Source organism: Eptesicus fuscus, chromosome 20 (assembly GCF_027574615.1).
Source record: "Eptesicus fuscus isolate TK198812 chromosome 20, DD_ASM_mEF_20220401, whole genome shotgun sequence".
NCBI lineage: Eukaryota > Metazoa > Chordata > Mammalia > Chiroptera > Vespertilionidae > Eptesicus > Eptesicus fuscus.
The window spans coordinates 26,045,326-26,116,672 of NC_072492.1; the positions used below are offsets into that span (position 1 = coordinate 26,045,326).

Consider the following 71,347-nt stretch of genomic DNA (forward strand, 5'->3'; position numbering starts at 1 on the left):
CATCAATCAGCTGCCTCTTGCACACCCCCTACTGGGGATGTGCCCGCAACCAAGGTATATGCCCTTGACTGGAATCGAACCTGGGACCCTTGAGTCCACAGGCCGACCCTCTATCCACTGAGCCAAACCGGTTTCGGCTCCTCTCATTTGCTTTAACATACCAGGTACTAGCATTCCATATTGCTCCTGGGATGTACCACTGTCCCTGGCTCTGCTTCCCCTTCATCCTGGAAATTCCTTCTCCCTTTCTCTTGTGTTGCTTTCTGGATCCGTGCCTACCCCTCCCTTTTCTGAATCCTTTTGAAGTTGTGTCATCTTTATTAGCTTTTCTTGATTTACTCCCTTGTTTTTGTGGAGCCTGTCTTCTAGTAGCTTGCTGAGAAAGTGTGCTGGTTCATACACAAGGACAAGCCTTTGAAGGCTTGGGTTGAGGTGTGGCCAGAGACAGGAGGGTTGCTAGAAAGTTGGCAAGGACAACTAGGCCCTTATAACCCTCTGGCATGCCAGTAGATCTGGCTTTATTTTATGGAGTAGTTTAAAGGAGAAGGGATGTGGATTTGGGCAGCAGGTAGTGGTGAAAATGGGTATTGAATGAAAGTCTGCATATTGAATGGGCCAACCAAATCTCCCTTGGCTTCCATTTGAGCTGCTACCCTCTCATCTCCCACCCCAGGGCATTATTAGAACATCTTAATCTGGAGAAACTGGCAGCCTGGTTCATGTTTGTTCCCCACCCTGGCCAGGACACTTGCCTGACTCTTGGACCAAACTTGTCAGTTGGTCAATGGCAGTAATAAGCCTACCAGAGGAGAAGTCATTGGTGTTTTTTGCCCCAAAAGGACTTGTAAGTGCCTCAAAAGTAGTGTGTTTGTTTGACTCATTTCTGTGTCCCACTATGCTTTGTACCCTGTAGGTACCAATACATATTTGGTGAATAGAAATTCCTTATGCCTTTATGTGATCTCTGAGTTGGTTATAGTGCACTGTTGCCATTTGTAAAATCAGTGTCTACCGCTTTGCTTTGTCCCTGAGATGGTGCTATGAAGGGTTTTTACACCATCTTTTCTGATTCCTTTTGAAGTCACATGTCATCTTTATTAGCTTTTAGATAAGCTTATTGTCTGATCAGATTGTCATACCTTTTGGGTAGTCTTGTGTAGTGCTCTGTGGTCATGGGCAGGAACTCTGTGTACCCAGGAACACTGGTGGCACCTGCTTTATCACCATAGTAAAAAAAGCTTAACCCATAACCCTAGCCCCCAAATGAAGTAATGGAAAGACCTTTGTAGGAGGTGCTGATTTTTTTCCCTTTATCATTTGAAGCCTAATGAGACTGGACCTGCCATGAGTGGTCAGCAGAGAAGGAGGGAGGCTGGGTAGTTCACACTTGTGTGGTTTCCTCTTTAACCAACTTCTCCAAACTGGGAGTTTAATTTTTAATTGAACTGGAGGAGGAAGAGCTCTTAATTGGAGACGATGTTCAGAGATGGGATTTTTCACTTTTGACTCTACTTACTTGGAATTCTTGGTACCAGGCTCTGGTTTCCATTTTGGTTGGAAAAGGCTTTATTGAGTAGGCCTGCCCATCCAGACATTGTTGTGTGAAGCCTCCAGTCTCTTGGAGAACAGGCCGTGGAGTGTTCTGTGATCCAGAACCGGGAGGGTGGCTGACCGGGCTGCTCTGTGGCCATCACAATGAAGGGTGTGGGGGACAGCCCTGGCAGGAGGACCTCACAGCCCCACTGTGAGCTAATTTGGAATCTTTAGGGTGCCAACATGAATCACAGCTCACTCACGCACCCTAAGGATGAAGGTAACAACCCTGTGAACACCGAGACTGGGCTGAGACCAACACACCAGAGGCATGGCTCCAGCACTCTGATTCCTGGCCCCAGCCATGCTGCTGAGGGTGAGTGACCCAGCTTGCCATCGTTCCCCACCCTCAGCGGCAGGACCAAACATTGCCCAGCAAGGTAGGCACTAGCTTTCTCAGCATTTATGCAGCTCTTGTGTTTCCTTCAGGTCTTCCGGGAACATCCTCTAGCACTGTGTTGTCCACTAGGTAGCACCAGTTGTATATAGCTATTTAAAGTAAATTGACACTAAATATAATTTAAAATTCAGTTCCTCAGTCACACTGGTCACATTTCAAGTGCTCAGTAGCTCCCTGTGACTAAGTGGCTGCCAATATTGGACTTCAGTTGCCACTTGGGGATTAGCCAGGCCTTTGCCTCTTGTGACCTGCTCTGCTTTGGCCATGTCGCAACTGCCCATTGCGTTGACAGTAAAGGTCAGACTCCCTTTGTCTGGCCCCTGGCCAGCTCTTAAGCCTCTGCTCCCAGGACTTGTTCTGCTCTCACTCCCAAAGATACATTGGGTTTAGAACCTTAATTGATGCCATTAACCCACCATTGCAACCTAAGGGAATTCTGGCCTTCGAGACAACCTTCCTTGGGTCCTCTTTGCCTGTTTTGCAACCGGGCTCAGCGTGGTGCTGATATGTGTGTATGTGTGAGTGAGACACTGGCTCTTCCATCTGGATTGTGAGCTTCTGGTGGTCAGAAGCTTTTTCTTGCTGACACTTAAACACATTTGAATGTATGTGCATATCCTCAACCTGATGAGAAATTGGGTTAATGCAACCCAAAAGGCACTCTTGTCTTCCTCCAGCAAACTCGAGGGTTGCAAGTGAGGGGCATGGTATTAGGGTTGTGGGGAGGGAGGGAGGAGCCTTGGTCTGGTCCACAGCCTGATGTTATTCTCCCAATGCAGTGGCAGCAAGTGCTGGGCTTTAGGTTCTGGGTCATTCCCTGTCTTTAGAAGACCCCCTTCAAGGGGAAAAGCGCCTACCCGCCTCGGCAAGAAGCTCTCAGGAGATGGAGTGTCTTGAGCTTCCTTCTGTTGGTGAACACATAACCCTGGAATAATGGAAGAAATGTTCCATTTTAGTCAGACGGGGTTGGCAAAAGTAGGTTTACACTTGTGAGTATGCAGAACACAGAGCTTATTTTTGTATTATTATTTATTTATTATTGTATTATTTTCATGAAAGCGTACCTTTGCCCACCCCTGTGTAAAAGCCCATTCAGAACACAGAGTGGATGTGACTTCACTGACCAGACCAAACTCAGACTGGACTTATGAGACTCTTGGCACCTAAGCTCTTATTTTTATGGTGGACTTCCCATTGATTAATTACCTGCAGCTCTTTTTCCATAATAACTGCAGACAAATAGGCTGACTCACTGGGACCAACACTCTTTGTACCATTCCCAGAGATTTGTTTTCTTGTTTAGCAGAAGGCCCTAGGTTGCAATGCCCCAGCTGGTCATTGGGGTTGGGAGTGAAGCAATTACTTCTCCAGAGGTAAGCTGTTTTGAGAAGCTGCAGGTTCCTCTGGGAGAAAGAAGGAATCCTTTCAGAACCTGGAGTGAGTAGGTGGGCACTAAGGTCTTACGGGGCCGTGACACGTGCCTGTCCTCAGCTCTGTGTGACCACTGGGCAGCCAGCCAGTGTGCATCTATTTGCGGATAAATGGACCTGCTAAAAATAAGCAGGCAGCTATTTCATTCCAACAGATTCAAACTGGCCACGTATCCTCCCCACCAAACCAAAGCCCAGGCTCTGCATCCTTTTCCCTGACGGGGGCAGGCCTGCCTGAGAGGCCTGGGCCTCAGGAGTGGGGGAGGGAGGCAGCCACCTTCATTCAGTTTACTTGTGAGTGTGAAGGCTTTTAGATCCTCACTGTTAAATGCCACTTACATTTTTGAGAGGTACAGGTTTAAAAGAGAGAGAGGGCAGAGAGAGCAACTCAGGAGTCTGTTTGGGAAGGAAGGTACCAGAGAGCCTCGTACGGCTGAAACGTGTGCGTGCACATGGGGCAGCCCTGTCTGAGAATTCAGGAAAGGTTGGTACATCCTGCGCCACAAGTCCAGGACTCTGTGTTCACATAAGTCAGGGAAAATGGCACCTTACCAATTCAGAGAAGTCTGAGTGAGGTGAGATTGGCTAGGGTAGGACTCTAGGAACTGAAGGGGGGTAAGGAACTGAGGGATTTTATTTGACGGGCAGGAAGTGGGGCTTCAGTCACCAGGAGCTCCCTGTGAGGTGCCTTCAGTGAAACCCAACTAGGCTCTCACATCACCTTTGGGTGGTGTGGGCTGCTTATTCCAAGGGCTCTTGGCTCTGTGTTTGGTGGAGAAGCTCATATCTAATCACAATCCCCTAGTGGCAAGGGAAAAATAAACCATTTCATCCCCTCTTGGATCTCTTACCTCTTATCTCAAGTGCCCAGAGCACTTCAATTCCAGTCCAGAGCAGTTTCTGTCCCTAGAGGCAGTCGTGGAGAGGAGGGCTTTGCCTAGAAGAATAGTGGCAACTGGCTTCTGGTTCCTCAGCAGAGGGAAGGTCTCTCAGCTCTAGTCCAGCATGTGAATGGTGGGCACTGGGGACCCATGTAGGATCTTGTCAGAAATCTGTGGGTTGGGCAACATGGCACTAGGATAGCAGTATTAAATGCTTTCTAGGAGGCCCTCCTGGCACAACAACAGGGGTGTCTGGCTTGGAAATGGTACAGAAAGTTTCCTAAGCTGTAATTAGCAGGCTGTAGATGGTAGGTCTGGGGGCTTAGAGCCTCAGTCTCTGGGAACAAGCTGGGCAGGGAGGAGTAGGTGGGTGAGTGGTAGCGGTGTCTCTGAGCTACAGAGCAGCAGGCAGGAAATATGTATAGTGGCCCCAGGCAGCTGGTTCTGTGTTGAGCGTGAACTAGGACTGGGAGCAGAAAACATGAAGTGGGGGGAGGCCAGTGACATGGCAGGCCAGGGTCTGGGATGTGGTGTGGATCTCCTGGGATTCAGGACCAAAGCCAGGCTGTAATGTATGTATGCCTTACAGCCAGTTTCTTCAATCTCCAGTGGTGGGGTGGAATCAACTGCTGGACCCCTTGGTTCAACTTTTAGTTTCAGTGTGTGTGTGTGTGTGTGTGTGTGTGTGTGGGGGGGTATCCCAGTGTTTTGAGAGGCAGTTCTGTGTCTTGGATAACAACTACCCCCCTTACTCACACACACCCCAATTTGAGTTTATGGCCTTGGGCCCTTCCTGTGTAAAATGGGAGACTGCCACCTATGGGTTGTTAAGACATAGGATTCTTTTTCTTCCTGTCTACCCCTTTCCATTTAATCTTTTTTCTGAGATCAGAGAATTGCTAGAACACTATGGGACTCATAACTATACAGCCTGCCGAAATAGGATTGTCTAGTTAATAAGGAATCAGATACTTAAATTTACTGACAAGAAGAAAATCCAAGTTCAGACCCCAGCCCCACTTTCTGTTGCATGTGACCTGTTGGGTGGGACTTAATCTCCCGACAATAGGCTATGTCTCTTGTATACTACTTTTTCCTGAGAGCACCCTTCCCCCATAGCCTCTTTTCCTTCTCAAATATTATTATTTTTATGTGAACGACGGACACAAAGCAAATATCCCATAATCTAACACTTTTTGGGTGTGTGCAAGTTGTTAACAAAACAGAGATTTTCCAACTTGACTGCATGTTGGAGTCACCTCGGTTAACAAACTTGGTGCCTGGATCTTTCCCTCAGAGATTCTGATTTAATTGATTTGGGTGCCATCTTGGGATTTTAAAAGCATCCCAAGTGGTGCTAATGGGCAGCCAAATTGGAGAACCACTGAGAAATTATTAAAAAAAACTCTCTTCCCAAAAAGAAGGAAGACTATCCATTTTCAATAGGATCCCAGTTTTTTTTTTCATGGGATGATTATATGGACACAGACCTCACACGCACATGGTGGTCTACAGCTTTTATTTTTGGCATCACAGCAGTTTTTCCAAGTCAGTACATAAAGTCAGCTTCCTTCTCTAACAGTGATTTGTCCCTAGATTCTACAATAAATTTAGCAATTTTTCCTATGAGTTTTTGTTTCAAATGATACTCGGGTGAATATTCTTAATATAGACTTCTGCCTATGCAGATTTTTAATTTTTTTTTTTAAGAAAAGATTCCAGGTGTGGGAATTGGGGGGTCTTAGGGTATGGTCATAAGGTTTTAAGAGCAGTACAAACGTCCCCTTTCCTTGGCCCATAAAATGTCTTATCCCCACAGATCCATTAATTAGTGGATTCCGGATTTAATGTGGAGAAGAACCTGAGTCCCATTCCCTTAACTGTATAACCTTGAGTTCTTTTTTAAAAAAATTTTTATTTAATAAATCTTAATTGTTTAGATTATTACAATTGTTCCTCTTTTTCCCCCCATAGCTCCCCTCCACCCGGTTCCCACCCCACCCTCTGCCCTTACTATCACACCCCTACTGTCCTCATCCATAGGTGTACGATTTTTGTCCAGTCTCTTCCTGCACCCCCCACGAGAATTGTCAGTCCACTCCCTTTCTATGCCCCTGATTCTATTATATTCACCAGTTTATTCTGTTCATCAGATTTTTTATTCACTTGATTTTTAGATTCACTTGTAGATAGATATGTATTTGTTGTTCATAATTTTTATCTTTACCTTTTTCTTCTTTTTCCTCTTCTTAAAGAATACCTTTCAGCATTTTATATAATACTGATTTGGTGGTGATGAACTCCTTTAGCTTTTTCTTATCTGTGAAGCTCTTTATCTGACCTTCAATTCTGAATGATAGCTTTGCTGGGTAGAGTACTCTTGGTTGTAGATTCTTGCTATTCATCACTTTGAATATTTCTTGCCACTCCCGTCTGGCCTGCATAGTTTCTGTTGAGAAATCAGCTGACTATTATGGGTACTCCCTTGTAGGTAGGTAACTGTTTTTCTCTTGCTGCTTTTAATATTCTCTTTGTCTTTTGCTCTTGGCATTTTAATTATGATGTGTCCTGGTGTGGTCCTCTTTGGATTCCTTTTGTTTGGGGTTCTCTGTGCTTCCAGAAGTTTTCTGTCATTATTTCTTCAAATAGGTTTTCAGTATCTTGCTCTCTCTCTTCTTCTGGCACCCCCATAATTCGGATGTTGGTACGCTTGAAGTTGTCCCAGAGGCTCCTTACACTATCTTCATATTTTTGGGTTCTTTTTTCTTTTTTCTTTTCCAGTTGGGTGTTTTTTGCTTCTTTGTATTTCAAATCTTTGACTTGATATTTGCTATCCTCTAGTCTGCTGTTGGATCTCTGTATATTTTTATTTCAGTCAGTGTATGCTTAATTTCTAGTTGGCCTTTTTTCATTTCCTCAAGAGTCTCGCTAAATTTATCGGCCTTTTCTAGAAAATTCTTGAAAAACGTTATAACTGTGGTTTTGAACTCTATATCCAATCATTTGCTTTCCTCCATTTCTTTCATTTGTGACCTGTTTCTTTGTCTCCACATTTTGGCTGCTTCCCTGAGTTGATAGAGTGGCTTTGTATGCTAGGTGTCCTATAGGCCCAGTGGCTCAGCCTCACTAGTTACCTGAGGTGGACACTCTTGGTGCACCCCTTTGTGGGCTGTGTGCATAGTCTTGTTGTAGTTAAGCCTTGATTGTTGTTGGTATCACTGGGAGGAATTGACCTCCAGGCCAATTGGCTGTGAGGATCAGCTGTGTCTATGTTGGGAAAACTTCTGTGCTGGAGACACCCTTATGAGACAAGACTTGCAGAAGCCTCTGTGCTCAGCTTGGATGGGGCGGAGTCTCAGGGCAGAGCAGACAGCATTGGCTTCCTGTCAGCCCTGCCCTAAGAGGCCCCTGGGTCTCAGTGTCCTGCGGTAATCGCTGCAAGCACCTCTGAGAGAAAGCCATCGAGTTTCGCCCGCTGCCAGACAGTCCAGTTTCTCCCCAAATGAGTCTTGGTCCCCATAGTCTCACCTGGAACTGGAGTTCAGAGCAGTTGGGAGCTTTTGTCTCCCTCTCAAAAAGAGGGAGCACACTGAGAAAGCCAGCCGTGTACTCAGTTGTCCGCCCTCTCTGCGCGCGCACCTCAGTACCTCTGCCTTCTGCAGCTCCTCTGAGTCTCAGTGTGCTTTTCTCTTTCCTGACAGTCCAGTTTCTCCCCGTATGAGTCTGGGTCCCCAGAGTCTTGCATGGAACTGGAGTTCAGTGCAGTCGGGAGCTTTTGTCTCCCTCCAGCTTGAGAAAGCTCGCCGGCCGCGTACTCATTTGCCAATCCTCTCCATGCGCGCATCTCTGTACCTTGGCCTTCTGCAGCTCTTCTGAGTCTCAGTGTGCTTTTCTCTTTTCTTCTAGTTGTAGAATTTCCACTCAGCCAGCCTTCCTGTGGTTCTGGATGATGTCCATTTTATCTTTTAGTTGTAGTTTTGAAATTGTTATGCGAGGCAGCAGTTTAGGTGTTTACCTATGCCGCCATCTTGGTTTCTCCTCTAACCTTGAGTTCTTTAAATCTTTAAGATGGTAATATATTCCAAACCAGGTTGTTGAAGATTAGGTGATGCAAGACAAGTATCTAGTGAGGTTCCTCATTTGAATCTTAAGCTATTAGACAGCATTATTGAAGCTTTCCACCTGGAGGGTATAATACAGCGCCTTCTGAGCCGGGGCTGCTGCTTAGCTCTGTTTTGTACTTTCCAGTCTCATTGCTTCATCTTCACATATTAGCAGGAAGGTTTTCCTTAAAAATGAGGGACTTTCTGGAGATGACCTGCCCACCCCTATAATTTAGAGAAACACTTTTCCTAGCACCTTCACAAACGTGCTTGTAAATCTTCTTGGAGGGTTGTTATGCAGCGTACAGTACAGTAGGTCTGGAAAGGGACTGAGATACTGTATTTCCAGCAGGTTCCCTGGTTATGCTCGATGCTTCTGGTCCACAGACTGTGCTCTGAGATGCAAAGTCCTGGAGCAGTGTTTCCAGCCTCTGCTGATCATCAGGCTCACTTGGGGAGCTGTATGCTCTGCTTTTGCCAGAAAACATTTAGATAAGTAGATACAACCAGTAAGAGTTGGTAAAGCATTTACAATTAAGCACAAATCCAAATTAAGGTGTAATTCATCATATCAATGAAGGATTTGAGGTTTTAAGGAGACTTACAATTTTTGCATACAGAATAAAATTTGCTTGCATGGGAGACACTGAATACAAGCATTCTCAATAAGTCTGTTACATACCTCTAATGAGAGCTCATCCTGCTCTGCAAAGCACTTACTATATATCTAAACTAATCCTCATACCTGTCATCTTCTGCCTTCTTCTAGGCCATGATCATTTCTCCTTTCCTGGCTTTAACTGACCTAGGTCTCCAGGTCCCTTTTGCTCCATATACTGTTTCTCCTGCTCCCCAAATCACCTGCAAACACAGTTTGGTATGTCTGCCTTTTCCACCTATGCTGGTTCTCTATTGTCTACAGCAGTGGTCGGCAAACTGCGGCTCTGTTGACTAATGAGTTTGCCGACCACTGGTCTACAGGATAAAGTCGAGACTCTGCAGTAGCTTGTATCAAGGGCGTGTGTGTGGATGAGGGAGCAGAAGGGGGTGTCTCTTTTTGCCCATCCACTTCCAGTGGCTCACCCAGAGTCATGGTGTGAAGGGGTGGTGATCCCTTCAGGGGCAGGGAAAGGGAGAGCCAACAACTCTGCTGTCGCCTGTCTATTGTCTTTCCTGTGCAGTCACATCAGGAACCTCTTACCAGGCTCTCATGGCATCTCTTTCTCCTTCTGTTCCCAGGTGTAACTAAGCCTCCAGGATGGCCATCCAGTTCCGTTCACTTTTCCCTTTGGCATTGCCTGGAATGCTAGCACTCCTTGGCTGGTGGTGGTTTTTCTCTCGTAAAAAAGAGCATGTCAGCAGCCGTGACAAACAGGTGGAGGCTAGTGCTGTGGAGCTGAGGGCTGGCCCTGCCATCGAGGAACTGGCCCCTGTGGAAGATGCCTGTCGTGCAGTAGTGTCCACACCCCCCAGTGTCACACAACCAGCAGAAGAGGAGCTGGCCACTGTGTACAAACCTTCCACAGAGCCCCCGGCCTTGCTGCGGTCACATCCAGCCTGTCGTAGATCAGAGTCCTCAGGCAGCCTGTCTAACACCACAGACACGAGAGTTCGACCAGGAACATGCAGAGATGATAGTGCAAGGGTGGAACCAGCCCAGACAGGTGATGAAGCCAAGCCTGTTCCTCTAGAGTGTGCTCTTGCATCCCCAAAGGCTATTCAGTTCCCCCACGAAGCCACCGAGGTGTGCAGGCACGAGGCAGGGTGGGGCCAGCAAGGTCAGTCTGCAGCTCCCACAGAGAAGCATGACCCTGCAGAGAAGGCAAGAGAGATGGGGGCTGAAGGCACTGGCGACGCAGTGTTGGGAGAAAGTGGGCTAGAAGAAGGTGTGTTGTCCCTGGAGCGTGGCTCTGCATTACAGAGCATCAAGGCGCCCAGCATGACTCCCTTTGGAGGAGGGGGAGAGGAAAGGAAGAGCAGCCTGCCTCAGGTGGAGGGGGACACAGCAGGGAAGTTGATGAGTAGCTTTAATGAATTGGCTCATGTGGAGCAGGCCAAGGATGATGAAACACTGGCACCCTGTGTCCGAGGTGGCCGAGTCTGGGATGGAAAATTGAGCAAAGAGGAGTCCTTAGATAAAAATGAGGAGATCTTGGATAAAAATGAGGAGATTGAGCAAGCTGCCTACCAGATCATCTCCAAAGTGATCTTGGATGCAACTGAAGAAGTGCTCGCCACCACCATGGGCAATATGGCAGGTTGCATATATCAGGCCTCAGCCGGTCAGCTCCAAGGGCAGAAGGAGGAGAGGTGTGCCCCAATCTGCCAGAAAACTGCCCTTGGGCAAGATGCCTTGGAGCCCACTCAGGCCACAATGGAGGTGGCCACAGCGAAGGCAGTCTTGGACCCATTGGAGTCAGCTTTGGACCCGTTGAAGTCAGCCTTAGGCCCGTCGGATGCTGCCTTCCCCTTGCCAGGCCTGCCAGCAGAGGACCTGCCACCACCACCAAAGACCTATGTGAGCTGCCTGACCAGCCCTCTGTCCAGCCCCACCAAGGACACGAAGCCAAAGAACTCTGTGCACCACATCGCCCTGGCCCCCTGCCCACCACCAGCCGCCCCCCTCGGAGAGTCGCAGGACAACACAAGCGTCCTGGTGGAAGATGCTGGCTGTGTCACCTGCATGTCTGACAATAGCCAGGATGTCCCTTCAGAATCCTCCTCCGGGCAGTGCTCAGATTCCGTCAGCACTTCAGGGCTAGAAGACTCTTGTACAGAGACCAACTCAAGCCCTAGGGACAAGGCTACCACCTCACCACTGCCACAAAGTACTGTGCCCTTCAGCAACGGGGTGCTGAAGGAGGAGTTGTCAGACTTGGGGACTGAGGATGGATGGACCATGGATGCGGAAGCAGATCATTCGGGAGGTAGGAGGGTCTTGGGTATTCCTCACTCGGAGGACAGGGGTCTCCCTTTATGTAGTAGGAAAGGCTGCCTCTCTCTCTGCTACTTCTGTGTCCCAATCGGCGTGCAGAAAGGGCACAGTGGAGAGCTGGTGGGTAACTGAAAATGTAGGCTGCCTTAAACCCAAAGCCATGGGATTTGTAACTTGTTTTGGCAGCCAGTGACCTTGCCTAGCCCATCTGACAAAATCAGGTCAAAGTTGGGTTGGGTTGACCGATTAACCTAAGTGTGCCTCTTTTTCTCTTTTAAACCCTAACCTGTTAATGTTGTTTTGTTTTTTTTAATGGAGAGAGGCCTCCTTAGCTTTAATTCCCTTGAGTACTGAGAGTAGGTGTGAGCTTTTTTTTTAATGGTTTATTTCCTTTTAACCATGTGCTTGTTCCCATGTCTTCACCTGCTTTCCTTCTTCAGAAGCTCTTTCCTGGTAAGTGCCCAGAGACTGGCCCCAGCTTTGCATACTTGTGGGAGGCTCGCACTCTGCTGCGTGTTGCTGTCACCCTTTGCAGAGCGCCTCAGCCATTTTCTTTCTGTGCAGCTGCAGGTCCACCCCCGGGAAAGACGGGCACTCGGGTAATGAAGTGCCCACTGGGTTTTTTCGAGTGCTGACCCCAGCGTAGACAGTTGAGACCGCTAACTTCCAGGTCAGCAGCTCCTGACCCTGTTTTTGCAGCTACCCTGGGGCATTTTCATTGATCTCTTGGGAAGAGGCATTCCCCTCCGGGCCTCTGACTGTCTTGCCCTGGAACCTTTTCCTATCATGTCACCTTGAGGCAGGTTGGGACTCTTTCTTTGGAATTCAGCACTTTGAGCAGCTCCTGGTGTGTACCACACATTACATTTTACCACCTCTAAGATGCTATTGATTATGACACTACTGTTTTTTATGTACCTCGGAAAGAAAAAAAAATGCTGCCGATCATGAATATAGAAGGCCAGAGACTGTAAGATGCACTCTAACTTTAGGGATGTTAAAAGGTTTTTTTTTGTTGTTGTTGTTTTTTTAAGGCATTTTAAAATGGGTGGAAAACCTTAAAAATAAAGGGGTTTCCCTTTGCCTCTTGCCCCTCAGGTTAATTAACAAGCCCTCTGGCCTTGTCATGCCAATTCTAGATTGATAATAGCTATGCAGAAGGCTTCCGAGTTTAGGCCTCATGAAAGAGGAGGCTGTGACTGAGCATGGTGATGTGTGGGGACATTGGGGATGGTAGATAGAAGCCTGGTAGTGCCAATCACTGAGCACTCAGTTGTGCCAAGTACCAGGCTGTGTCTTACCGACCCACCTCCATTCTCATGGTAGCCCTGCCTTGTGCGTGAGAAAGCTGGAAGCTGGCCTTTGAGTGAAGCCTGCTAGAGTCCTGGCGTGGTCTGAGCCACCTCTGAGTGTCATAGGGGTGGAAGGTACCATCCAGTCCTGCTCTGTCAGGTAGAGGCTGGGGCTGGCATTATCAGAAGGGTATGGACTGGCTGTGACCAGTTGTTCTCCGGGGAGGCCTGCATCTAATATCTGGCTCCAGGGGCCATGTGGACCTGTTGGCCCATCACCTCCCCCACCCTGTGTTAAGGGAGGAGGAGGTCACTTTGATGGTGACTTAGCTGGGAGTGAATCTCCTAAGCTTTACTCCTTTGTATCCAGACAGTACAGGGGATTATGCCCAGGGTCTGGAGAAACCAGTGCAAGATAACCTAATTAGTAGAATCTCAGGAGCCCTCTATTTCTGGCAATAGAGTTGTCCATATTTAAATGAGAGCCACTTAAGTGGGTTTGGCCCTCTGTTTTTCTCTGATGGTCCCTTTGGCACACTCTTGGTCAAGAGTGGAGCAGCCCAAGTCAATGCTAGGCTCCTGCTGCCCACCCTGTCCTTTTGGGAGTGAGCTTTAGCTCAGTCTTTGGACCAGGGCATTAGAGACCCGCCATGAGCTCAGAAGAGCATTCTGAGTTGCACAAGTCGGGCCTAAGCAGGGGAAAAGGAGGGCCTCATTCCTGTGTCCACTTTTGGCAGGGCCCTGATGGGGAATAAGAATGGGGTCTTCAGACATACCAGCGCCAGGGGACTTTTTCTAGCTCTACTTGGCTGAAGGCCACTGACTGTGAGCCTAGGCCAGGGGCCTTGGGACCTAGGGACCCTTGGTCTGAGGGGCTGGCATTGTCAGAAGGGTGTGGACTGGCTGTGACCAGTTGGTCTCGGGGGAGGCCTGCATCTAATATCTGGCTCCTAGAAACATGTGAACCTGTTGGCCCATCCCCTCCCCCACCCTCAGGACTCCCCCTTCCTGGGCCAGTGTCTTTCTTCCCAGTTCACCACTTGTCTGCTCCAGCAGCTGTGGCTGGGTGTGGCTGCCAATTAAGCAAGTTGGACTGTAAATGACAAGCTAAAATTAGGTGTATCTACACCCCCAGCCCTCCTTTCATTGGGGTTGTTCTGAGCCTTCTAGACTTCCAGTTGACAGTCACCTGCCAAGCTTGAGGAGGGGGCGGGGGACGGGGGCCTTGGGCCTCCCAGGAATGTGAGTTTGGGAGTTGTGCGTTATTAATTGCTCTGAGCTGGTGTCTGGGTGTCTGTGCATGCTGCTTCCTCCCCTGCAGGCTCAGACGGGAACAGCATGGATTCAGTGGATGGCTGCTGTGGACTCAGGAAGACTGACGGTTTCCAGAATGCCCAGGCAGGCTCTAATCCTAAGAAGGTCGACCTCATCATCTGGGAGATTGAGGTGCCAAAGGTAAGAGTTGCAAACTCAAAGTTCCCAGGTTCATTGGGCTTGGGTGTGGGATTCAGGGGAGGGACAGTCAACCTGGAGTGGCGGCTCCCTCGTGAGCCCAAGGCTGAGGGGAAAGGGAGTGCTCTGCTTTGCCAAGGTTCAAAGAAATTCCTGCAAAATGGAATTTCTCCAGCTGCCTTGCGAGTATCCTATTCTTGTCCTCTTCTAACTTCAGGCCTCTAACCTCCCCTGGGTTTTTTTGTGTGTCCCGGAGCTCCGATCTGCTTGGAGATGGCTAGCAAAACCAGATAGAGGACATGGGCCAGCAAGGAGTCCTTCACTGTGCTCTGCCCACGCTTTCCAATGCAAAGTATTTTGTAATTGAGCATAGCATAAATCCATATTTTAGAAAACTTGAGAAGTATAGAAATGTATAAAGAAAATAAAAATCAACTCTAATCCTACCCCCGAGAATGACTGGGAAGGTTTATTTCCTTCTCGTCTTGTATGTACCCTGTGGTTTTTAAACACAACTGAGATTATGTTGCTTTAATTAATGCTTTTAAATATTTAACAATTTAATTTTCCTGTGCTACTCTTTGAAAATGTAATTTTAACTGCATTATTCATTGTGTGAATGTCAATTTACTTCACTACTCCCCAATTCCGGGGTGCTTAAGTGGTTTCTAGCTTCTTGCTATTCTGACTTACAACTTATTAGCTCGGTCTTGATGTTTATCTCTGGGGCTCAGAAATAATTGGCCCACTTCATTCTCTGGGGGCATTTAGCTTCCTGCCGTGTGGAGACTTCGCTGGCTTTGAACTCGGGGTCAGGTGGGCAGCTCAGACTCATGGTACTGGCTCTCTCAGTTGTTTGCTCCCCCAGTGATCCTGATAACCACCGTGCCCTCTTCTCCTTCATTGGCTGCAAAAGGCATACTGAGGGACCAGGCCCCTAGTAGCTCCATGGGGGTGGGGTTGTTAGGGAGTGATTCAGAGCTTCTTATGTCATGGCTAAGTTTGGCTGCTTCTTTCTGCCTTGAACTCTGGTGTGCTGGGCATTCTGTGAGCTACAGGCTCTGAAGATGCCAGCCTGCTGTCAGTTGGCAGCAGGAGCCCAAAGGGTCTTTGTTAGACCTTTATTTTCAAATCGAGACTCTTTATCTTTGGTCCTGAGTAGACCTGAGGAGGTGGAAGAGTTGTAAATCCACCCTTGTGCTGAAACATCTCATAGTCTGGATCCGGGAGAAGAAAATGCTGCCTTTGCAGCTTTCTGAATTCAGACCACATTGTCGGGGATGAAATGGGAACTGCTGAGTCCTGGAGCCAGACTTGCAGTGCAGCTGCTTAGTAGCTGTGTGATGTTGGGTGAGTTACTTAGCCTCTCTGGGCTTGTTTTCCTCATCTGTAAATGGAGATTAAAAAGGTATCCATTTAATAGGTATTGTGAGTAAATGCAAGTGCTTAGAATAGTGCCAGAGAAAGGAGTGCTGACATGTTAACAGATAATATGTTTGAGTTTGACCTTGTGAAAAACAAAGGTAGGTCTTTGGGAATGGTTTTGGAGGAATTGGTTTCCCATTAACTAACTCTTTTTCTCAGCACTTAGTTGGTCGGCTAATTGGCAAGCAGGGGCGGTATGTGAGTTTTCTGAAGCAGACATCTGGTGCCAAGATCTACATCTCCGCCCTGCCTTACACCCAGAATGTCCAGATCTGCCACATAGAAGGTCAGTGGGTTTCAAGCCCCTTTAGATGCCTTTCTTTCTGAGGCAAAATTTAACACCTTAAAGGCACACTTGAACTCCAGGAGAATTCCTGTGGAATGGGGTGTGGTTTTGCTCTGTTTGTCTTACCTGCTGTGACTCCTCCTTCCTCCTTCCTCCTTCTCTTAGGCTCTCAGCATCATGTAGACAAGGCGCTGAACTTGATTGGGAAGAAGTTCAAGGAACTGAACCTCACCAATATCTACGCTCCCCCCCTGCCTTCACTGGCACTGCCTTCTCTTCCAATGACTTCCTGGGTGAGCATGCTCCTGGGGGACCAGGACTTCTTGCATCCCTTTCCCCCAACAAGAAACTCCCAAGACCATGGCCAAGAGCTCATTGATGCCTCTGGCCTCCACTGGTCTGTTCTGCTTCTAGCCTGTGTCCTCTGGGGAAGTCTTAGCCAGAGGCCTCTTAGTCCCTGATTGGAAGGACCACTCTCCCCTGGCTCTGCCACCTGGGCACTCTTTATGTTCAAGGCATTTGCCTAGAAAGGACTGTAGTCCACCCAGGAAACTAGGCGGGTCCACGCTGGTGTGGAACTCCTTGAAGCTGGAGCAGTGTCTGGATGAGGCCCCAGCTGAGGGCTCAAGATGGGCTTTCCCTTAGTTAAGGCAAATCTAGTGGTGGCCCTGATGAAGGATTCCCTTCCCCATCCCGCTTCCCAGGAGGTACCTAGAGTATAAAGGAGAAGCAGTAACCCCCACCAGGCCCAGGAATCCATGTGGCTCTTTGGAGGTTGCCCTGAGAGTTGGGCAAGAGAAGGAGCTGACATCTCAGGGGTCCCTGTGTCCTGGGCAATTGCAGAATCTCTGGGGCTTGTCACTCATGTCCTACAGTGTACCTCCCCCCTATTTGGGCCTCATCTTACTGAGGCTACAGTCATGTGCCACCTAGTGACAGGGATTCGTCCTAGAAGGATTGTTATTGTTGTTGGAGTGAACACAGAGTTATAACCACACAAACCTAGTTGGTATAGCCTACTACACCTGGGCTGTGTGAGACACCAGCATTATCTATACCAGTGATGGCGAATCTATGACACGCGTGTCAGCACTGACACGCGTAGCCATTTCTGATGACAGGCAGCCGTTGAGGCGGCCGCATGCCGAGGATGAAACATTTGCTGCTCCTGAGGATGAAACATTTGCGAAATAATGTTTTTTCCTCAAAGTGACACACTACCCGAGTTATGCTCAGTTTTTTGGCGAAGTTTGGCACACCAAGCTCAAAAGGTTGCCCATCACTGGTCTATACAGTCTCTCACTGACCAGCACGTCACTATGACACACGTGGCTGGACTGCATTTCACACATGACCTGAATATGCTGCCTCAAGAAAATTGCCTGCCTGGCTTTTGTTTAGGACAGTGGACTTCTTGGTTCTGTATCTTGCCCCCTCCAGAGACCCTTGTGCCTTGGGGGAAGGGATGCTGCCCTTTTTTTTCCTTTCCCGTGGATATTTGGGAGTGGGCTGAACCTCACTCCACCCTTCACTTCTGAATCAGTGTTTTCCTCAGGAGGCTTGGCCCCAGACCCACTCTTTATTTTTAGATAATTGAGTGGTTGGTGTGGCTTCCTTCCCTTGTTCTCTGGGTGGCTTAGTGGGACTGGAGGGGTGGAGGCCAGGACTCTCAGCCAAGCCTCTTGTGCCACCTGGATGGAGGATGGACAAGATGAGCTGCTGTGTCCACAGCACCAGGATGGTTTCTGTAGCTTAGCATCGGGAAAGCTAGTATGTGAGGACAGTTCTTTCAGAGACTAGTCTTGGCCTCTTCAGGGCCTTTAAGGTGGGGCCTGGCCACAGAGCAACCCTACATTCCAAATCCCGGTGTGGGAATGAGTTGGGAGGATGTCTGTGGAGCCTAGAGAAGAGCAAATATGACTCAGACTGTTGCAGACTTTGACAGTGAACCCTTGCTGACAGAAAGGTAGAGAGATGCTGTCAAACCATAAGCTCCTGGGGTCAGCTGCAGGCCCAGAGGAGCTAGCTGAGGGGCTTGAGGGCCTATCCACCTTGGCACCTTGCTCTCAGTGGCTGCTTCATTCCCTTTGGCCTTCCTGGGATCTTACAGACTCACAAGAATGCTGGAGGTGGGGGATGAGGAGATCTGGCCAGTGGACCTTGGTCAGGTCAGGGGGAGGCCCAGCACCACCTCCAGAGCCTGCTCCTGGGATCCTCCCTGTCCAGCCCTGTGTGAGGTCGCCTCTAGTGGTTACTCATGGTACAGCAAGGCAAGGGCCATAGTGGTGTCTAAGCACTTGCATGCTCAAGTAGTTTTCCTCGAAACCCTGCCAGCTGGTTGCCATGCTTTTTTCAAAGAGGTGCCAGTTCAGAGACTTGTCTTGGGACCTCATGGCTTGACCCAAACATGAGAAGAGAAGGATTACTGAAGTGCCTGCTACCCCTCCCCTCTCCACAGCTCATGCTCCCAGATGGCATCACTGTGGAAGTGATCGTGGTCAACCAGGTCAATGCGGGGCACCTGTTTGTGCAGCAGCACACGCACCCTACCTTCCATGCACTGCGCAGCCTGGACCAGCAAATGTACCTCTGCTACTCTCAGCCTGGAATCCCCACCTTGCCCACCCCGGTAGAAAGTAAGTGCTGCCCTGAAGGTCGGCAGGAGCCAGGCCAGGGAAGAGTTTGGGGGGTGGCCTATTCTGCTCCTTGGGTCCTTCATGGACCAGCATTTCTGACTTCTTGCTGTTGGCATGGAGTACTCAGTTGCTTGGCTAGCACAAGCTGCTGTTTGTACTGGCTGATGGAGCCATGGTGTGGAGTGGAGTTTTTTGTTTTGTTTTTCTTAAAATATATTTCTATTGATTTCAGAGAGGAAGGGAGAGGGAGAGAGAGAGATAGAAACATCAATGATGAGAGAGAACCATTGATCAGCTGCCTTCTGCTCTTCCCACACTGGGGATCGAGCCCACAACTGGGGCATATGCCCTGACCGGGAATCGAACTGTGACCTCCTGGTTCATAGGTCGATGCTCAATTACTGAGCCACACTGGCTGGGCTGTATTTTATTTTTTATTCTGGTTCATCTGTGTCCATCTGAGGCTCCAGTAAGTTTCAGAGTACATGGATGTAGGTGAGTGCTTTTGGTCTGGATGATTTTTGGATGGCTCCCTGCTAGGCTGAATGTCCCACATCCAGGTGCTTCTGTTGGCCAGTCTTAGGCTCTGGGGAGGCTTCAGGGACTCCTTCCCATTCCGGTTCCCTGCAACTTGGAGGTGCAGGCCTCTGGGAAGGGATGTGGGCAGGTGGGTAGCATTGACTGGGCAGCCCTTGGTGCCCTGGCCTGGGCCAGGCTTGCCCACAGCTCTCTCCTTCCCTGCAGTAACAGTCATCTGTGCAGCCCCTGGTGCGGATGGTGCTTGGTGGCGAGCCCAAGTGGTGGCCTCCTACGAGGAGACAAACGAAGTCGAGATTCGCTATGTGGACTACGGGGGATATAAGAGAGTGAAAGTAGACGTGCTCCGGCAAATCCGGTGAGTCCAGGCTCCTCGCACAGGCGCATACCCTGCTTAGGAGGGGACGGATTTCTGTTGGTTGGCTCAGTTCTACTAAGCCTGGGACACGGGTTAATTCTTCCTGCTATCTGCTCTGCTTTAGCAGTCTGATATAAACAAACTCCATCGCTCACCTCAGCCAAACTAAACCAGATAGGCCTGTCTTAGAAGAATTCCCCTGAGTATCATAGGGCAAAAGCAAAGCAGGCTTTTTTTTAGGAGTTTGATGCAAGAAGACCCTCTGAGGTCAGGCTTGTGGCAGAACTGGCAGCCTGCCTTCAGGTGTATGGGGGCTGAGCCATCATGGGTATCTGTTGCCCATCATGAGTATCTGCTCTCCTTCACCCTGGGCTGCTGGGCTCATGGCACTAACAGAAGATAACTACCAGCCTGGAGTAGAGTCGGCCTTCGGGCCATGTTCAATGTGTTCCTTTCTTGTTGCTCTAGGTCTGACTTTGTGACCCTGCCTTTCCAGGGAGCAGAAGTCCTTCTGGATAGCGTGATGCCCCTGTCAGGTAACAGGTGTGGGCTTCTGGCAGGGTGTGTGTGTGTGTGGGTGGGGGGGGGGAGGGGCAGTTGAGAGTAGGTCTTTTTCTTTGAGAGCCTCATTTTCACCTGGAGGGCTTATGCTAACATGGGTTGCTGGCACTGTCAGTTTCTGATCAATTGATAGCTTTGGGCCGAGACCTCAGAACTTGTATTTCTAAATTCTCAGGTGAGGCTAATACTGCTGGTCCATGGACCACCCTTCCAGGTTCACTGCTCTAGACTTTACCTGGGCCTCCAACTTAGAGAGGCTTCTGCTGCAGGTGCCTTCCAGATGTAGTCCAGACCCAGAGTCCTAGCACCTGTGGTTGAGGGCAGGCATTGAGGCCAATGGCACTCCTCAGCTGGGCCTCAGTTTCTGGGGGCACTGTGGGGATCACACTGCCACACACCTGTCCAGTGTGGTGTCTTAGACTGATCACATTGCCTAAGGGAAGGGGACTGGCAGTGTGATCCTGGGCAAGTTACTTAGCCTCGATTCCTACCTCCCTCCTCTGGAAAATGGGGCTTTACCTGTTTTTCAGAGTGGCCAAGGAAATTACATGAACCTAGAAACTGAGATGTGGACTCTGGTCAGGTAGCAGCTACTTATGACCAGGAGTTTTATATTTATTAGTCCTTTGATTTCATGCTCCTCCCTCCCAGGTTTGCCCCATCTAATCTTGTTCTTCTATAAAGCAATGAAATGCTTTAGAAGCACTACAGCCTGGCTGTGGTCTTGTTGGCTAGAATGCTGGGCAGGGTCTTCAGTTTTATTTCTCTTTATTACTTTGCCCATGCCCAGCCGCCTTCTCCATTTCTATCCGTCTCAGGACTTATCCGGGCCCAGCTGAAAGGCTCCCTCCTCCATAAGATATTCCCAGACCTTCGTAAACCTGCCTCTCACTTCCTTACCATCTCTTGCCTTGGGTGTGTTCTTGCATGTACCTTCTATAATCTGACGAAGAAAGCTGCCTCAGTGCCCTGCCTGCTGTTCGATAGTTACTGCCCGCATTGGGCTGTGTGGCCACTGCCTGGGTTTGAATTCCACCTGCACCACTCTCAGAGCTGGTTGACCTTCTGCCTTTGTCTTCCATGTTCCCACCTATAAAGTAGGGTAGCACCTGCCATCTCGTAAGGTGTAACTGATTCAGTGGAAGAACGTATCCAACATGCTCAGCCCGCTCAGCCCCCAGATAAGCGGTGGTGATGATGTTTCCATTGAAGGCAGAGTTTCTGTCCATCTGGTCCTCTGTATGTGGGTGGGTAGCACATAGCAGGGACCCTGAGTGTGTGTAGAGACCTGGGCTTTCTTGACACCGGTGGCTCTCTCAGGTGAAGGGCTCAGGCTCCGTGGCAGTATGTGAGGCCTTTTACTTGGAACACACCTAGAAGTGTGTAGGTGACAAGAGCACCTGTCCTCAGTGAGAGTCTAAATGCCGCTTTTCCTTCTCCTGAAGACGATGAGCACTTCTCACCCGAGGCGGATGCAGCTGTGAGCGAGATGACTGGAAACACAGCGCTGCTGGCTCAGGTGTGTGGCTGGTACGGGGGGAGGGGGAGGCGGGGCAGGCTGCACAGGCTCTGTCTGAGGAACCTCCCAGCTTCTGCAGGGCCCACCGGCCTCACTCATCCAGCATCTGGGCCTCTTGGGAGCCGACCTTTCAGTTGCCTGCCTTCCTATGGTTCCTGCCCTGGGCTGCCTAGCTGTCTTCACAGAGAGGCACACGGGGTCACTTCTAAACAGACTTGTTTTTCTGTTTGTTTTCAGGTGACAAATTACAGTCCGACTGGCATTCCTTTGATCCAGCTGTGGAGTGTGGTAGGAGATGAAGTAAGTTCTGTCCTATTTCCCTGCGTTACTAGCCAGCAGTGATGATCAACGTGGAGCTAATCAGAGGATGTAACTACAGACCAGGGTCTCCCAGGGGCATTTAGCGATGTCTGGAGATCTTTGTGGTTGACATAGTTGGGAGTGGGTCAAGGGCAGGGATGCTGCTAAACATTTTACAGTGCACAGGAGAGCTCCCACAACAGAGAATTTTAGCCCAAAATGTCGGTGGGCCTTGCTAGACCTTCTGTCCATCGCATTTTCCTCTCCTCATCGCATGGTATTAAAGCTTAGATTTCTCAATGCACCGGAAAGCCTGTCCTCATGCCAGTAGAATACAGAAGTAAATGCCCCTCTTGGCCCAGAAAATGAGTCACACCCCCACCGCCATTACTAGTGCACCCGTTGCCTACGGTGGCCGCCTGGACCTGTAAGAGGGAGCATCGTGCTGGCTTGAGACATGGCCCCTGGGTGCCGTGGGCAGAGATTTCAAGGGGACTTTCTTTTCTAGGTGGTGTTGATAAACCGGTCGCTGGTGGAGCGAGGACTTGCTCAGTGGGTAGACAGCTACTACACAAGCCTCTGACCCCTGCCACAGCCGCTCGAGTCTTTATTGCACTGTTGAAATTGGGCTTGACACTCAAGGCAAAGACTTTACATCAGAATAACAAATGTTGTCTTCCTCAGACAGTCCTTTTTTTTTTTCTTCAAAAAAATATTATAGTCATGTTGAGAAAGGTGTTTTGTCTCTGAGACAAGGAAGGAGCTGTGGGTTCTTTTTAAAGCCATAGGATGGTGTTTAACAAGCCAGTCGGTTAACCTGGTTCTAAGCTGTTAAAAAAAAATGTGGAAGAAAAACTGTCTCAACCAGTTGTCCCCTCTCCCCCTCTCCCCATTCCTCTCCTCTTCCTTCCCACTCCCCCTCGCCCCCAAGCCAAACTGATTGGAGCAGACAGGCCAAGGGATGTGTTGCTTGTTTGAGAGGGTTTCTTTTGCTTCAAAATCTTTCTTCAGGGAGCAGGACATGAACTGACTAATTGGTATTGATTATTTGTACAGCTGACATAAATGAATTTATGATGTTAACCCAGTTTTTATAAACTTCACCTACGTGTCTAAGAAGGCAGACTTTTTAATGCATATGTAAATACAAAGCAATCAGACCTCTCTCTGGCCTTGGTCCGCGGGAGAAGGGAAGTGTTTGTTACCTGGCCAAGCCTGGTTGTGATTTGTAACCATTTTCTATTTGTGCAAACAATGTAAATATGTGTTTAAAAATGTAATATTTTATACAAAATACACTGGAGAACAAAGGGAACTCGAGGTTTTTCCACTTCCGCAGTCCAGCTTCCCATCAGCTCCTCCGCTGGGGCTCCCGTGGTGCCCCCAATACTGAACAGGGTGACTGTATGATATAGATTGTGATCCGGGGATTTTTTTTTTTTTTTCTGTACAAATTTGTTTAAAAAAAAAAAAAAAGCAGCTCATTGAATTACCTTGCAGTGGTGTGTTTGATTCTTTTTTAAACTGTTCTCCCGCGTTGTGCAATTTTAAATAAGTAACTTAAGCTTATATAAATCTTGAATTGTATACCCTAGAGCTTGAGTTCATTTGTTCCATGGTGAAAAGGGTTGGGGAGTAAAGAGGGTGGCTGTAGGGTGGTTGGGCTGGAGAGGTATGGCTCTTTGAAGACAGGTTAGCCAGAAACTTCCACCTGGCCTTTCCCTCCGTGCCCCTCAAGGTGGCCACAGGCGTCCTCTGGCTTCCCCAGTGAGTATCTCAAACAGCCAAGCTTGAGTTTAAAGTGCCGGTTTCCAAAATTCTTTGGTTATGCTTTTTTTTCTTCTTTTGTTAATCCACACCAGAGGATACTTTTTCCATTGCTTTTCAAAGAGAGTGGGAGGGCAGGAGGGGGGCAGAGAGAGAGAGAGAGAGAGAGAGAGAGAGAGAGAGAGAGATCAATGTAAGAGAGACATATCAACTGGTTTCTTCCCGCATGTGCCCCGACCGGGGGGTGGGGAGCATACCCGCAACCCTAGTGTATGTCCTTGACTGGGAATCAAACTCACGATCCATCTATGTGTAGGCTGATGCTCTAACCACTGAGAAACACCGGCCAGGGCTGGTTATGCATTCTTAAAGGTCTATTAAGTTATTACCATGTAGTGCTAAGAATGATATAAAATATACATACATGTCGAGAGCAGATGATAAATCTTGACTTACTAGTCCCTCCTCAAAGGCAGGCTCAGGCCCCTGGGGGTCTCTAGGGAGCTGAGATAGCCCCAGGGTCCTTCACACTGAAGGAGTTCTGCAGAGCTTCGATAACCCATGGTTTAAGCCTCAGCTTCTCTCATCTGAGGAAGAGGTGGTGAATGGTGCCAATGAAGTGAACTCATGGACCTGGGCCTGCTGTGCAGAGGGGCCACACGAGCTCTCAGGCAGTGATCCGTGTGCTTCAGCCAAGTCGTGTTACAGCAGGCCTTGGCCTCTTCTGTGCAGCCCTCACCACGGGAGCAGCGAGGAAATACGGGAGACCTCAAGCCAGTTTGGGGAGAGCTTGTAAAGCCTGGTGTGCAGATTTGGACTTATATTCGGGAGCCATCGAGGGGTTTTAATGGAGGGAACCACACAGTTTTGGTGCAGGGAGGAAGATGGGGAGGTGGATGAACAGAGACCAAAGCCAGGGGCTTCCTCTGGGATGTCTCCTGGGTGACAAGCGATGGAGTCGGCATCCCTGGACAAAGGCCCGGGGAGAGGGGAGAGCAGTGGGGGAAGGAGGTGGGCTGCCCATGTGTCTCAGGTTCTTTCAGCTGAGCCTTCGGGGATGGTTTATTGAACACGCTGGAGGTTGCTGAAGGCATGTACTCTTTGAGAAAACACTTCTCCGGTTGTGTGGGCCTTTGATTACTTTCCAGGGTTCTGGAAAAGTTGATTTTGACCATTTTGCCAGTAATCTTGTTGCTTTTTTTTTTTTTTTTTAATCCTCACCTGAGGATATTTTTTCCATTGATTTGGAGAGTAGAAGGGAGAGGGAGAGACAGAAACACCAATGTGAGAGACACATCAATTGGTTGCCTCTCGCATGCCCCCGACCAGGGCTGGGAGCTGCAACTGAGGTACCTGCCTTGACTGGAATCAAACCCGGGACCTTTCAGTCCGCTGGCCGACTTCTATCCACTGAGCCAAACCGGCTAGGACAGTGGTCGGCAAACTCATTAGTCAACAGAGCCAAATATCAACAGTACAATGATTGAAATTTCTTTTGAGAGCCAAATTTTTTAAACTTAAACTTCTTCTAACGCCACTTCTTCAAAATAGACTCACCCAGGCTGTGGTATTTTGTGGAAGAGCCACACTCAAGGGGCCAAAGAGCCGCATGTGGCTCGCGAGCCGCAGTTTGCCGACCACTGGTAGGACAATCTTGTTGCTTTTACGGAGGAACAGATTTATAGCGGTCCAGCTCCACCGTTCTGGCATGTACTTTTTAGACTTGTTCTTTAAATGAATTACCTGTGCACCACCCAGGGGACAGCTGAAGTGTGTTTGAAAACTCCCGGGAAAAGCCTGCTGGAGAGAGGTTGGTGGCCTGGGGTGCCGGAGGGAAGGGGGATGCTGGGCGGAGGAGGCTCGAGCTCCCAGCATGTTCTTACTTCAGATACTTGTGTTAGCGACCTCCCCTCTGGTCCTCGGGGCCCTGCTAGAAATGGGAGGCTGGGTTCTAGGGTGCTGGTACACCTCATACAGCCTCAGTTATGCCACATAGCGGTATTTCTAACCATCACAGGCAGGATGAAACAGTTAGTAGCCAGAGTTATGAAGTGCTCACTGTTTCGGACACTGCTGTTTTATAGGTAGACTTGGTCCTCACGACAACCCAGTGAGGCAGACTGACCCTGGAGGTGGAAGGTGGTAACGGTCAAAAGTGGGTTTTGGAAGGAGCTGAGCTGATTCGCAGAGCCAGGCTTTGCCCCTGCCGGGTTCTCTCAGCCATGGCTCCTCTGAAGCCACAGGAGGAGGACGGTGCCTTGTCCCGTCTCCCCAGATAAATGCCACTGTGGGTAAATGATCGGCTCATGGGAAAGTTTTGAAACTTCGAATGAAAAAAACAAAACATTACAACAGGAGAGATCAGTCATTTTGCTTATATGAACAATTAAAATTTTAGTAATGTAAACCAGATCAGGAAACACCTGTAGCATCTAGGCCAACAGGGTGAGCCTTCTAGCAGATGCTGATCTCAAAGGAAAGCATAGTCTCCATTGGGAAATGTAGAGACATTTGGGCAGGAAGATGGAGAATCGGGGTATTTCTACACCAGCGCTGTCCAATGGAAATATAGGAGCCTCCAGTGTAATTTAAATGTTTCTAGGAGCCATAATACAAAGGAAAAAGAAACAGCTGTAATTAATAATAGTTTGACCCTCTATCTCATTTCAGTATGTAATGGACATTAAAAATATTAATGAGTTACTTTACTCAGTCTTTGAAATTGGTGTGTATATGTCCCACTTCCAACCTTCTGTCCAGACTAACCACAGCTCAGGTGCTCAGTAGCCACAGGTGGCTTGAGATAACCATCCCGGACAGCACAGGACTAGGATAGTCCTCTGACTGCAGGCGCACAAATGCTGACAGCCTTCTTTCTGCGTGTTCTTACGTCACTGAGGAAGTGCTGGGTTCTGCACATTTTTCCCAGATGAATTTCAGAATGATTTGGGGAAGGGGATCATGATCAATGTTCCGAAGAAGAACGCATGTTGTTGGTTTGGTATAAAGTTTTATGTAATCTGTGAAATGGGGCTTGTAAATTATTCAAATTTATTGTTTTTTGCCCTTTTCCTCCACCCTCTTTTTTTTGGGGGGGGGGGTTGGAGGGGGCTGTACTATCTGTTCATTTGTAAGAAAATTAAATGATTCTGCTATTGTCATGTTTTCCAGTTTCTCTTTACAGCTTCTTTTGTGAAAGAGCTCATGAAAGGTATTTCCTCATCAGCATTAAAATAGCTTTGGTATCCTGTTTGGTGCTTTGTTTTGAATTTTATATCCTTTTTCTCTGTCACTTTAGGTGAGGGGCTTGTAAACATGTTGCTAGGATTACTTTTTATTTTTAAAATATGTTTTTATTGCCCTAGCTGGCTTGGCTCAGTGGCTAGGGCGTTGGCCTTTGGACTGAAGGGTCCTGGTTCAATTTCGGTCAGGGGCATGTGCCCAGGTTGCAGTCTCTATCGTGCAGGAGGCGGCCAATTGATGATTCTCATCATTGATGTTTCTATTTCTCTCTCCCTCTCCCTTCCTCTCTGAAATCAATTGAGTTACATTCCACACACCAAATCATTGTGATACACCACCCACAGTGTTGGTGTATCGGATGACGCTCTAACCAGTTATTATTATTTTTAATCCTCACCCGAGGATATTTTTCCATTGATTTTTAGAGAGAGTGGAAGAGAGAGGGAGAGACAGAAATATCGATGTGAGAGAAACACATTGATTGGTTGCCTCCTCCATGAGCCCTGACCAGGGCCCAGGCTTAGGAGGAGCCTGCAACCAAGGTACATGCCCTCGACTGGAATCAAACCCAGGACCCTTCAGTCTGCAGGCCGATGCTCTATCCTCTGAGCCAAACCATCTAGGGCTAGGATTATTTTTTAAGTGAAATCTGCAAAGTCCATAGGTGAGTTTAACTTGCTAATTGTGATCATTGTTGTGGTATTATTTGCCATTTAGTTAATTTTCCTATTATTTTCTAATTTTTTTCTTTTCTCTTTATTTGCTTGATTAAAAATTTCCCCTCTAGTAAATTTATCATTTAACATCTTATTTCTGTGCCAGTAACTCTGATAACTCTGATTTATATTTCTCTCAGTATCACTTAAGGCATCCTTCCTCCTTAAACATTAAGGAACTCAGCAGAATGTCAGATTTCTGCCCTTCCTATAAGTATGCGCGCGCGCGCGCGCGCACACACACACACACACACACACACACACACACACTGTCTCCTGGGTTTTGTTGGAACATATAGAATACAGTTCAGAATTCCAAACTTTTCACATAAACCTTTCTCTCAAGGATCTTTTAATAGTGACATTAAACTTGAGTCATGTTATCAAAAAATGTTTGGGCCCAACCTCCTTTTTCACCAGCTTCCTTGCTCATCTGTTTGTTGTGTACCTGTTCCTGAGTTCGTAATTATGATTCGCTTCTAATTTTTTTGGAGTGTCTCTTTGAATTTTTTTGTTCTCAGAACACACATGCATCCTTGCACATCTGAACCTTCCTTTCTGCCCTGACACAGCAGCAGCTGTTACCTGAGCATCCCTGCTGGAGTGGCTGTCTCCTTGCCAGAACTTCCGGCTTCCCGCCCCATAGGAGGATTGTACGTCTTAGTGCTATTAAGCCTGGGGGCATGGTCAAGGACAGGTGGGTAGAGGTGGCGGCGTCCCAAGGCAGACACTGCAAGAGGCAGCGTGTGGCTCATGTGCCCTCCCTCTGGCCCAGCGTCAGCCACATTCCAGGTGCAGACTAGACCATGCACCTGGGTCCCAGCGTGAAGACTAGAACAGAGATGCAGCCAACCAGTGATGTGGTATATGAAGCAGTGAGGTATATTTTTTTAAATTAGCTTTGTAGTATAACATATATATACATTGAAGTGCATAAAGTGCATAGATCTCGAGTGTGGAATGGGATGCATTTTTACCCATAATGGGTAATCAGCAGATGAAGATAGAGGAATATTTTCTGGACCCCAGGACTTCTCTCATGCCCTTTTCTGGTCTATACCCTCTCCCCGATAACCAGTATTCTTTTATTTTTTTAAAAAAAATTTTTTTAACCTCAGTTGAGGATATGGTTGCCTCTCCTACATGCCCCAACTGGGGACTGAACCCGTAACCTAGGTATATGCCCCGACTGGGAATAGAACCCTTTGGTGTACAGGACGACTCTCCAACCATTAGCCACACTGGCCAGGGCGACCAGTGTTCTTTTATCGCTCTGAGATTAGTTTTGTCTGTTCTGGAATGTTGTTTGATTGGACTCATCCACTAAGGACGCTTGCTGCTTCTGCTCACCATGGTGTCTGGCTGTGTGCATTCCGCTGTATGAATGCACTGCGACTTCTTTACCCATTCTTTGATGTTCATTTAGGCCTAGTTTGGGGCCGTAATGAATGAAGCTGTTATGATTCATTCTTGTGTTTTTGGTGGATTTGTTTTCATTTCTCTTGGGCCTGCACCTGGCACTGCTGGGCCACGGGGTAGGAATATGTTCAGCTTCAGTAGTTATTTGCATATTGAGACATTAAAAGGCTCACCAGGTGACTCCGATGTGCTTCTGGGAAGGAGAACCCTGGTCCAGAGAGACAGCTCTAAACGCTTGCTGCCCAGTTAGCTCCCTTCCCGAGGCCTGCTGAGTTCTGCCAGGTTGCCCAGTTGCCCTCCAATAAATCCCTAAACTGTGTCTGTTGCTTGCCACCAGTGAGCCCTGTCCAACCAGACATGTAGTTCTAATCTAACTCCTACCCTCACTCCGAATCTGCTTCAGAGTTAAATTCTCATCCCCATCGTCTCGGTTGATTGGATGCCAGCTTTCCAGCCTCTGTCTCCCCTGCCTGAGCCCTCACTACCTGCAGCAGCCCAGCTCGGACTCTTGCCCCATTTCTTCCTTCTGTGCCCTCCGGGCCACGTGGACATGTGGACGTGGTAGCGGTCAATCCACAGCATCCTCGGTCCTGAGAGCACAGCAGGGTTGACGTGAGGCTGAACTGGCATAAAGCATGTCAAGCACTTAGTAAGGGCCCTGGTGGAAAGAGCTCACAAGTGATGCTGACATGCAGATCACTGAACACTTCCTTCGTCGCTGAGTTCAGATGGACTGCGCGCCACGTGGAGAACTGCATGTTCAGTAAACCAGGCGCTGGCCACCGGGGCTGTCGAGCTCTTGAAATGTTCCTCGTCCAAGATGAGCTGTGTTGTCAATGGAAAATACATACTTTATGAGAAGACGAATGGTTACATGTTAGAGGAATACTGTGGCTCTAGCGGGTTAAATGAAACGCAGTCACACTTGTTTTTTTCTAAAGGGTGGCAAGGCCGGGTAAGGGAATACCATTTAGAGGTCACACCCTTTCAGATAGTGTTTCTCAAATTGGGGGGCTCTGTGTAGAGTTTATGGCCTCAAAAGATCTGTCCTCCAGTCTTAGTTCTGCCCTGTGGTTGTTCAGAAGGTGAAAAGAGATCATTTAATTTCAATAAAAAACTTACCTAAAAAAACAGATACAAGCAAACACACTCCACGCTAGCCCTGAAGTTCTCTGGTCTCGAACCACTAGATGGCGCCACAGCACAAGTTTCTGGAAATATTCCCTCCTACAGTAGTTGCTTTAGAACAGGTTCTCCAAAGGGTTCTCTCATTCTCAGATCTTACCTGAAATGCACATTCTCAGGCCACACGCCAGACCCCCTGAATCAGAAACTGTTGTAACACCCACCCAGGTGGTTCTGCTGCACACTGAAGTTTGAGAATCGCTGTCCTAGAATTGGCCTTGGGGTAGCTTGGGTGAGCGAGTAGGACGCACCACACACAGGGCTTGCTTGGAGGGGCAAGAGGGACGGTGGGGGAGGGGAGAGTGAAGGAACAATTCCAAATTGTCCACGTGCAGACAGAACTACAAATCAGGGAGCAGTTAAGGAACAAGAGACTTGGTGGTTTTGTACTTTTCTTTTTAGATAAGGGATGTCAAACGGTGCCACTGGCGAACCCCCACTTTAGGGCAAAGGCCCCATTCCAGGAGCCTTTGGGCAGCCTTTGTGCCCACTAATGGCTGTTTATTTCTGCCTGTTTTGAAATTTCACCAAATCACCACTGTGTTAATGGACTAAAATCTTGCAACCCTCTCAAGACGATCCAGGAAAATGGATGCTCAGAAGTGAAAAAGAAGCTTGAGACCAGGTGGAAAAATCACTAGCGAATTAAAACCTTATTTCTATCTTTCCAATCCAATCTGTGTCCTGAGGGGAGGCCAGTGCCAGAATGAACTCACATCTTTTTATTTTTTTCCTGACAGACAAAAATTCCTTTTGCAGGTGGCTACCGAGCCTTCATAGGGGCAATGCATCATGCAAATAATTTTTTTCTGCTATGTGTACAGTTTAGTTTGATTTATTTTTGATGTCAGAAACAAAATGGAAAGTTAAGGCTTTAAAAATGAGCGTGGCTGGCTGAATAAATAAATAATATGCTCTTGGCCAGAACCTGCCAGTGCCTCCTTAATTGCCCATTGATTCTTTAATTCTCTGCACTTTAACATCTACAGAAATTAAGAGGCCACAGAGCATGGACATGTCTTTTGTTAAACAAATTAGGGAAGCGGGGGTTTTAGAAGGAGTAGCCCTGCCTGGGCTTTGACTTAGCATTTAAAGGCAGGAGGACGGAAGTCAGGAGCCTCAGACGGTCTCCTCCAGGAGCAGGTGGGCCTCCCCTTGACTTCCCGGCCATGAATATTTATGGCGTGTCCACGGACCTGAGAACGCACAGAACACAGAGCGACTTAGCAACAGGAAGGCGCACGCTCCTGGGGGAGGCAGGGCGTCTCCGTTTCTTTCAGGGAAACCACTCTGGGAGGTTTCTTTCATCTCATTTCCAGGTTTGACGCGGGCACCAGTCGACCTCACCACTCAGGGGAGACCACGGATGCCGTCCTGAAAGGCGGTGGAGCCCTGTGTGGGCCTCCGGGCTCACCCCACCCTCGGCCTTCAATGCCAGTCCTTCCAAACCGCACAAAGTTTAAGGTCTCGCTCCACCTGTGTGGCTCAGTGGTTGAGCATCGACCTATGAACCAGGAAGTCACGGTTCCATTCCTGGTCAGGGTATATGCCCAGGTTGCGGGCTCGATCCCCAGTGTGGGGTGTGCAGGAGGCAGCCAATCAATGATTTTCTCTCATCATTGATGTTTCTGTCTCTCCCTCTCTCTTCTTCTCTGAAATCACTAAAAATATATATGTTTTTTTTTTTTTTTTTTTAAAGAAGAAAGTTTAAGGTCTCTGACCTCTGTGCCTCCCAGGACTCTCTCCACTGCTGGCTCTTCCTTCTTTCCCTAACACACAGCGAGGTCCCCGCTCCAGGAAGTATTTCCAAAACCACACCTTCAGCCTCTGCCTGTCCCCAGAGCACACCTTGTATCCTTTTGCTGTGACATCACCTCTTGGTATTGAATCCCTTGAAAGCAAGACGTAAGTTTTTTAAGTTTCTGAAACTCTGGCATATGTAACATCATAGGCCCTCAAAAATATTTGGTCAGTGAAAACTCAGTGAACAGGATGAAATGCCCAGAAAGTCACTCCATGACTATTTCCTTGTCCTCGGGGTTCCAGCCTCTCACAGCTCTGTGTCAGGAAGGCCTTCCTCAGATCCCCGTTAAGCCAGAGGGAGGTGTGTTCAGGCCGAGCGGGAGGAGGCTAAATGAGGAAACATGGGCAGAGCACTTGACCGCCCACCCACCTTGGTCTGGACATGAGGGGCCCATCCCGGCCTAGACTCTGGGGGATCCATGCTGGGTCTGGCAGGACATGGTGTGAGGTCATATGGAGGAAAGGCCATATCCTGCTGGGTTTTAGACCCTTGAACACCAAGGTATCTGACCACTAAGGCTGAACCCTCCCAACTTGCGAAGGCAGTCCACAGGGACGACGCGGGTCGGCATATCAGCTAAGAGCTCTGTGCTCTCAGGGAAGTTACTTAACCCTTCTGGGCCTCCGTTTGCGCATCTGTAACCTGGGGTCAGTAGCCATGGTGCCACCTCAAATGTGGGAGGAATTACATGTGAAGTTTCTGGCAGCATGTGCTGGGTAAGTATTTTGTTTATGTCCTTCAGCTGCTGCTTGGGTGGCGGTGAGGACAGGAGCATGTGCTGGATGTTTCTCTGTAGAAGTCTCCGAGACAAGGCCATCTTTGCTTTTGGGGGTTCTTCCAGGGTGGGATCTACCTCCTTCTGGACCAGGGAGCCCCATCATTTCCTCCACATTGAAGACCCAACTGCTGGTCTCCCCTCTGCTCATCCCCTGGGACCACCATGGAATGCCTCCTGGGCTGTAATTACGGCTCCAGGGTGAGACTACCATCCAAACACCTGCTGGCCAGGCCTCTGCCTCCAGGGGCCCTTTCCTTCTGAGCTGGGCTGGGGGGTGCGAGTGAGGCTGGGACCCCCTGTCCAAGCATGTCCTCAGCTGGCTGCCTTCAGGACTCCTCATGGGTCTGTCCTCTCCCAGTCCCAATTCCCCTCTCCCTCAGCATCTTCATTCCATTAGAATTCTCGCCCTTCCACTTATCAAATCCGCGGCGCACCTGCCCGTCTCCGCCACTGTCAACATCCCCGCTTCTTGTGTCTCCTGCAGCCTGGCGCCCGGCGGCTCCTCTCGGGCAATTATGATTCCATCCCCGGCTCACGTCGGAAGTCTTTGTTCTTCTCTCTGAACGTTCCCGCTAATTTCTACTGACTGTTTATTCAGCCTTTGAAACCGGCTGGCTTGCTACTTACTCAGGAAGTGCAGCCCCCAGAGGGAGAGAGTGGGGACACAGAGCAACAGTTAGGACAGGAAGGAAAGACACTTCAGAGGGTGAGGGGGAGAGGCAGGAATTCGGAGGGCCCATGGGGAGGGAGGTAGGGAGGGGGTGGCGGCCAGGCGCTGCTTTTTGGGTTAGCAGTTTGGTCCAGTTCTTTACCATGTAAGTACGCGTGCATGTGCCCGTGGAGTGGCAAACCTGTACATACATGCAGGAGGCAGGAGAAAGCTGTCAGCCTTTTGTTCTGCAAAGCAGCTGAGAGTTTGAGAGGAGGCGGGGGGCAGGCAGAAATGCCCTTCTCTGAAGAGAAGAATTGGGGGCAGAGAAGATGGTCCAACAGGGAGGGGACAAAGAGAAGGGGACGGGAAGCGGGGAGCCGGACGGGAGGCTGGGTGGCCCGAGGAGCACCGTGCCACTTTAAGCTGTCTGCTATGAGGTGCTGCTTGCACTCCTCAGTGTTCACAGATAATGTGGTTTTTAGGCATCAGCCTTGTCTCTGAAGTTGCTAGGAGTGTGGGGAGCGGGGAGAAGAGCGTTTGGTTTGTGAACTGATGCCAGGAGACAGGGCTGAGCAGATTAGGAGGAGGCTGGGGATCTAGAGCTTCCAATTATTGGGGGTTGGGAGGATGCTTGGCCACAGCTTTGACCTGTGGAATGGGGGCTTGAATCAGTGTTACCCCACAATTGGGAGCCAAGAGACCCCAGCCAACATCTGGTATTATCTACATAAACACACACATGTGCTTTCATATAAAATGTGTCAGTGCAAAATTATACATAACAAATATGCATAAATTATGTACAGTGTGTTAAATATAGTTATAAAGGTATAACATCATATAAGAGAAAATAGAAAATATATAAAATCAAACACGTATGTAATACAAGTACAATATATAGAGTATACTTATAGTACATAACCATATATCTATACTAATAAAAAGGTAATATGCTAATTAGATCAGGATACCTTCCGGAGACCTTCTGGATGTCCTTCTGGACAAAGCTAAGGTGGCGGGGCCAAGGCAGAGGTAGTTAGGGGTGATCAGGCCAGCGGGGCGGGGCAGTTGGGGTGAATAGGCTGGCAAGGGGGGCAGTTGGGGGTGATCAGTCCAGCGGGGGGGGGGGGGTAGCTGTTGAGGGCGATCAGGCCAGCAGGGGAGGCAGTTGGGTCGAGCAGGCCAGCGGGGGGGGGGGGGGGGGGGGGGGCGGGCAAGCAGGCTGGCAGGTGGGGGCAGTTGGGGGCAAGCAGGCTGGCGGGGGGCAGTTGGGGGCGAGCAGGCTGGCGGGAGGGGGGCAGTTGGGGGCGAGCAGGCTGGCGGGGAGGGGGCAGTTGGGAGCGATCAGGTCAGCGGTGTGGGGCAGTTGGGGGCGAGCAGGCTGGCGGCGGGGGGCAGTTGGGTGATCAGGCTGGCAAGTGGAGGCAGTTGGGGACAAGCAGGCAGGCAGGCAGAGTGGTTAGGGGCAATCAGGCAGGCAGGTGAACGGTTAGGAGCCAGTGGTCTCAGATTGCGAGAGGGATGTCCAACTGCTGGTTTAGGCCCAATCCCTGGGACATCCCCCAAGGGGTCCCAGATTGGAGAAGATGCAGGCTGGGCTGAGGGGTACCCCTCTCCCCCCCCCCCGCCCCCCCCGTGCACAAATTTCACGCACCGGGCCACTAGTGTAATGATAATATGCATAAAATAGAGATGTCATCATGTTTTAAGTATATAGCTATAGACTATCTACAAAATAGAATAGAAAAAAATCTTGTGCTACAAAATTTAGTCACATCTTTTATTTTTTTCTTTCTGACAACCTACCTTTATGGGGAGTATTTATTTACATGTTTAACGTTACTGATATATAATTAGCATACAATAAAGTTGCACATATTTAAGGTGTACAACTGATACACTGTGACCTAAGTACACACCTGTGACCCCATTACCACAGTCAGGATAATGACCGTATCCACCTCCCCACAAAGTTTAGTTGATCCCCTTGTGTTGACTCCTGTCCCAGCCCCGCCTCACTCCCTGGCCCAGGCAACCAATAACCTGCTTCCTATCGTTTGTGTTTTCTGGAATCCTATAGATGGAACCATACAGTGTGTATTTTTTTCTGCCTGGTTTCTCGCAGCATTGTGTTTTTTTTTGAGACTTTTCCGTGTGGTTGCACATATTGGTGGTCTCTCCTTTGTATTGCTGAGCTGCATTGAAGGGATGTACCTCACTTTGTTTACCCAGCCACCCGTTGGAGGAGAGTTGGGTTTAACATGCAAATGACAACATCTCCATGCCCCCCAGGCCATGAAATGCAAGAAGTTCTTCTCTCCTCCCAGCTTTCCCCTCCTTTCTCAAGAGCCCCAAGGCTGCAGGGTTCCTTTCTCCCTGGATCAGCACCTGCTGGCAGCATGGAGACCTGCCCTGGGCTGTGTGCTGCCTCACTCTGACCCCATCGCCCCCCTCAGCACAGGCAGCCTGGGCATGTGAGGCAGGCCTTGTGTCTGTGGCTCCTTGGGGAGCTGGGGCAGGAGAAGTCCCAGAGCCATCACGCAGTGTCCAGGCAAGCCCTGCTCTAGGACAAAGACTCTGTCGGGGTGTTCTCCAAGCCTCCCGGGGTGCACATGTGCTCACACTCACGTGAAAGCTCTCTCTACAAATGCTCAGCCCCACTGCTGGCTTAGAGACGCAGTACAGTCCCCAGCTGTTACTTCTGGAAGGCTCTGGGCTTCCTTAGGAGCAGCCCTCCGTGTTCCCTCCAGCCTCCTACCTGGCCTCTCCTTTCCACTCCGTACCCCACAGCCACACTGGCCCCCTGGCTGATCCTCAAGCCACAGGAGCACCTCAGGGGCTTCGCACTTGCTGTTCCCTCTGCCTGGAATAATCTTCCCCCAGATGACTTCTCCTTTCTTACCCACAACTTCACCCAACACTGTGTGTTTTTCTATGCATCCCCATCTAGTGCGCCATATAGTTGACTCCTCTCTCTTATTTATCATTGTCTCCCCACCAGAATAGAAGCTCCCCGAGGGCAGTAATTTGTCTACTGTGTTCATCAGTATTCGCAGCTCCTAGAGTGCCCGGCACATAGCAGGTGCTTATGAAGTTGTCAAAAGAACGAATGAATAAACGAACACCTGGCTCCTTGTGCTGGAGAAGAACATCCAATCTGTCCAGGATGAATAACCTGAAACGGGTGGGATGATCCCATACTGAGACTGAGGGCATTAAGCTCTTTGGCAAGTTCTGGTAGAACCAACCCTGTGTGTCCCTGAGGCTGAGCTGCGGAGGCCTGAACGAACAGCGCCTCCAGTTTGCAAACTAAAGAAAAACAGCGGGTTCCTTCCTGCTCCCCCCCCCCCCCCACCCCCGCACCGCTCCCCAAGATCTTCCTGTAATTCCACTATGCAAAATATATTAAATAGATATTTTATTAGTCTAGAGCAGTGGTTCTCAACCTTTCTAATGCCGCGACCCTTTAATACAGTTCCTCATGTTGTGGTGACCCCCAACCATAAAATTATTGAGAACCGCTGCGGTAGAGCCTAAGACCATTGGAAAACACAGATATTTACATTACGATTCATTAACAGTAGCAAAATTACAGTTATGAAGTAGCAACGAAAATAATTTTATGGTTGGGGGTCACCACAACATGAGGAACTGTGTTAAAGGGTCGCGGCATTAGAAAAGTTGAGACCGCTGGTCTATAGCGATCGGTTTATGTTTGTAACATGTAACTGTTTAAATGAGGACATTGAGGCTAATGAAAATACCAATTTGACTAAATGCAATGCTCACCGGCTCCTGGAACAGAGAAGGGAAAGACGGGCGAGAGCTGCGTGAAACGTGGCGCTTACGTCACAGTAACACACGCCTTTGGTTGCTTCGTTTTGATAAACATGCCACGGTGAGGTACAGCGGCCGCTCTTAGGAGGAACTGAAACCGGGTCAAGGGTATTCAGGAAATCTCGGGACTATCTTTTTTTTGGTTTAATATATTTTTATTGATTTCAGAGAGGAAGAGAGAGATAGAAACTTCAAAGAGAGAGAATCATTGATCGGCTGCCTCCCGCACACCCCACCCTGGGGGATCAAGTTTGCAACCCCGGCATGTGCCCTGACTGGGAATCGAACCCTGACCTCGAGTTCACAGGTCAATGCTCAACCCCTGAACCACACCCGCCGGGCATCGTGACTATCTTTATGACTTTTCTGCGAATTCAAAATTACCAAGAGAAAAAGTTTATTTAAAAATTTGTACTGCATTACACAATGCCATTTGAAAAGCAAACCGAAAAACACACACCCACGCCTTTGTAATTATGGATGACAAGTAACATCTTCCAGAACATACAAATGATCACTGTTTTGCTTGGGTTACCCAATATTGGAAAAAAAAAACAAAACAAAAACCTTGACGTTCTCAGCTAAACAGTTGAAAATGGCAACGGATTTTACCAGCTGCTCGCCTTGTGGTCTCAGGATGTGCTCCAATTAAACCGGGAAAGCTTGAGGTTTGCAGAAAATGAGTGAAGCAGGCGGTCCAGTCGGTGCCGTGCTGGGTGCAATGGGTTAACATTTCCCACGGAGCGCATTGGAGTGCGCAGGCTGCCCTGCAGTTGTCAAAGAGTTTAAAATACATTTGAAAGGTGACCCTGGAATCAAACGCCTTTGGAGAACCCGTGAAGCTTTGCTGGGGCTTCGCCACACACAACTTGAAAACCACGGGTCTAGTCACAGTTCCCATTTTACAGATGAAGAAACTGAGGCCTAGAGAGGGGATGAGACTAAGGTCTCACCACAAGACAACCTCGTTTTTCCCATCACAAGATTCATTCCTATGGATGGATGCAACTGGGTTATTCTTTCTAACTGCTAATCGAAAGTCATTGAATGCTTCAGTCTCTCTCTTCTCTTCTTTTTTTTTTAAAAAAAAATATATATTTTTATTGATATCAGAGAGGAAGGGAGAGAGAGACAGAGATAGAAATATCAATGATGAGAGAGAATCATTGATCGGCTGCCTCCTGCACATCGCAACCTGGGCATGTGCCCTGACCAGGAATCGAACCATGACCTCCTGGTTCATAGGTTGACGCTCAATCACAGAGCCACACTGGCCGGGCTCTCTTCTCTTCTTGATGGTCATTTATACTATTTCCATTCTTTAAAACTTTAAAAATTATTTCTTTACGTTCTTTCCATTTCTTAAAGCTCCAGTGAACTATCTCGAATATGTCTCCTTATTCATGTATGTTGCTTCTCTAGGGCATAATCCTAGAAGTGCAGTTTCTGGGTGATTGATGTGTACCCCCTCAACATCACTAGAAATGCCAACTTACTCTTGTAAGAAGTGTACCCCTTCTGCAGCAGTGTGGCTCCCTGCAGCTCCCCAGAATCACCAGTACCTGGTATGGTCAGGATGGAAGGAGGCAGTGTCCCCCATCTCTGTGGTATGTGGCCTTGGGCCAGCCACTCCCCGCCCCCCAACCCCCAGCCTGGATCTCATCTGTGACATGAGGAGGTGGGCCTCGATCAGGTTCCTAATCTGAGTGTTTTTACTCAAAACTAAATTTTCACGACCCCTAAAAACAGATGTTCTTGCAGCATTGGATAATTGAGAAAATACGACATGATCCTGGGCCACTGTGAGTTCAGGGATGATTTACAATGAATTTGTCTTTCATTAAGTGCCGTGACACAGAATGCATTTTGCAGTGGCCGTACATGCATTGGTGATCAGCGTAGTTACTCAGTTTATGAAGCATTCACAGTGCTTTCTACACGAATGGACGCACGCTCCATAGCCCAGAAGTGTTCATAGGGCTCCATTCTCCACCCACGGAAACGGCTGGACTAGAGAGTGTCCGTGACGGGGAGGGCAACATCGTGGCTTCAGAGAGCCGTGGCTTTGCATCCATCCTGCTTTTGCCATTTACTAGGGGTGTGACCTCGGGCGAGTTGTTTAGCTTCTGGGACGCCAGTTTTCTCCTACGTGTGCACACACACCTCAGGCATGATTCTAAATGCACTTTGTATATTAACGTATACTAGTATGGTTAGCACAGTGCCTCGTACCTAAGTGCTCTCTAAATGTTAGCTCTTACTATCTCAGTTAATCTTCCCAACGATCTTACGAGGGAGCTCTATATTCACTTATGGATTCCATAGATATCCATGGAGCACAACCGTGTATGTGTACAGCATTGACTCGGTCCTGGGGCTGCGTCAGGGAATGAAACAATCTCAGGTCTGCCTTATGGAGCCGGGCATTAGCCCCATTTTACACTTAAGGTTGCTGGAGCCCAAAGAGTGGAGGGCCTTTTCTGAGTTCACACAGTGACTAGGCCAAAGGCACAGGACAAGTTCCTATGCCCGGTCCCTCCATACGATGCCTGCAGCAGCTGCTCTGGTCTCCCATGGCCTTGCTCATGACCCCTGGACCAAGCAGGGCACGTGGGTTCCGTTTCACGGTTTTCTGTGCTTGGGACCAAGTCCGTGAGTGGAAGCCCTAAGAGGCAAAATTGGAAGCTGTTGGCGGCCACGTTTTCTTCCATATGGAGAGTGTCACGCTGGAGGGAGAGAGGAGAAGAGCCAACGCAGAGAGAAACAGAGATGGTGGGGGGAGGAAAAAGAAGTGGGGGGAGAGATGTGGGGGTAGAGAGAGAATGAGAGATGCTGGTGGCCCAGACACATTCCTCTGTTTCAGTTCCTGCAGACACCCAGGATCCTTCTAACAAACTCCCCTTTTTTACTTAAATTTGCAACCAAAGGAATCCCACTTAATAGAATGGGATATGGCAAGCACCTCCAAACAACTGCTCTAAGATTCAGCGTTCCTGCCACACCCTCCATTGCCTGTTGGCATCCGGAGCTGAGAGTGTCCTGTTGTTAGATAACTTTGCAATAGATTCTCTACCTTCAGAGCGTGTGGCTGCAACCTCGCTCTTCATAAATCAGACCGGAGCTTTCTGCATGGAAAAGAGCCTCGGCCATACATCATTTTTGTTTTCCTCTTGGGGAGAACAACTATGCTACAGCAATAACCTGCCACGTATATGTCTCAGAGCCCTATTTATATAGCCATATGGATAAATATATATAAATAGGACTGTAGAATAATAGATTAAGGGATCTGCTCATCCATAGAAGACTTATGGGGCTTTCAGGACCTACTGGCGGCCTGATTCAGTAAGAAAAATGGGTCTTCAGCAGGATGTGGCCAAGAATTAGATGAGCCCGTAACCTGATAGAAAGCTCACTGGGGAGATGGAGAGGTGGGGTGGGCTGTGTGAGGAGCCGCAGGTTTGGCAGAACGAGCCGTGGGAGCAGGGTAGGGCTACAGAAAAGCATGAACCCTGAGCTGACTTCCCAGCTCAGCCCCTATCTTTCTGTGTGACCTTGGACAGGTCATTGGTGTCCTCTGAGTCTCGGTTCCTCATATATTAACGAGGAATGTGGACTCACCTCTAAGGTCAGCTTTTCCCACTCTGACACGAACAGGACTCTGAGCTCTGTCGTTGCGGCCCTCAGAAGGTTGAAAAGATCTGTTAGGTTGAGGCCATCCCTAGGCCTCGAACAATCACCGGTGTTCTACATGAGCCTTATACCTTCTGGGGGCTTCAGGAGGGACCCTTCACAAGACCAAAGGGCCTGGGCAGTCGGAGCAGCAATAACAGCAGCTACTACTGTGCCGACTCCTGTGATTCTGCATGACTGGGCGCTGTAGGCTCCTGGTCCACAGCTCACACTTACTGAGCACTTCCTACGTGCTAGGCACCATTCCATATACCCTGCATATATGACCTCGCTTCATCCTCACAAGAATCCAGGGAGGTCGGTACCGTTATTCCCCCTCCCCCTCCCCGCTTGTGTGGATGAGGAAATGTGCACAGAGAGGCCCGGCGGCTGGTCCCAGGCCACACAACTGGCAAGTGATGGGGTTGAGACACACCTGGAGTCTGACTCCAGCATCTGTATCCTTGATCCCGCTGTGGACTTCCCTCACACGCGGGCAGAAACGGAGGCTGCCACCGGTGAATTAACGTGTGAACAGTGGGGTCCTTGAATTTCTCAGGCCTGTCAATTTCGTGGGAAGGAATATAGAGAAAAAGTATTCTGGCCGCTCCTCGAGTTTCTTTCCGTTTTTCCATGTCAGTCAATTTTTTTTTTTTTAAACAAGAGTCTATTTACAGAAGCCACATAGAGGACCCAAGAGAGCCACACCTGTTGGCCGTGCTCCAGTGAAGCCCCCAAGCAGAGGTGTGCCCGATGCTGTGGGCTTTTTCAGGATTGCAGACTATTTTTCGTTCCCTCTGTGGTTGAAACCAGGCTTTTGTGACTTGATGAGGACGCGTTTCTCCTGGGGTGTAATAGTGCAGCTGCCATTTGACCTAATGCCGAAGAGGAAGCATTTGCTGTTTCGGGAGAGTTAACCCTCAAGCTTCTTTCCCCGGCTCCTGCCTTTAGAACAGGCGTTTTGGAGGCGGGGCCAGGCGAGACTTCTGCCTCAATAATCCTTCAATCACCTGAACGCTAATCACGAAATTTTATTGAGCGCTTATGTTGTGCCAGGCCCGCTACTGAAGACTGATTTCATTCTCCTAACACCTTCTCAGGAGGTATTGCCATCCCCCCTAAAGACAGGGAATGGAGCTACCGAGGTAAAACAGCTTGCCCAAGGGGCCCCAGCCAGCGAGGGGCCGACCTGGGACTGGAACCCTGAGTCTGCACACGGAGCTGTTAACACCAGACTCTGCTACTTCCAAGACCAGCCATCAGCTTTATGGAGGAAAATGGAACTGTGGGCCCCTTGCTCAACAATTAAGGACTTCAAGACGATGACAGCGGAGTGTTGACTGATTGTGGGGCCCTTCCTTCCGAGTGGGACTGCGTGGGACACATGCCCAGGAAGTCAGCACTGATTACCCGGTTTGGGCATTTTCCTGGCGTTCTCCAGCTGCCCGGCCTCTTTGCTGAGACTGTTCGCACAATGACAAAACCACCTGGGCCTTGGGACACCCGGAAAGCCTTGACAAGAAGCGGTGCCCCTGGGCGTTAGAAGGCCTTGGGCAGCTGCAGCTTCCTTCCAGGCAGGAGGCAGACAGGGTTCAGTGCCTGGACTGGGCACCCTGAGGCCACCTTCCTGCCCTTCTTGGCCAAACCCTGCCCATCTTCAGGCCGAACGCTGGGAGTCCTGAGCGCACTCCTGCCATCTTCACTCGTCCCGTGGCTTTGTCCATGACGGGGCCTCCCAGAGGTCTGGAGAGGGCCAGACCTTTGCCCTTTCTTGAAGCTTTGCTTTATTAAACCATAAAGAAATGTCAACTGTGGTGCATTTCAAATGTGTACGTGTTTAAAATTAAGGCCATTAGCACAAAAAATAATATAATGCAATATGTGTGCTTTTCCCAAGACAGTTGCTAGATGTATTCATTCATAGCTCACACAGACAGTAGAATCTGGTAAAGGAATAGAATTATTTTTTCATTTTTATTGAGTGAACGTGCACTATCCTACATATATAACTTGCTGGTTTTTACATATGTATACCCCTCTGTAACCACCACCCAGGTCTGGATTTCTACAGTACCTGGAAAGTTCTCTCATTTGCTTTGGACGTCAATACCCACCAAGAGGCAACCACCATTATGACTTCTATCACCATTGGTTGGCTTTGCTGTTCTTGAATTTCATATAAATGGCATAAGTACAGTGTATATATATTCTTTTGTGTCTGGCTTCTTTCCTTGAATGTAATGTCTGAATTCATCCATGTTGTTGCTTGTAGCAGTGGTTTATTTTTATTGTTATGTGGCATTCCATTATGTGAATACGCACAATTTATTTACCCGTTCTCTTGCTGACGGGCATCTGGGTTATTTTCAGTTATTTGGAGCTATTATGAATAAACTGGTGTGACTGTTTACTATAGTCTGAATGTTTATGCCCCCCCGCCCCCCTGTCAAATTCTATGTGGAAATCTAATCCCCAATGTGGTGATATTTGGAGGTGGGGTCTTTGGAAATAATTAGGTCATGAGGGTGGAGCTCTCATTAATGAAACTAGTGCCCTTATAAAAGAGACCCCACCCCAGCCAGCATGGCTCAGTGGTTGAGCGTTGACCTATGAACTGGGAGGTCACTGTTGGATTCCCGGTCAGGGCACATGGCCAGGTTTTGGGCTTGATTCCCAGTAGGAGGTGTGCAGGAGGCAGCCAATCAATGATTCTCTCTCATCGTTGATGTGTCTATCTCTCTCCCCCTCTCCCTTCCTCTCTGAAATCAATAAAAATATATAAGAAATAAATAAAAGAGACCCCAGAGATATCTCTGCCCCTCCCACCGTAGAAGGACACAGCAAGAAGACAGCTGCCTACGAAGCAGGAAGCAGGTTCTCACCAGGCACCCAATCTGCTGGCACCTTGATCTTGGACTTTCCAGCCTCCAGAACTGTGAGATACATTTCCGTTGCTTATAAGCCACCCAGTCTATGGCTTTTCTGTTAGAGCAGCCCAAACAGGCTGAGACATTCCTGTATGTGCTTTTTGGTGGCCATATTCCCTCACTTCCCTTGGATAGGGCAGAGGTGGGTTCCGTTTTAGAAAATACTGTCACCGTGTTCTGAAATGGTTATGCCAATGATCACTCCCAGCAGCGCAGGAGGGTGGGGCATCTACATGTAGGGATGGGGGCGAATGGCATCTTCCTCCATCCTTTTAGTGTCTCTCTGTGAATGCAGTATTTTGGAAAGAGGTCAACGTTTAAGTAGGACACCTTGAGGTCTGGGCAGCCTCCTGGTGCCCCACTGTGTCTATATCTGATAACAGAACTCCGCAGAGGCCCTGCTCTGTCTTAGGAACTGCCTGTATTAGTCAGGGTTCTCCAAAGAAACAGAGCCAATAGGATATATATAGACTCACACATAAAAGAGGACATGTATTATAGGAATTGTCACATGTGAACTAGGATCCGCTCTCTGCAAGCTAGAGACCCAGTCTGAGCCTGAAGAACTGAAAACTGGGAGCACCAATGTCTGTGGGTAGGTAAAGATGGATGACCCAGCCCTAACCAGTTTGGCTCAGTGAATAGAGCATCGGCCTATGGACTGAAGGTCCCAGGTTCAATTCCGGTCCCAGGTTCAAACCTTGGTTGCAGGCCCATCCCCAGTAGGGGGTGTGCAGGAGGCAGCTGATTGATGTTTCTCTCTCATCGATGTTTCTCTCTATCCCTCTCCCTTCCTCTCTGTAAAAAATCAATAAAATATATTTTTAAAAAAATGGATTACCCAGCTCAAGCAAGGAGAGCAAATTCACTCTTCCTCAGCCTTTTTGTTCGATGCAGGCCATTGGTAGGTTAGATCATGTCCACCTGAATTTGGTGAGGGCAGTCTTTACTCAGCCTACATATTCAAATGCTAATCTCTTCCTCTCCAGAAGTCTAACTGTATTGGTCTGCAGTGGTGTCTGGACTTTGGCATTTTCTTTAAAAACTTTCTGGGTGGGGGAAAAAAAAAACCTTCTGGGTGTGCCTGACTGGCTTGGCTCGGTGGTTGAGCATCTACCTATGAACCAGGAGGTCACGGTTCAATTCCCAGTCAGGGCATATGCCAGGGTTGCAGGCTCTATTCTCAGTGTGGGGTGTGCAAAAGGCAGCTTATCAATGTTTCTCTCATTATTGATGTCTCTCTCTCTCTCTCTCTCTCCCCCTTTCCCTTCCTCTCTGAAATCAATAGAAATATATTTTAAAAAATAATAAAAACCTCTGGGTGTCTCTCATGTGCAGCCAGGGATGGGAACCACTGTTCTAAACTCTGTCAGTAGGGAATACAGGCAGAATAGCAAGTTTCCAGAGGAAAACAATGGTCCCTTTTCACAAATATACAGAAACGTAATGACTTCTGCTTTGACTAAGCTCAGGCTCTCAGCATTGCGAGCCACTCTGCTCAGGCCCAGCTAGATGGCTGGGTGCTTAACCGGTTGGTGGGAAATGACCAGGTGGAAATCCATGGAGAAGTTGATGACAGGTCTACCTCACAACTGGGCATTTTTCTTACAAATGATAATCTGCGGTGGTTTCGCTTAAGTTTGCAGCAGCATGTTTTATGACCCAAGTCCTCGCGCAATTATGCAACGGAAGTGTGTTTGAAATTGCTTAAATGGTTATATATAGGTAGGGTTTGCTCAGGCATTTGATGTGTTTTTAAGAAGCCTGTGTTCAGTTGGATTACCTTAGAAATGCACTTTTGAAATCGGAGTTTGCTGTTCCTAGTTCCATGATGAGAAAGAGGAGGGTGCTCTGTTAACCTAAAAGTGGCAGGGCTTTTTATAGAGCGGGCATAAATTATTTCTAAGGATGGCTCAATTGTATCTGGTGATTAATTGTTTCAGAAATAACCGGGTAGGCTTGTGGTTGCTGCCTTAAAATACAAGGAAAGACAAAAAAAGGGGGGTGGGGAAATACAAGGAGCCCTAGCCAGTTTGGCTCAGTGGATGGAACGTTGGCCTGTGGACTGAAGGGTTGTGAGCTTGATTCCGGTCAAGGGCATGTATCTCGGTTGCAGGCTCCAATCCCTGGCCCCTGTAAGGACGCTTGCAGGAGGCAACCAATCAACGTGTCCCTCTCACATCAGTGTTTCTCTCTCTGCCCCTCCCTTCCACTCTCTCTAAAAATCAATAAAGAAATATCCTCGGGTGAGGATTAACAACAACAAAAATACAAGGAAAGTTAAAACAAAACAAGGAGAGTTGAATGTCTCAATTCACTGGCTCTCACCAAAATGAACACAACAAGGGTGATGATGTGGACTGGATGGAGGAGAGGAAAACAAATTGAATCATGGATCGGCAGAGCCTCACCTTGGAGCTGGAGAAGGCATCTAGACCATCAGGCTCAAGTCCACGGCCTACAGAAGCCGAAATGAGTGAAGGCCCAGCACGTGCCCCACCTACAGAGAGGGGCTGATTGCTCCATCCACAACTGTGGGCCCAAGGCGGCCAAGTTGCCTGAGTTTTCAGAAGAACAGAAATCCAGATCTTAAGATAAATGTTCCTGACTTAAAAATTATTTAAAAAAAATTATTGCTTAAATACAATAAATAACGGGTGGGCCAAGTAGGTCTGTGGGCTGTATTCAAACCACATCAATGATCTGGTCCAACCCCATCATTTTACGGAGGAGGAAACATACTCTAGGGTTTACTCATTATCGATTTAAATTAAGGCAGTTAACTCAGAGCTCTTTTCCTTCCACGGCGCTCATAGTCTGGTGAGGGAAAAGGCAGGAAGTGGGTGGGTTAGGACATTGACCACAGCAGGCTGTGAGCACGGACAAGGGGTGGTCTCACTCAGTCTGGGACCCGGCAGGACATCCCTCCGGAGAGGACTCCTCACTGAGCCATAGAGGAGTAGCTGTCAGCCACTGGAACGGTGATGCTGGAAGAAGGCACAGCTTCAGCCAAGGCCCCGGGGACAGGTGTGGTTGGAGAACTGCAAAGGCTGTGCGACGGAACCAGGTAACAAAACCTGAAGGCTCCAAGGCAGAGTGAGAAACAGGGAGATTTCCATGCGGCTGAAACTCTAGCCCACACCCCAGGATGTATCTTCACTGTGGTGCAGGAAAAGGTGAGTTAAGTGTCTGAGAATCTGAGAGGGGAGCTTAGCCAAGCCCGGAGGAGAAAAGGTTGACAATGTCAGGTGATGAAATACAGCTTTGGCTTTTTATTTTTTTTCAAACTTGCTCTGAAATGAGCATTCCAAGCTCTGTCATCATAACCTCTGAAAAGCTGCCTGATTCCTCCATGGAAATGGCTGACCCTGCTTTTACCAGCTCCCAGTGCTTGGAGTGGATGGTTCTTCACATTTCAATCATGAACCTGATTTCCCTTCGGTAACCTTGGCATTTATTGTACCCGACGAGGGAGGATTTTTTTTCAGTCCTGATGCTTTAGTTTGGAGGAAGGGAGGAGAAAGGAGTAATTCGATTGCTTTTCTGTGCAATCATGTGTTTGGGATGACCCCCCTTCCTCCCCCACCTTCATCAACTGTTGATTGGCTGTCTCTGTGGCTTCTCTGAGTGTTGAGGCCCCATCGTGTTCAGCATTTTGTTGGCATTGTAATAGACTTCTGGGATCCAGACTGTCCCTGCCCTCATAAAGCTTACAGTCTTGTGAAGAGAGCTGTGTGTGATCAAGTCATGAGAGGGTTAATAACAGGGCCCTTGTGATATACAATGAAGAGTTTGATTCCTTTTATTGCTGGCGAAACTGATTCCACCAGCAAACATCATGACCTGCCATTAACTTTTTATCTTACATTAAAAAAGGAAATTGAGATAAAATTCACATTACATAAAATTCACCATTTACAACACTTTCAAGTGTACAATTCAGTGATTTTTAGTATACATGTTATGCAGCCATCACCACTGTCTAATTCTAGAACATAATCATTACCCTCCAAAGAAAGCCCATGCTCATTAAACAGTCACCTCCCCACTTCCCTTTTCCCAATCCCTGGCAAACACTAATATACTTTCTGTCTCCATGGATTTACTCATTGTGGACATTTCATATTAATGGGATCACACAACATGTATCCTTTTCTGTCTGGCTTCTTTCACTTAGCAATTTTCAAGTTTCATCTATGTTGCAGTGTATATCAACACTTCATTGCTTTTTATGGTGGAATAATATTCCATGGTATGAATGTACTACATTTTGATTATCCATTCATCAGTTGATGCACATATGGGTTGTTTCTACCTTTTGGCTACTGTGAATAGTGCTGCTATGAACATTTGTGTAGAAATTTTTGTTTGAACATTTGTTTTCAATTCTTTTGGGTATAGACCAAGGAGTGGAATTGCTGGGACATATGGTAATTCTATGTTTAACTTTTTGAGGAACTGCCAAACTATTTTCCACAGTGGCTGAATCATTTTACATTCCCATTAGCAAATTATGAGAGTTTCAATTTCTCCACATCCTCATCAACACTGTTATTATTTGTCTTTTTTATTTTATCCATTCTAGTGTGTGTGAAGTGATAAAATCATTGTGATTTTGATTTTAATTTTCTTAATGACTAATGATGTTGAATATGTTTTAATGTGCTTGTTGGCTATTTGTATGTTGTTGTTGTTGTTTTTTGGTGTGTGTGTGTGTTTTTGAGAAATGTATATTCAGGTCTATTGTTTATCTTTAAATTGTGTTATCTTTTTGTTGTTGAGTTATAAGAGTGACTTATACACTGAGTGGCCAGATTATTATGATCTTTGAACGCATAATAATCTGGCCATTCAGTATATATATATTAGAGGCCCAGTGCATGAATTCGTGCATGGGGGGGGTCCGGCCAGCCTGTCCAGGGGGAGGGGACATGGGCGGATGGCCAGCCTGCCTGCTGGTTGAACTCCTGGTCGAGGGGACAATTTTCATATTAGCCTTTTATTATATAGGATATACACTGAGTGGCCAGATTATTATGCGTTCAGAGATCATAATAATCTGGCCACTCAGTGTATATTCTGGATACCAGACTCTTATCAGATATATGACTTACAAATATTTTCTCCTGTGGTTATCTTTTCACTTTCTTTTCTTTTTAATCCTCACCTGAGGATATTTTTCCATTGATTTTTTTAGAGAGAGGGAAAGCTAGAGAGAAATAGTGATGTGAAAGAAACACATCAATTGGCTCCTGCATGAGCCCTGACCAGGGCCTGGGCCAGGCAACCGTGGTACGTGCCCTTGACGGGAATCAAAGGCAGGACCCTTCAGTCCACAGGCCGATGCTCTATCCACTGAGCCAAACTTTCTTGATAGTGTCTTTTGATATGCAAAGTTTAAAAATTCTGATGAAGTTTAATTTATCTATGTTTTCTTTTATTGCTTGTGCTTTTGCTGTTACATTTAAGAAGCTATAGCCTAATCCAAGGTCACAAAAATGTACACCTATGTTTTCTTCTAAGAGTTCAATAGTTTTAGCTTTTACATTTGGGTCTTCAATTCATTTTGAATTAATTTTTCCTTATGGTATGACATAGGGGTCCAACTTCTTTCTTTTGCATATGCATACCCAAATGTCCCAGAAACATTAGTTGAAAAGACCCTTCCTTATTTTATCATCAAATGATCTTGGCACCCTTGTCAAAAATCAATTGATCATATGCAAATGGGCTTATTTCTGGATTCCTAAGTTGATTTCATTGACCTATGTATTTATCTTATGCCAGTACCACAATTTGAATTAGTGTAGCCTCATAGTAAAATTTGAACTTGAGAACTATGAGAACTCCAACTTTGTTCTTTTTCAAGCCATTTAGGTTATTTAAAATCCCTTGCAGTTCCATATGAATTTTAGGATAAATTTGTTCATTACTACAAAGAAGCCAGTGGGAATTTTGATAGTTTGCATTGAAACTGTAGATCAATTTGGAGAGTATTGCCATCTTAACTATATTAAGTCTTCCAATCCATGAACCCAAGATGTCTTTCCATTTATTTAATTTTCTTTAATTTATTTCAATAACATTTTTGCAGTTTTCAGTGTACAAGTCTTACACTTCCTTGGTTAAATTTATTCCCAATATTTTATTCTTGTTGATGCTATTGTGAATGGAATTGTTTTTTTTTTAATCCTCACCAGGTGATATGCTCTTTAAAAAATTAATTTTAGAGAGAGAGGAAAAGAGAGAAACATAGATGTGAGAGAGAAACATCAATCAGTTGCCTCTTGTATGTGCTCTGACAAAGAATCGAACCCCAAACCTAAGTATATGCCCTGACTGGAATCAAACCAACCAACTGAGCCATCCGTCCAGGGCTGGAATTGTTTTCTTAATTTCTTTTTGGGATGTTCATTGCTAATGTATAAAAATATAACTGATTTTTGTATATTGATCCTACAGCTCTTTTCTTCGCTCTAATACACTTTTTTTGGTGTGTGTAAATTCTTTAGTGTTTTCTGTATGTATGACCATGTCATCTGTAAATAGAGATAGGCTTACTTCTTTCTCCAATCTGCATTCCTTTCCTCTCCACTCACCCCCTTGCTTAATCGCCCTGATTAGAACTTCTAGTACACTATTGAATAGAAGTGTCAAGAGTGGATTTCCTTGTCTACTTCCCAGTCTTAGGGGGAAAATCATTTAGTCTTTCACCATTAAGTATGATGTTAGCAGACAGTTTTTCATAGGTGCTCTTATAAAGGTAGAGGAAGGTTTTCTTCTATTCTTAGTTTGTTGAGTGTTCTTATAAAAGGGTGTTGGGCCCTGGTCAGTTTGGCTCAGTGGATGGAGCGTTGGCCTGCGGACTCAAGGGTCCCGGGTTTGATTCTGGTCAAGGGCATGTACCTTGGTTGTGGGCACATCCCCCGTAGGAGGTGTGCAGGAGGCAGCTGATTGATGTTTCTCTCTCATCGATGTTTCTGGCTCTCTATCCCTCTCCCTTCCTCTCTGTAAAAAAATCAATAAAATATACTTAAAAAAAATTAAAGGGTGTTGGGATATTTTTTCAAATGGTTTGTCTGTATCTGTTGAGATACATGTAAGTTTCCCCCCTTTTTCTATTACTATGGTACTGACACATGATATGGATTCAGCAAATATTTATTGAATTAATGATACAAATGCCACAACCCTAACAACAGCAAAGTGGTACTGTTATGTGTCTTAGTTGTGTGTGCCTGTGTTGTTGGTTTGTTGTTGTTGTTTCTATAGTATCTAAGGTGGATTGCCCCAGTCATCACAGCTCTTTGTCCCAGCGGTCCTTTTGACCAACAAAACCCTCTTGGAACTGGCTGTGTAAGGGTTCAGACAGTTGAAACTCTCCCAGTCAAACCAGAACTGACAACTCTACAGGAATCCTATGTCCTTGACCTTTTTAACATTTGGACTAGCCAAACCAGACAAGAGACCTTTACCTTCCAAATGTCCCGGTCTAAAACGTGAACGTGTGTCCTCTGTGCGTTCATTGTGCATTAGAAAGCTACAAAGGGTTAATCCCCAGAAGCCATTCCTATTCATCTTGGTGACTGGATAGAAACTAAATTTGGGACCTCAATTACCTGATGGAGTTGCATGTAGACTTTGCCGGCAGTAATATTGATGAAGATGGCAATCATTTTCTCCCACTTGGAGAGCCAATTGCAATCCCATCCTAAGCAATCTGTCCTTCAAGTGCATCCAGGAGTGGGTGTTATTTTTCTTTTCTGTTGTAGAAAGACTTTTTGGTTCCTGAATCTTTAACCCTCTACGCTCCACAACACAGCCCTACTTGATGGATGAAGGTAAATAATACCACTGACATTTAAATGGTCTTCCACAGTCTAGGAAGCACTTGAATGTTATCTTGTCTCGACCAGTCCTCATCACTGCTCAGCAAGTAGTTTTGGCCATGCCCATTTATCAGGTGGGGAACTGAGGTTCGGAGAGTAAGGTAAGTCACCTGCCTGTACCACCCAGCCGCTAAGGGGCAGATGGGGCTCAGAAACTTGGCTTTCTGGCCCATGTTGTGCTTGTTTCTCCAGTAATGGGTGGCTTCATTGGACAAAAGGCCACAGACAGAAAAGACCAAGGCTTCTCCTGGGTTCAGTGGTTTGTGGGGGTGATGAAGGCAAAGTCTGATTGAAAGGCTGTGTGGGAGGAGAGAGAAGGATTTCAAAGAGGGGACTGGCATGGGCACTTTTAGCAGGTAGAGCAATACTGCCATCGGGCCAAACATCTTTGCCTCTCAAGCAGCGATGTGCATCATGGACCTCCATTTATCTGTGGTTCCCCTAGGATGACCCTTGTCAGTTATCCCCCCGGTGAATTATTGGTGGCATGTTTTTGATCCCAAGACACCTGGGGCACATCTGGTCAGCTATCTGGACAGTGAGCATGTGTTCAGAGAGTGTGAATTCTTCTGGGTAAGAATCTAGGCAAAATAAGTCATGAAAGCAAATCCTCATCAAAAAGTAGTCAAGCAGTGGTGGCAAAGGCCATGGACCTAAGGGAGATAAAAAGAAATATGCGTGCACAGACGAGCATAATCCCTTGCACTTTTGCATTTTGTCATTAAAAACAAACAAACAAACAAACAAACAAGTCTTGCGGAGTCCAAGGAAGAGGAGAGAGATGAAAAGCAGACCTGAATCCACCCTGAAGCCTGGAGCAAAGACTTTCCAAACCTGAAGAAGTACATCATCAAGCTTTTTGTTTTGCCTTTGAATTATTCTTCTACAGCATTATTCTGGCCATAGTTGACCAATATAAGCAAGGTGGTGAGGACTTCTTTGAGGCATGATTGACAGACAGGATACTTATCTGGAGAAGAGAAGATTGAAAAGAAACATGACAGAAGAATTAGGTCTACTCCTCGTGACTCTAAAGTACCTGTATGAGATCAAGGGGTGAACATATAGGGTGGAAGATTCAGCTAGACCCATGAAAGAACTTTTTATCAGTTAAAGTGCTAACTAACCACTAATTTACTTTCTGTCTGGATAAATTAGCCTATTCTGGCCATTTTATATAAATATAATCATATAATACGTGGTCTTTTGCAACAGGCTTCTTTCAACTAGCATTAACGTTTTCAAGGTTCAACCATGTTGTAATGTGTCAGTACTTCATTCATTTTTTAAAGAGCAATTTTAGGTTCACTGAAAAAATGAGCTGAAAGTATAGAGTTTCCATATACCCTCCTGGCCCACCCCCCTTGCACCCACAACCTTCCCCACTATAAACAGCTGGCATCAGAGTGGTACATTTGTTACAATACATGAACCTACACTGATACCTCATTACCACCCAAAGTCCATAGTTCACATTAGGGTTCACTCTTGGTGTTGACGTTCTGTGGATTTTGACAAATGTATAATGATATGCATCCACCTTTATAGAGTCATACTAATAGTTTCACTTCCCTAAATCCTCTGTACTCTACCTATTCATTTCTCCCCCACCCCCAGCCCCTGGCAATCACTGATTTTTGTACTGTCTCCATGGTTTTGCCTTTTCCAGGATGTCATGTAGGTGGAATCATACAGTGTGTAGCCTTATTAGATTGGCTTCTTTCACTTAGTAGCATGTCTTTTCATGACTTGAGTGTTATTCCTTTTATGGTTGAATAATATTTGATTGTCTGGAGGTACAGCTTATTTACCCATTCACTTACTAAAGGACATCTTGGTTGCCTCCACATCTGGACAAGAGCTTATGAACAAGGCTTATGAGTTGGAGCTTATGAATAAGGCTGCAAAGGCTGTCATTCCTGTTTATGGTTGAGGAATATTCCAAAGTATGCTTTGTGTATCCTTTCATCAGTTGATGGACATTTGGGTTGTTTCCACCTTTTGGCTACTTGTGAATAATGCTGATAAATATTCCTGTGCATGTTTTCAGTTCTATTGGGTAGATACCTAATGGAGGAATTGCTGGGTCACATGGTAACTCTGTGTTGAATCATTTTGAGGAAATGCCAGCTGTTTTCCAAAGTGACTGAACCATTTCACCTTCCCACCAGCCGTGCATGGCGGTTCTGATTTCTCTGCATCATCAACACCTGTTATAGTTTGACTTTTTTTTTTTTTAGTTGTGATAGAGTCATGCTTTGGAATACTATTCAGCACTGAAAACGAAGGGATGGGTACAACAGACACCCACATGCCCATATCTAAGGAAACCTATTCTTGAACAAAATAAGCACATCATGATGGGTGCATGCAGCCAATATAATTCTGTTTGCAGAAAGTTCGTAAAAGGCACCGGCCGTTTGCGACAGGCCGGAAAGTAGCGAGGGCAGCCAGCACCGGGCCGGCGGGCTGAGCGGCCGCTGATGGGGGAGGTCCGCGGCCTCTCAACGCCTCGCTGGAGAAGGTCATACCGGCCTCGGCCTGTGGCGGAGGACTTCCCGGGGCACCTAACGGTGCGGCCGCGGGGCCGGGGCCCCTGACGAGGAGAAGGGGAGCACCCAGAGGCGGGGCGCACTCGTGGCTTCGAGGTTTCGAGGGGGCGTCAGGCCCAGGCCCCACAAGGGCCCCCCACCTCATCTCGGTGCTGAGCGGGAGCTTTCTCTCCAGCAAGGTGAGAAGTGTTTAACCATTCAACGTGTGTGTGTGTGTGTTTGGTTTGTTTGTTTGTTTTTGTTTTTTTGGGGGGGAGCGGGGGTGTAGCACTTAATGTTTGCTTTTTAAAGTTTATTGGTTAATCCTTACTTGAAAAAAAGGGGCAAAAGCCTCAACACCGTATTGTGCATGTTTACACACCTGTGATAAAAAACAATGTTAATAAAACCCGGGAATGATGAGCACACAGTGTAGGTTGGGGTTGGCTTTAAAACTTTTTTTTTTTTTTTATTCTAGCCATCGCCGTGGGTGTGAAGTGGGAGCTGCGGTTTTGTTTCGCGTGTCCCCGGTGACTGATGATGCCGAGCATCTCATGTGCTTATGGGTCATTTGTAGACATGCCTTCCTTGGGGAAATGCCTCTTCAGATCCTTTGCCCATTTAACAAAATTGGGTTGTCTTTTTCTTCTTGAGTTGTGAGCATTCTTTATATATTTGGGATGCAGAGCCCGTATCAGATAGATATATGACTTGCAAATATTTTCTCTCACCCACCCACGCCTATGTAGTGCTTCCCTGCCTGCCCCTGCCCCCTGAAAAGCTGGAAACAGAGGGTATTTAAGTAGAGTTTTGATTTGTCTTTAAAAACTCGCACAATTCTGAGTATATATATATCCAAAAGAATGGAAAACAGAGACTCGAGTGGGTCTTTGTAAACCAATGCTCACAGCAGCGTTATTCACAGGAATAACTGTGTAGATTATTGGAAAGAGGTCTGGCTTTGGAGCCCGCCTGCCTGGGTTTGACTCCTGGCTCTGCCATGTGACCTTAGGCCAGTTACCTTCCTTTTGTCTGGTCCCTGGCCTCCTCCCCTCTAAAATGAGGTGGTAATAATTCCTTCCTGCAAAGAGCTCTGGCTCAATGAGAGCATGTTGCAAGCGGTGCCCACATCGGGGCCATGTGGTGGAAGGAGCTCTAGACTGGGAGCGAAAAGACCCAGGGGAAGGTTTCCTCCCGGCCCCATCCGCACGATGGGTATGGCCTTGGGCAAGGCACGTATCTCTCTGGACTCCAGTTTCCCCATCTGTGAAGTGGAGATAATAACACCTGCCCCTGTGATACTCTTAAGTTGTGAGGTTGATTAAAAAAAAAAAAGTGTTCTGTAATTGGGACAGCCTTATACAGAAGTAAAATGGAGATTAAAAAATAAATAAATACTTGGCATAATGATGAACTGTTAACTCAGGGTACTGCTGTTAATTAAAAACGATCTTGCATAATATGCAGCCATTAAAATGGGTAATTATGCAGACTATGTGGAAGCAAACAACACGGCTTATGAGAGAGGTAGGATATTTACAAAATCACACATACATGAGAACCAGAGCTATGCACAATGACAGAATGTGGACAAAGACTAGAAAGGATTACAACAAAGTGTAGTTATTGTGCACAGGCATGGGGAGGATTATGGGTGGTTGAAACACATTTCTTTAAAGTCATTCTTACGTTGTTTTTATAGTAAGAACATGATTTTTAAAAGTAGGTGTGGTGGGGGTCGTTTGGGGACAGCCTGCGTTTGAATCTTGCCTTGAGGCCCACTGGCTTTGTTGGACACTGGGGAGTGAAGCCACAGGAAGCTTCGTTCCTGCAGAAGCCTTGCTCTGTCTGTCCTGCTCCCTGGCCCGCTATTCCTACTTCCCTGGGTTGTTGGGAGGACGCGATAGTGGGTGTGGAAGAACCAAGCCCACTGGATCCCACCACGTAAATATAGTTCCAGGTTTCTCCATTGCATATTGCACCCCTCCCTTGTTCAGCCCTGCCGGGGGCGGAGGGCGCCACCGCCGTGAGCAGCTAACTGCCCTGTCTCCTGCTTCCTTCTCCTTTTGGCTGCTGCCTCTACTGGAGAAACCGCAAACGTATGTATTGCGCACTTACATACATACCTTCAAAAAACAGAACGTATGCAATACAACTGTGCTTTTATTTAAAGTACTTTTTTTGTAGTCAAAATGATGGAGTTCCGGGTTCTTCCAGTCCAATCCCCAGAGCAACCTACCCTCTCATCTTCTCGGCTGTTTCTTCTGAATGTTATCTGCATTTCGCCAAATAAACACTGCAGTTTATTTTACCTGTTCACTGTATACTCGCTGACTTCCTGCTACATTAGAAAGGGCTTCGCTCACTCACCTCCTTTATCTCCTTCTCCCAACACAATTCTGTCATTATTTCGGCTACGATTGCCACTGAAGAATACACTACCCCTCTTCTTGTTCACTCCTCTTATCTCCTGATGCTCCCTCCCAATGCTTCAGAAGAGGCAGCCAGTGCCACAGTCCTCTCTCTCTCTTCCTACCCCCGCCAAGCTCCTGTCATACGACTTTGACTTTTACATCGTCTCATTGATACATCCTCATTCTGTTTCCTAACTGTAGTGAAGTCTTCCATGCTTCGCTTGAAGGTGAGATCTAAAATCAATAAACAGCCGTAGCTGGTTTGGCTCAGTGGATAGAGCATCGGCCTACAGACTGAAGGGTCCTAGGTTCGATTCCGGTCAAGGGCACATGCCTGGGTTACGGGCTCGATCCCCAGTAGGGGTTGTGCAGGAGGCAGCCAATCAATGATTCTCATCATTGATGTTTCTATCTCTCTCTCTCTCCTTCTCCCTTTCTCTCTGAAATCAATAAAAATATATTAAAAAATTATAATCAATAAAAAATATTTACGTTACTGAGACATATCCATACACACATGGTTCTTTTTCCGGCCAGAAGCATGTCTGCTTATGTTTGCTTCCTTGGGATAATTTTTTTTGATCTGGAATTTCAAACCATTTTTCTTTTTTTTTCCCCAGCACTTTTCAACTTCGTCTTATTCTCAATTTTCCCCTAACTTTTCCATCCCTACAGGTGTTCTATTGAGTCTTATCTCCTCCCCAAGATCTACCTTCTAGAACCTTCTCTCCTCCTGCTTCAATCTGGTTGGTAATCATCCTGGAACTTCCTTTTAATGATTTCCTGACTTCAACCCACAGTTTCTGAGATTTGGGGTCGCTGTTGATTTTCTTCCTTATTTTGCCAGAGAATACCATTAAGTAACATCCTATACAGAGGTGTGTGGTGGGTGAAATTTTCCAGCCTTTTATGTTTGGAAACTTATTTAGCCTTTCTACTTGATTGATAATCTTAGGGCACTGAACCTTAGGCTGTAAATAAAATTCCTTTAAAACTCTGAGGGCACTGCTCTATTGTCCTCCAAATCGATTTTCCTGTTGAAAACCTGGATTCACTCTCATTCTTACTGTTTTATGAAGGCCCTGGCCTTCAGTAGAAGCCTTTAGGGTGCCCTCCTTATCCTTGGTGACCTATTATTTCAGTTTTGTTCCCAGGTGTGGGTCTTATTTCAATCATCTCTCTGGTCTTATATCCTCCACCCCTGAGAAATTTCCCTGTGTTATTTCTTTGATCATTTCCTCTCCCCTGTTTTTTCTGTCCTCTTTTTTCAGAAACTCCTATTGGTTGGATCCTGATTTGGTCTTCTATGTCCCTTATTTATTGGCTCATTCCCCTTCCCCCACCCCCATTTCTTTGTCTTGATATTTTCAAATCATGATAGTATATTTAAATTTGAGAATAATTTGTCTTTTCAACATAAAGTTATATGAAATGTATTCCTTGTTATATTATTTCTGTAATAAATAAAAGAGTGACAGACAGGATTACCATAAAACATAAATCAAAACTGCCTTCAATGAGCTCTGGCCGGTTTGACTCAATGGATAGAGCATCAGCCTGTGGACTGAAGGGTCTCGGGTTCGATTCCGGTCAAGGGCATGTACCTCAGTTGCATGCTCGAGTGCAGAAGGCAATCAGTCGATGTGTCTCTCTCACATCGATGTTTCTTTCTCTCTGTCTCTCCCCCTCCTTCTGCTCTCTCTAAAAATCAATGGAAAAATACCCGTGGGTGAGGATTAACAACAACAAAAACAACTGCCTTCAATGAGTGAGGCTCTGAAAACAACTACAAAATGAAAGTGAGGGCTGTTAGAGGCATAAGGTGAAGATTGCGGTAACTAGGTGAGGCAGCAGACAGGACAAAGAAAAATGTGATCTCAGCCAGTGCTGCAGGTGCTCCCCAGGGTCACCAGGCACTGGGGGGCATGCTGCTCTCTACTCCTCACCCTACCATGAAGTGGGTAGGTCAGCCAGTGTGAGAAAGAAGCTGAAAGAGTTAAGTCCCCAGTCTGTGATGGGATGTTCCCTGAGAAAGGCAGTGGGACTGGGAATGGTGTGCAGGTCTTGCCAAGGACAGAAGCCAATCAAGGCACTAGGTGGAGGGAAGCAGGAGTGGGGCAAACAAAAGAGAATCCGGCTCAGGCAAGGGCCCAGTGCTAGGCTTGAGTGAATGTCAGGGTCTGCTAAGAAATTGACAGAGGCCCTGAATGCTGACAGGGTGCCCAAGGCCATCTGGGTTAAGGGAAACAGCACTCACCTTGCTCATGGCACTGAGCAGGCTCATCCCCGAGCTACACCTGTCACCTCCATGCTGCAGGGCCTTCCTCTAATGAAGAGGAGGCAACAGAATAGGCAGTACACACACAAACACACCCACACACCACCAGCACCACGTCAGCCGATTCTCTCCTTCGCACACAGATATGCTGGGAGTCTGCCCCACCCCGTGAAGCACTGAGCTGGGGCTGAAGCTCCAACACGGAATCAGATGCCCTCCTGTTCCTGTGTCCCATGGGGGAGCAGACGTGTGAACAGAAGAGGGCTGGCGATTCCTTCGCGGTTCAGCTGCCTCCAAATGAGATGCTTGGCAGGAGAGGAGGACTGCAACCTGTTGTTCCCATGTTCATTGTTTATTTGCTAAAAGAATACTTTGGATAATTAGTCACTCATGCACATGCTTACTGACTCAACAAACACTTATTGAGTTCCAATGATGATAATAATTAGCAGTCATTGAGTGCTTACCATGTGTCAGGCCCAGTGCTGAGCCCTTTGAACTCCACTGTGTGCCAGATGTTAGGAACACAGAAATAAAGATGCAGTAACCACCAACCCTGCCACCATTTCATGTCAGCATCACAGCACCACCCCTCTGAAGTACTGCAGTTTCGAGGAAGTGTAGTATAACAGTCAAGCGTAAGGCCTGGGTTTGAAATCTGTTTATAGCACTTTTTAGCTCTGTAACTTTGGGCAAGTTACTTACATGGTTTAAGTCTCAGTTTTCCCATCTACAAAATGGGTGTGCAGTTACTAACAGCTATACCTTATGGAGTTGTGAGGGTTGAATGAGATGATATGTGTAAAGTGCTGGCACATTGCTTGGCACATCATGATTTATTATTTAACCCCAGGGTACTATTTAACATCATGTTCAATTAAGGCCACGCAAAGGCATGACTACTCACAGGATGAATAGGAATTAGACAAAGAAGGAAGTAGAATTAATCTAGATGATTCCGTTTATTCTGGTTGGAAGCCCAGCACTGGCCAGCTGCCCCCCATCCATGTTTCTGTGTAATAACACAAGCCTCTTCAGTTCCAGATTCTACCACCATAGCTCATATTGCGTCATGGCAATAGGCTTTGGAGAAGTTGCTTCTCCCTTCTGGGCTTCAAATTCTTCATCTTTACAGAAGAGGCTGTACCAGTTCCATCTAGAAATCTATCCTTCAAGCATTGCTTATAATAGCAAAAACTTGGAAGAAATATAAATGCCTATCAATGGAGAAATAGTTTAATAAATTATGATACATTCATACGATAGATGACAGCATAGCTGCTCAAAAGGGAAATCCATATGAGCTGATACAGAAAAATGTACTCTACTGAGCCAAACTTGACATGCAATAAACATACCGATTCTGAGGACACAGCTCTGTGCATTTTGGCAAATGTATTCACCTGTCACCATGACTCTGATCAAGATAAAAAACCATTTCCATTACTCTACAAATGTCCCTCATGCCACTTTTCCATCAGTCCCTTCCCATCCACATAGAGGCGACCACTATTCTGATTCTAACACCATTGATTCATTTTGTCTCTTCTTTAAAAAAAGGGGGGGGGGTTGTTTTTTTGTTTTTTTTTAATCAGCCATGTTGTTGAAAGTAACAGTTTTCTTTTTGTTTCTATTGTACACTGAATGTTTGTGCCCCCCCCATTCCTATGTTGCAGCTTTAACCCCCAATACATGTGTATTTACAAATGCAATCTTTAAGGAAATAATTACAGTTAAATGGTGGGACCCTAATATAATAGGATTGCTGTCCTTATTCAAGAGACACCAGCAAGCTCGCTCTCTCTGGAGCTGAGAAAAGGTCATGTGAGCACAGCAGGATGGCAGCCACCTGTTAGCCAAGAGAAGAGGCCTCAGAACAAAAGCTAATTTGCCAGCATCTTGATCTTGAACTTCCCAGCCTCCAGAACTGTGAGAAGTACATTTCTATTTAAGTCACCCAAGTCTGTGGCATTTGAGTGGACTTGCTGAGCAGTAGTTCATTGTTTGTTTGTAGACCAGGGTTGTCTTATTCTCTATAGATTGATATTTGAGCTGTTCCAGTTTTTGGCCATTATGTATAAAGTTGTGAGCCCTGGCTGGTTTGCTCAGTGGTTAGAGCATCAGTCTGCACACCAAAGGGTCTTGGGTTCAATTCCTGGTCAAGGGCATTTACCTCAGTTGCGGGTTTGCTCCTTGCTCCCAGTCTGGGCGTGTATGGTAGGCAACCAGTCGATGTGTCTCTCTCACATCGATGTTTCTCTCTCTCCCTCTCTCTCTCTCTCTCTCTCCTCCCTCCCTCCCTCCCTCCCTCCCTCCCTCCCTCCTTCCCTTCCTCCCTCCCAGCCTCCCTTCTAAAAAAGCAATGGAAAAAATATCATCAGGTGAGAATTAACAACAACAACAACAAAATAAATAGAACAACAGCTAATGAGGGGCTGAAAGTTGAATGGAGATTGCAGAATACTGGAGAGAACTTGGAGTTCTTACCCATCCAGAGTGGAGAAACACAGGGCATTCAGTGGAGAAAGATTGTGTCTTAGGAGTAAGAACTGTGCCCCAGGGGTAAGCACTATGTCCTAGGAATAAGGGCAAACGGAAATAGACCTACCTACCTTAACAAAGACTCAAACCAAGCCTCAACAAGGGCAAGGTCACCCTTACTGCCTTCCAAAATAATAAAATTCAACACTCTGTAGAAAAAGATGTTTAAAAATCCAGAGCCTCAATGCTACATCTATCATAATACCATGAATGTAATGAAAAATTACTAGAAAAATTACTACCTGTTTTTCTATTGCTATAAATATTCTTGACCTTCGTTCTATGATGTGATTAAAGTACTTAGACACAGTTTGATGCTTTCAGGCTCGTTTTTAAGCTTTGTCAGTTCGGGCCAGAGCAGCATGTAGTCTAGGGCTAATTTTGCCCCACTTTTCAGAGGCAAAACTTTTCAGAGGCAAAACTTTTCTGAGAACACCAGCTGAATATCTGAATTACACGAATAGTGCTGCTATGAATATGTGTACCAGCATTTGTTTGAGTATTTCTTTGCAGTTCTTTTGGGTATATACTGAGGAATGGAATTGCTGGGTCATATGGTAAGTCTAAGTTTAACTTTTTGAGAAACCACCATTTTTCCCCCCCCATCAGTGGCTGAACCACTTTGCATTTCCATCAGCAAGGGTTCCAATTTCTCTACATTTTTGCCAGCAGGTGTTATTTTCCATTTAAAAAATGTATAGTCATTATAGTGAGTGTGAAGTGACATCTCATTGTGGTGTTGATTTGCATTTCTCTTATGACCAGTGACATGGAGCATCTTTTCATGTGCTTACTGGCCATTTTTATATCTTCTTTGGGAAAATGTCTATTCAAGTCCTTTGCTCATTTTTAAATTATGGTGTATTTTAAATGAAAATAATCATATGTATACTATGATCTGGCAGCAATAAACACTGTGTGTGTGTGTGTGTGTGTGTGTGTGTGTGTGTGTATGAGCAATGGCCCTTGCTGGCCCTCTGACCCCGGAGAATTCCTGCAGTCCCTGGAGAGCTCCCGTGGCTTTCCAGTCTTCTGTACACAGTCTCTCTGTACAGAGGTCCCGTGTACAAGAGTCCTCTGTGTAGGCTCTGTGTGCAGAGCAGTGCTGGGATCTTGCAGGTAGGCCTAAGCCCCTGAGCAGAGCCCCCACAGCCCTATCAAAGTGGAGGGTATCACAAACAGTGGTGGCTAACCGGATCATCCAGCACAGGGAGTTCCTGCAGATCCCAGAGGACTCCTTCGGCTTCCCACCTCCCTCTATTTGGTTTCTTTCTCTTGTTGGTTGTCAGAAGCCATTCATTCAGCACTCAGTTATCTCACAGGACTGATTGCTATCTACATACATAATTTTTGCTCATGAGAGGGGGCAAGTTCAGCCTCCTTCTACGCTGCCACCATCTCAGACTTCTCTTGGATGCTCAGACTTTAGAGTAACACTGCCTGGTTTGTGTCCTGACACTTCCCACTGTACAGCCAGGGGCAAGTCACCCAATCCCGCTGCGTGTCACTTCGTTGTCTCTGAGATGAGGGTAATAGCCCCTTCGTGTTGCTACCAGGATGAAATGGCAACACATCTTACCTTATAATAGACAAATATGCAAATTGACCGCACCTTTGCTATGCCCAAGCCACGCCCACCAACCAAGCCACGCCCACCAACCACGCCCACCAGGAAACCGTTGCAGGGATGTTGGGGTGTGGCGGAGCCCAAGGCCGAGGCTTTCCCGGCCTTGCGCACCAGTGGGGAGCCTGCACGGATCGCAGGAAACCACTGGGGGTCGGCTCCTGCGATCCTTAGCAGGGATGTTGGGTGCGGCCGAGCCCAAGGCCACCGCCCAGGGCCAAGCCTCAACCCTGAAAGAAGGCAGAAGGCGGTGGCCACAGCCAAGGCCTGGGTCCCCGGTGCCGGCAGAAAACTGGTGCAGGCAGCCAGGTGAATGAAGGTCTATTGCACGAATCTTCGTGCAAACGGGCTACTAGTACCAGTATAAAGGGCTTAGAACCATGCTCAGGAACATTGTAAGTTCTTGTCAAATTGCTGTTGTTTATTTAATAACAACAATGAAATACAGATATATGTTGGTATATGCATAGAAAAAAGCCTGTAAGGAAAGATAATCATTAACGGATTTCTAATGAAGAATAAGATCGGAAGAAGGTTGGGGACATGTTCCCTCTTTAATTCACATAGTTTTTTGTATTATTTGAACTTGTTAAAACAGCATGTATAAAAAAAATATTTTTTTTTTAAAAAAAGCTTAATAATGTAAAAATAAGGGAACTTTCTGCTTTAAATGTTAACCTTAACCCTCAATCGAGGCTCTTTACAATTGCTGCATGGCCTTATTTTTCTTATGGGTTTCCACAAGCTGCAGTTGAGCTAGCTTTCCAAGGAAGGGTTGTGAGGTGGCCCCTGTCTACTTCTCCAGATGATTCCCTCTCCCCTCCCCATCACTGCTTTCCAACTTCCTCTAGCTCCTGGCACACCTTCCTCTCTCATGCTTAAGAGACGTTTCACTCTTTTTTCCCTCTCTCTGCCAGGACTATTGCCTTGGACTCCACCCTATTCCCTTACTGTCCTCCTTGAACTTACTTGCTCTTGAAAGGCTTCTTTTCTCCCTTTTCCAAGCTGAGTTGGGTATCCTTCCCTTCTCCATGTTTTTCCAGTGTTCTGAGTGACCCCAAGTTCACCTCCTGTGACACGGTATTGAGAATTTCCTGTGTATCTCCTGTGATAGTGAGCTAGTGGAACAAGAGCCAAGTTTATTTCCACCCTGGCTTCACGGTTCTAGCCCCAAAGGCTAGTAAATGGCTGGAAACATGGGAAGTGCTTATAGCATTTGTTGAACAAAAGAATGAAGGAAGGAGAGATGTAGTTCTCATCAGAAACCCAAGCTTCAGCTCTCAACTGTGTGGCTTGGCTTATTTGGTATATATAACTCCACATCTCATAAACATGAGAGCTTTAAGGATCTAAAGAAAATGCTCTAGAGCAGTGGTCGGCAAACTCATTAGTCAACAGAGCCAAATATTAACAGTACAATGATTGAAATTTCTTTTGAGAGCCAAATTTTTTAAACTTATACTTCTTCTAACGCCACTTCTTCAAAATAGACTCGCCCATGCCATGGTATTTTGTGGAGGAGCCACACTCAAGGAGCCAAAGAGCCGCATGTGGCTCACGAGCCGCAGTTTGCCGACCACGGCTCTAGAGGAAATTTCCCCAATGGAAAGCTAAGTAGACCGTAGATCCTTGCCCCTTCACAAAATAGAGCTGCCTACAGATTCCAAAAGAACTGATGACTATCACTCATCCAGTTCTTTTGGATATTGTCAAAGGATAATTTCCTTCTTTGAAATAAAACAAAATGGGTTTCTTTCAAGCATCACGAGTCTCAAAACAGCCACCCCCTCAAGTTCCAGAGGTGGTGCAGCTGTTCTTTCAAAACACAGAAATAATAAGAAAAATACTTTTACCTCCCTGAGAAATAAATAACTCAAAGTTTCACAAATTTCCAAAAGAAAGTATTAAGATGTACTGAGTGTCCAGTACGTGTTCCTGGCACAGGGACACTATGGGGGTAAGAAGCTAATAACATTGAGTTAGGCCTCCAAACATCCTTCAGAACAAATGAGGCACCACATGAAGACACCACCAGAACTGAGCTCCCATAATGCATTATTCAGGAAGGGACCAGACAGGAGAGTACTCCTCTGTGAGCCAATGTCCAGATCAGTGTATTATCACTAAACTTGAAAATTTCTCTGTGGGTTATTGTTATCCTTTGGCCTGGCCTGTACCCTCTCACAATCTGGGACCCCTCGGGGGATGTCAGAGAGCTGGTTTTGGCCCGATCCCCACAGGCCAGGCTGAGGGACCCCACCGGTGCATGAATCCATGCACCGGGCCTCTAGTATGCATATAAGATTTTTGGTTAATCTCTTCCCACCCTCTTCTCTCCCCCCTTCCCTCTGAGAGTCATCAGTCTGTTCCATGTTTCCATGCCTGTGTGTTGAGCATCTGCCTCCTGGTGGTCATTGTGTGTCATAGCTGCCGATCAGCCGGTCTGGTCACTTAGGCTTTTATATATATAGATTATTGGTGAGATTTATTTGAACTAGGATTGTCTTTGGCTTGTGTGCCTGAAGGTGTGGGTGTTTGGGTTGTTGCAGTGGTGTAGGGTTGAGTGTGTCTTGTACTAGTACTTGCTATCTTAAAATTCTTCTCATGGGATTTATGGAAGTCTGGTGATAATATATAATGGCTATTGTTATTCTGTGTGAATAGGTAATAGAGTTATATATGCAGAGATGATTAGGACATAAGAGAGCTTCCTGTAGGTGAGGCACCAATCATAGCCAACTTGGGGAGATGCTCAACTTGGCCTGTCCTATAGGGTCCAGCAGGGCCACTCACCCCTGGAGCTCGGCTGTCTTGAGGCTCACAAGAGATGAGCAGAACCTCTTTCAGAAGCACCTGTGAACCTTTTGGGCATGCTCATCACCTAACAGATTTCCAGAGTTGGGAGACTGGCATTGTTGCCTGACATGATGCCCCAGCTCCCAGCTGAGGTTGAAACTGATCTCTTTGAGATCTCTGGAGCAGAGGGTTTTATAACCAGGGTGGAGGTAGCTGCTGTCTGAGTTACATTTCTGCTTCTTAATATCCAAACAGACCCGAGAGTGCCAATAATATTAATATTAATCACTGCCACCATCCTCATAGCTAATATTTGAGTGTTTACTATGTGCCAGGCACTCTGTGAAACACTTGAGATGGAATATTTTATTTGATCTTCCTAAGAATCCTGTGGGGTTTATTTTTACAAGTAAGGAAACTTATTTGTAAATAAGGCTGAGCAACTTGCTCAAGGTCACCTAACTCATAGTGGAGGAGGTAAGATACAAACCCAGGCAGCAGTTTGCAGGTGGTGGTAGACATCCCCTAAGGTAAGCTCCAGTGAGTCATGTCCTTGAATAATCCTGTCCCTTTGAGTGCGGGCAGAACCTGTGACTTGCTTCTAATTCATAAAAAATGCTAAGGTGATGGATGTCCTATCCATGATTATGCTACTTTATATAAGACTTTGTCCCAGCCAACTGAAGCAAGAGAGATTTTCCTAATGGCTTACAGAAGCCAGCACCCTGTTGCGAGCTGCCTTAAGGAGAGGGTCAAGTGACAGGGAACTGTGGGTGGCCTCTAGGACCTGAGGGCCATCTCCAGCTGACAGCCAGTAAGAAGCTGGGACTCTCACTCATACGGCTACAAGGGCATGAATTCTTCCAATAACCTGCATGAGTTGAGGAGCCAATTGTTTCCTAGTTGAGTTTTCAGGTAAGAACACGGCTTGATTGCAGCTTTGTGAGACCCTGAGCAGAGGTCCTAGCTAAGCCATCCATGCCTGGACTCCTGACCCATGGGCACTGTGAGATAATAGTGTGTAGTTTTACACCACTAAGTTAGTGGTGCTTTGTTACGCAGCAAAGCTAACTCATACACAGCCCGTGAACTTCAGCTCCATCCCATCTGTCTTTGCCGCAGGTCCCTGTGCTCTGGTATGTGGATCCTCCCTCAGAGTTCCTCTTTCCCTGTCCAGGGGAGTTCCAGCCTCATTTCTTGGAAAGGGGCCGGAGCCAGGGAATCCTGGTTTTCTTTCTGAGAGGAGGCAGAGAAGCAGGAGACGTAGGAACAACCAATTCTTTATCTGAAAGAAGGGTCAGCAAGAAGTATGTGGAGCCCTCCTGCCTGTGACATTTCTAGGCAAGCAGAGACTTTAGATTAGGATTAAGGCATAACATCCGAGGACTGGCCCTAGCACAGTGGTCGGCAAACTCATTAGTCAACAGAGCCAAATATCAACAGTACAACGATTGAAATTTCTTTTGAGAGCCAAATTTTTTAAACTTAAACTTCTTCTAACGCCACTTCTTCAAAATAGACTCGCCCAGGCCGTGGTATTTTGTGGAAGAGCCACACTCAAGGGGCCAAAGAGCCGCATGTGGCTCGCGAGCCACAGTTTGCCGACCACGGCCCTAGCAGAAATGTGCTCTATTGGATGATGTTATATGGTGGGAAGGGGATTCAAACCTCCGGTTATATACTGATGTTTAACTGAGTTAGTGCTGGCCTTCTAGGGTGCATTTCACCTTGACATTCAGAGCCGGAATTTAAAGTATGACCCACAGGCCACTTTAGTTGGAGTGACGCCACGTCTGGTTAGATGCTTTCAGTTTTCCTACTTCATTGAACACGTCTCTGAAAAGTCAGTACCCCAGGACAGCGCTGACTGCATAATCCTGAAAATAAAACGCAGCTCTCTGTGCGGAGACTAATAAAGCTGGACGGCTCCTCTTCCTTGTTGACGGTGTGTGTGTGCCAGGCAGGCCTGGGCGGAGCTGTGTGAACAAGGGCTGCTGTGTGAGGCCATTTAAAAAAGCCATTTCAGTCTCTGCCCTGGTCACCCAAGACACTGGATCCTTCACTTGCTGCCCCTGGAGTCTGAGGGCCATGCAAAGACCCACTCAGGGCAGGCCTGCCCTCCAAGCTGAGCTGGCACAGTCCTGGGGGCCATGGGTCATCCTTTTACTGATCAGACTTTCCAAAGAAGGGAAAGGAACACGCATGGCCTGAACGCTGAGGCGCAGGCTGGTGGCTGGTATATCCAAGTGGGCCTGCCCAGCCTTGGGTTTCTCAGCAAGCTGCCTCAAGAAGTGAGAATAGTTACTGATTCATCTCTTTGTAGGAGCCACATGACATTTGGGCTCTGTCTCTATGTGTATATTTTCTAAAAAAAAAAAATATATTTTTATTGATTTCAGAGAGGAAGGGAGAGGGAGAGAGACATAGAAACAACAATGATAAGAGAGAATCATTGATCAGCTGCCTCCTACATGCCCACAACCTGGGCATGTGCTCTGACCAGGAATCGAACTGTGACCTCCTGGTTCACAGGTAGTTAGTTGTTCAACCGCGGAGCCACGCTGCCTGGACTCTATGTGCATCTTGAAGGGACAGAGCACCTGCCTGTTGAACAATGTCTCTTGTGGAGGTGACAGCTGAACTAGGTTGTCACCCTGGTACGCCCAACCCTGGCCTATTCGCCTTCTTCAGCCAGGATTCCCTGGGGATGTGGAGAATGAGCCGTAGTTGGGACTCTGGGCTTTGGGAGAAATGGAAGAGGATTTTCTCCTAAGAGCTGGGGTGAGAGGGGGGAGTTCGGCATCAGGTAGCTATGAGGTCTCAGAAGCAACACCCCCAGGGGCCTTGTAGAGAGACTGGCCCTCAGACATCAGAGGCTTCCTGGGCTGCTGTCCACACGTGACGGCCCAGAGGCCAGGGGGGAGCTAGATGGGTGGGCCGGATCCTTGGGTCCCCCTGGGAACATCCGTCAGAACCGACAGAATTTGTGCCAAGTGAAATGGAGACAGGCATCTACCTCAGTCAAAATTAATAAGCATACTTAAGAAGACAGGAGGAGCACAAAAGAGAGGTGCAGATGTGCAGAGCTCCAGAATGCATCACTCACATCCCCATCTGTGAAAAATACTTGAGAAAGACGGACAAAACAACAAATGAATCCACGGGGACCGCGGGAAGTAGGAAGATGAAGTGACTTGCAATCGTGCTGCTGTAACAACAAAGGTGTGATCTCGCTCACGTTACAGGTCCCTTGGAGCCTGGCAGCTCCGCTCCACATTCTCTTCACGGCGCCCTGTTTAGTGTCATAGTCCACATGTGTGCTTTCATTGCTTCCGTTTTATGTGGATTGTTGTTTTAACATTGTTTCCTCCTTTTCTATTTCCTGGCTTGGATTGGACCAAGTCCCTATTCATTCCATTCTGTTTCTCACCTGCCTAGCTAAGAAGTCCCATTGTGTTTTCCTATTTAGGAAATGCAATTAAATATGGGGACCCTCCTGTTCCTTCCATTCCTGAAAGGATGCACATTTCTCTACTATAATTTGAAAATAACATGCCAACTGAGGGTGATAGAACAGAAATACAGAAGGTGTGGGTCTCCAGTGATGGGGCAGCTTCACGTTAACGCATGAATGCCTGTTTTGGAGCTTATTTTATTTTATTTATTTAAAAAAATACCTGAGGATATTTTTCCATTGCTTTAGATAGAATGAAAAGGGGGAGGGGGAGAGAAACATTGATATGAGAGAGATACATCAATTGGTTACCTCCTGCACGTGCCTTGACCAGGGCCGGAAATTGAACCTGCAACCCAGTTATGTGCCTTGACCAGGAATTGGAACCCTCGACCCTTTGGTGTGCCGGCTGATGCTCGAACCACTGAGCAACACTGGCCAGGGCTGGAGCTTATTTTATAAGAGAGAGAGAGAGAGCGAGAGAGAGCGAGAGAGAGCGAGAGAGCAAGCGCCTCCATGTCTGCCTCTGATACTTGGGATTTTCTGTTATGTGCAGCAATGATCAACAGTGTTGTTCAAACACTTCCCGTCTGTCCCAGTGGGAGGCTTAGGTCTTCCCACTTTATTGAGGACAGACTTGGTCCTGTGATGGGCTTTGGCCAATGAAAACGTAGCAGCAGGGACCTGTGCCAGGCCTGAGCAGAGGCTTTGAGAGCCAGGGTGCCATTCCCCCATATTCTCTCTTCTGTGCATGAGCCTGGCAACACTCCAGGTAAAAGACGCTCCGACAGCCCAGACCCCAAAGTGAAGGGCAAATGATACAGAGCCAGAGGCCCACCACAAGGGACCAGTCATTTGAGCAAAACCCAAATCTTGCAAGCCCCTGAGATTTTGGAGTCTTCGTCAACACACATGACCCAGTCTGCTCAGACTGATACAATTGTCAGACACAATACCAGCAACTGGTATTTGTGCCTGAAATCAATTTTACTCAATGCATCATGCCACCTGATATTTAATCACCACTCTGGACTTATAATTAATCCTATTTTCTGAGACAGTGATGGGAACATGGAGAGACTAGGTCACCTTCCCAGAACCGCATGGGCAGTAAGGAGAGGCGCCCGATTTCAAACTTGGGACTGGATCCCTGTTCATGTCACTGCCAGAAGCTGCCTCCCGGGACAGGGGAGCAGCTGCCTGGAGTCACAACCAAAGTGCATGAGGCGCTGTGTCTCCCGCTTGGGGTTTTCTCATTCAATTCCCTTTTCAGCTGGAGTGGTACATGGTACTAGGTTTCTGACTGTTATCCTTGGAGTCTGACTGGTTTGTCACAAAATAAGGATGTTCCAGTCTGCAAACTTCCCACGCTTAAAAAAAAAAAAGAAAAGAAAGAAAATTGTCAGTGTCCAACTCCCACTACCAAACTGGGCATAAAAATTAATGTTTAGTTTAAGCGCTCCATACTGTCTGAATTAGAGGCTGGATAATTTGTTTCCTGAATTCAGGGGGAGGTGATCCTCCGCCGCACCTTTGGGTGGTAGCTGGAGACTTCGTGCTGGATACAGATCTCAGGGTTGTATGAGCGCAGAACAGGGTCCCCATTATCCGGGAGTCTGGGACTGGCTGACTGTCTCTGCTGCACACTGAGTTTGGCAGAGTGGCCACCCCCTCCAGGAAACCCAGGCAGTCCCCAGCCACCTCCCTGGGAGAGAGAAAAACATTTTCAAGGGCCCCTTTCATGAGAGGGAAGAAATCGTCCAAAAACCTCACACCGGCATAAACCTAACCATTCAGGGCCCCCGCACAGAGTTTTGCCCAGGACCTCAGAGAGGGGGAAAGAGAGGAGGTGGGAAACAAATGCAGGAGAGAGAAGAAAGAAACTCCTTGATGGTTCTGGACATGAACAAGAACATTGTGCAAGTATCAGCTGGTGGTGGGGGTTGCGGGGAAGCAGGGAAAAGCATCCAAAGTTCCATAGACCAGACCTATCGTTTTTATCGTGACATTTTCCCTACCTGAGCTTTTATGTAAGTGGATTTCTGGATCTCCAGGCTATAATTTGGGGAATAGTTAGTGATGAGAAAGTGTTGGTTTGGACCAAATCACATT

The 71,347-nt window shown here is 47.2% G+C and overlaps 1 protein-coding gene across 1 annotated transcript; it reads left to right on the top strand.

Annotated features, from left to right (window-relative positions):
- Positions 1 to 1,788: 1,788 nt before the first annotated feature.
- AKAP1 (A-kinase anchoring protein 1) lies at positions 1,789 to 22,391 on the top strand. The gene is made up of 11 exons (XM_028154777.2): positions 1,789 to 1,973; positions 9,647 to 11,334; positions 13,956 to 14,089; positions 15,671 to 15,797; positions 15,963 to 16,090; positions 18,256 to 18,433; positions 19,178 to 19,328; positions 19,797 to 19,864; positions 21,335 to 21,408; positions 21,646 to 21,708; positions 22,217 to 22,391. The coding sequence occupies exons 2-11, from the start codon at positions 9,666 to 9,668 to the stop codon at positions 22,289 to 22,291; spliced, it is 2,667 nt and encodes an 888-aa protein (XP_028010578.2). The 5' UTR covers positions 1,789 to 1,973; positions 9,647 to 9,665; the 3' UTR covers positions 22,292 to 22,391.
- The last annotated feature ends 48,956 nt before the right edge of the window (positions 22,392 to 71,347 follow it).

Bases quoted from the DNA above. Each gene is read 5' to 3' on its own strand.
- AKAP1 (XM_028154777.2), top strand. From the start codon at position 9,666: ATGGCCATCCAGTTCCGTTCACTTTTCCCTTTGGCATTGCCTGGAATG. The intron at 15,798-15,962 runs GTCAGTGGGTTT...TCCTTCTCTTAG, and splicing joins CCAGATCTGCCACATAGAAG to GCTCTCAGCATCATGTAGAC. The intron at 16,091-18,255 runs GTGAGCATGCTC...CCCTCTCCACAG, and splicing joins CTCTTCCAATGACTTCCTGG to CTCATGCTCCCAGATGGCAT.